General features: G+C 40.7%; 1 protein-coding gene across 7 annotated transcripts; it reads right to left on the minus strand.

Moving 5' to 3' along the window:
• Nucleotides 1-44,131: 44,131 nt before the first annotated feature.
• Nucleotides 44,132-57,639, minus strand: Nabp1 (nucleic acid binding protein 1). 7 transcript variants are annotated; one of them, XR_003956258.1, is made up of 8 exons: nucleotides 57,536-57,639; nucleotides 56,642-56,780; nucleotides 53,698-53,769; nucleotides 52,170-52,245; nucleotides 51,493-51,544; nucleotides 50,135-50,575; nucleotides 48,984-49,090; nucleotides 44,132-48,250 (listed from the first exon to the last, which is right to left on the minus strand). XR_003956258.1 is itself a non-coding variant. In NM_001310549.1 (6 exons), the coding sequence occupies exons 3-6, from the start codon at nucleotides 53,757-53,759 to the stop codon at nucleotides 50,409-50,411; spliced, it is 357 nt and encodes a 118-aa protein (NP_001297478.1). In that variant the 5' UTR covers nucleotides 53,760-53,769; nucleotides 56,642-56,780; nucleotides 57,536-57,563; the 3' UTR covers nucleotides 48,652-50,408. The 7 variants fall into 7 exon arrangements, 3 of the variants coding, with proteins under 3 accessions (NP_001297478.1, NP_001297477.1, NP_082972.2); XR_001785093.2 differs by having other exon boundaries at nucleotides 56,989-57,591; XR_001785084.2 differs by having other exon boundaries at nucleotides 48,984-50,575; nucleotides 56,989-57,591.
• Between the last annotated feature and the right edge of the window lie 13,208 nt (nucleotides 57,640-70,847).

Consider the following 70,847-nt stretch of genomic DNA (forward strand, 5'->3'; position numbering starts at 1 on the left):
CTGGCATTCTCTCTAACCCATACATTAATTTTTCATTCCCGCGTTAGTCTAGTGTATGGATCCACGTGCTCTCTTTTAGTATTATCCTATTATAAGTGCCTTTAAAGATTGAATTTTGACATAGCTAAAGCCTTCCACCAGTGTTCCAACAGTCCTAGAACGTCCTTGAGCAAGACCATGGGCTTGAAATTCAGTAAGAATGTTGCTAATCAGAATAGCCTCTGGTACTACACTATCACTTTGAATAAAAGCTAAGTCACTCCCTTACACAGGAATTTACCATCACTTAGGAAGAAGGAAGTTTCAGACCAAAGGAGAAACTAGAATAGATACTTAGAACTATAGCGAAGTTACACCCATACACACGTATTTACAATGGCCTAAGGGGAAGGTGGACTATACAATAGAATAAAATAGGAACTATGGCGAGGGCGCGGAGCCCTTGACCCTGGCTTCTAAGATTAGTGAATCTTAGGTGGAACCCTTGTTGATCCCAGTTGTTAACAATGAATTCTATCCCAGGTGGTTCCCGTTAGACCTTTTGTGTTTGCATTCCTCTGTTTTATGTAAGATTCCGGTTACCTCGTTTGTACCTTGTAAATATGTCACCCAACTTCCTTATTGTCTTCTGCATAGAAAGTCTGATGCTCGATTTGACAAAATACATTCAGATCCAACACAACCTCTCCTGTGTGCATCTGTCTGTCAATTCATCCGACGCTTTGCCCACCCGCAACGAGAGACCCGTTCCACGCAGACAAAGGGGCCCAGAGGGTCTAATTTCTGCACAAAGATGAATATATCTAGTTAACTCTGCCTTGCTTTGTATGGTTGAATGGCCAAAGTGAGCGGCATTAGCGTTTTTATAAGATGATTACTCTTGTAGTAATCTTAATTATCAATATATGGGCGAGTTAAAAAGCTTAAGCTTTTGATCAAAATGTAGACTGTAGTCAATGGGACACTGGCAATTTTAACCATAATTTTAAGTTTCCGTTGTAATATTAGAATATATCTATAACTTTTGGAAAGTAAGACCCAATTTTAAACAATTTATTCTCTTTAAAATCAATACTAGAAACATCACTATCATGTTACGAAGTTTGGCTGCCAATTCATGAATGCATGACAGAGCAAATTTTAATGTTTCATTAAAGAGACATTGTTTTAAAATCTTCTCTATAAGTTTACTTTCTAGGATAAGAATTACATAATACATTATCTCAATTTAGAAGTATCTTTAGAGGACTAGTTTTCTGGGCTGGTTTATGCCAGGTGCTTTTGTTTGAAAATGACTCTAGCCCTGAGTTACTACTTAAGCTAACTTTGTAACCAGTGTTATACCTTTTTAATCATACCCAAATAACTTATAAGCCAATTCTCTATGACCAAGATATGCAGATCATATTTATACCTTTAAGACCAATCAAAAACCAAATGAAGTGGCTACACGAATCTTATAAATTTAGATCAATTAAAGAATTTTACTTTTTATAGCTATAATTATAAGATAAAACACACTTTCTCATTTGCTAAACACAATAATCACAAAATTGCAGAGAATGTTTTAGGAAAAACAACTATCAGCTTATTTGCCTTAGAATTAAGAGGTTGCAGACTCCTTTTAAAAAAACAAAAAAACAAAAAAAAAAAACAAAAAAAAAAAACAAGTTTTTCAGCAGGACCTCTCCTGCTGTGCTTGATTTTTGGCTAAAGTGAGGGGCCTCTCTCAGCCTCCGTTGTGCAAACTGAGAGTGAATCAGCAGGTAAAGTTTTAACCATTTTTTTTTCAACATGAAACATAAAACAGTCAGTCATTCAGACAACACAACCTCTCCTGTGTGCATCTGTCTGTCAAGGTCATCAGACGCTTTGCCCACCCGCGACTAGAGACCCGTTCCACGCAGACAAAGGGGCCCAGAGGGTCTGCGGCATTGTACCACCACAACCATAAGCCAAATAAACCCTCTGTCTACAAGTCACCTTGGTCATGGGGTTTTATCACAGCAATAGGAAAGTGATTAATAGACCGTATTAGCCAGTGATAAGCCCACATCATGCCTTACATCTGCCTACCCATTCACTCTTCCATCCCGTCAACCCCAGTGCCGTCATCCTGCTACAAAACATGATTACCTCTCACCTGGGATGTGGAAGAGCTTCTGCACTAGTCTCCTAGCTCTTGAATTTTTTATTTTTATTTTTTAATTATATTTTATAGAGAATTTTACACATAAATGCAATGAAATATGATCATATTTATTGCGCATTTTGGTCCTCTAACTCCCCTATATCCCTCTAGAGAGGTCTTCTTCACAACTTCAAATCCTTTCACAATATAACTCACTTAATGCAGTTAGTACTGCTTATGCATGGAAGCGTGTGTGTGTGTGTGTGTGTGTGTGTGTGTGTGTGTGTACGCGCGAGTGTGAAAGGATAACTCATAAGAGTCAGATCTATGTTGAACTTGAAGTGAGATGCATTGGATTGTCTGCAGATGACTTTACTCCTTGAGCCATCTTATAAGCCCTCCTTGATTCTGATCATGAAATTCGCCAACATTCTCACACAGTTGCTGAGGTGATCTTATTAAAACCTAACTTGGACACGTTATTCTCCTTCAAGCCCTTTATTGATTTCCTATAACAAACAGCAAGACTGAAAGTTCTCAGGTCTGACTTTACTGAGGTATATCCCTGACTATACTGAGGTATAGCTGCACTCTGCCTATCTGCTGCACACACATGCACATGCACACGCTCACACACACACAGACACACACACACACAGGCGCGTGCGCGTTTGCTTGCACATACACAGTTCTTCCTTAGGTCAGACTGCGTAACAGTCTTTACCTTGCTCACCCTGCTGTGCTGAGGTCTACAATGTTATACTTTTATGTCTCTTACTTTAGTTTGCATTGGTAACTCAAATTTTCTCATTATTCCTCATAAATAAGTTACTGGGTGCCTTTTCAGTATCAGCAAAGTAATTGTGTAAATTCAAACCAAAAAAAAAAAAAATGTTTTTCTTTTAATGAAGTTGTCTGTGGCATCCCCACGCAAAATTCCACCTCTCCTGCCCATCGCCTCCCCGTCAACTCTGTTTTCCCTATTTCCCTGCTTTAATCTTCCACACAGTACACCATTAAGCATCCTATAGGTTTTGCTTACTAGTTTTTATTGTATGGTTTCCCCTTCAATAAAGTAACTCTTCTCAAAGCTCTCTATCATCTATCTATCTATCTATCTATCTATCTATCTATCTATCTATCTATCTATCTATCTATCTATCCCTAGCCCTACCCCTACCTCTATCTCTGTCTCTGTCTCTTGTTTTCATTACTGTATCCTTACCATTCTACCAAAGTGCCTGCTCTTTCTAGGAACTAAACATGCAAATTGAGTACGAACTTTTGTCTTCTCAAGATCTAAGTTTAGTCTTTAGTCATTTCAAGGCTCCGGGTCTTACTTACTTTTCCCTGGAGCCTGTGTCTTTGTTCTTCTTGGACAATATAGAATCAAGGTAACAGAGAGTAAGAGACCCGACTCATTGTTATCAAAGACAATAGCAATGAGATAGCAGAAGTGAATAATGGTAATGCATTGTGATAAGCGTCACAATTTCAGTTGGTTGCTCCACACACTCTGAGTGTCTCCTTCCCAGTCATAATGCCTTTTCCAATCTTCTCACCCTCAGCTCTCAATCCTGACACTCCTCTAAGACAAGGAACCCCACACCAGTGGGCTTCTGAAGCTATATAGAGGGCATTTGCGTACCTTGCTGGTTCACTAAGCAAGCCAGTTTATCACCTGGAAGCTGGCAGACCCCTGAACACGCCCTTGAAAGGGACTCCTAGGTCTTTCCCACAGGATCCTCTGAATTTTGTGTGGATCCAAGTCTGGCTAAGAGAAGAGGCTCAAAGGACACATCTCTTGAAAATTCTTTCCTCCTCTTGTCCTATCTCTACCTAGGGGAGGCAGAGTGGCAGTTCTTTCCCACACTTTTACTAAATATACATGTTAACATTCCTCCAACACTTGTCTAAGGGTAGACAATGGGATTCTGATGGGAGTGGTGGGGATTTTCTGTCGCAGAAGGCTTCGCAAAACCACAAAATGCAGACTACCGAGGTATGGTTCCACTAGGATTTTCAAATGTATTTACAGACATAAGTGCTTTCTCCAGTCCTGACTCTTCGGTATCTGGCTATATCTGTAGTCCACGGAGGACACTAACTCAGTGAAGCAAGGGGATGCTTTAGGTACAGAGCAAAGCCAGGTAAACAAAAGCTCTCCATTAGTTCCCAGATGTGCTCTACTCCCCCGGAATTTACAATTTTTTTTTGAAAAATTCAAAAATTCAGACTTTTGCCATCTGTTTATCCCTGGTGTTAGTACACATGGAGGAAACCATGGCTCCAACCACATATGTGGGGGAGGATAGCCTTGTTGGATATCAGTGGGAGGACCACTCTTGGGCCTAAGGGGATTTGATGCCCCAGTGTAGGGGAATACCAGGCCAGGAAGGGAAGATGGGAGTGGGTGGGTGGGTGGAGGAGCACCCTCGGTAGAGGCAGGGAGAGAGGGGATGGGATAGGTAGGGAGTTTCTGGAGAAGAGACCTAGGAAAGGGATAGCATTTGAAATGTAAATAAAGAAAATATCCAATAAAAGGGAACAAAAGAGAAAGAAACTAAAATTCAGACTAATTTATTATTTGTGATTCTATCGTTATATATCATTTTATATGTTTGGGAGTTTTGTCTGCATGTATGTCTATATACCACTTTTACACCTGGTGCCCGAGAAGGACAGAAGAGAACACTGGAGCCTTTCAAACTGGAGTTATAAACAGTTATGAGACTCCATGTGGATGGCAGGAATTGAACCCAGGTCCTCTGGAAAAGAGTTCTTACACATTGCCCATCTCTCCAGTCCTGACCACCTAACTAATTCTAAACAAAGGATGAGGCAGGGATTCTCCTGCTTAGCTTTGGATCAGAGATGTCTGGAACCTGGCTGGGGCTGCCTCACCTAAGGCAGTGACAGATGCCACAAGGCTTCTCAGGTTTAATCTCAAGAGAAAAGGTAGCGAGGAAAATGCAATCACTCAGTAACTCATGTTCTGAAATAGAGGTCTCCAACGGAGACGACACAATGTGAGAGTTCAAAAAACATTAGGACTGTTGTTTCCATTTCTATTCTGTTAAAAGATAAATAACAGAGCGGTTAGCTTTATCACTATTTCATCTGCCAACTGGCCCTGGCACCCTGCCTCTTTCTGTGTGTAGAGCAACCCTGTACACATTCAATTCCTAATGTGTCTTGAGGGAAGGCAGGAGGAACACGAGGCTGCACTAGCTCCCGTATCTGTGTGCTTGTCTTCGGCAGATTGTAACACATTGTAGCTAACATGGGCCTGGTAGTGCTGGCCCACTTCATAACTTTCTTGGTGCCTCAATAGTTTTCCAAGACAAAAAGAAAATTAAATACTCAAGAGGTTCATTTACTGAGAAGTTAGGCCCAATGCCTATATCCCAATGACTCAGTTGCCACTTGGAAAACTAACGCACATGAATTTAAAATTTTTTACTTTATTCTTCAACAGTACTACTAATAGGATATGTATACCCATGGAGAACTGTATAGTTGGCTAAAATTAGGAATCTAGTGGGCCGGACCACCCACACTTCCTGCTCCTGGTTTCAGCAGGCACTTGCTCATCCTAAAACAGCAAAAACGGAGATTTGCATGCCGCCGGTGCACTTGTCCTGCAAAGGGTTGTGACATGTAACTTAGCTTGTGCTTGCTCTTCAGTTCTTGTCGGTGGGTGTCGGTTGCCGTTGTACCTCATAGCGAAAGGTACAGCAGCTCATCGACACACTGCGCATGCGCTGCTTTGCTACTGCACGCGCTTAGAAAACCATCCCAGCCCGGACTAAGGAGGAAAACACACAACTGAGACATTTTATCATAATAAATTATGGGAAAAAATCCCCTCAAAGACTACTAAAGTTGTACCACACTACTCTGGGACAATTTAAAGCATCTACATTGGCTAAAAATGAACCATCACAGCAATAAAAGCTCTAATGATTAAAACACCCTCATGCCTCGCCAATGCTTTAGGTAGCTAGTGGGTTGACTTCTCAACACACTAAGTCATTATTATGAAAACTGGCGGCTAAAGGAAAACAACCTAGCTTTTTTTCCCCTACATTTTCTGTAGAAACTGTACTAGATCACTGGGCAGCCAAATGTCAGATTCAGATGTCTCTTTGTTACCATTGTTTCAGATGGCTTATAAAGAAAGAGATAGTAATAGAATTATTAGACTATGAGGATATTGCCACTTTGTAACTTTAAGGAATTATAAAATCCAAATATTGCTTTTAAGTACTTGATATCAAAGTGGAGTGGGATGGGTGTTGTGTTGGCTTAAATGAGAATGACCACCATAGGCTTATATATTTGAAGATTGGTTTTCCAGTTGGATTGTTTAAAAAGGATTAGGAAATGTGGCCTTGTTGAATGAGGTGTGTCACTGGGGGCGTGCTTTTAGATTTGGAAATCTGACATGAGGCCCAGAGTGTCTCTCTCCTCCTTCCTTCCCTTGCTTCCTTTCACCCCACCTCCCCCACCGTCTACCTTCAGAGCAGGATGTACACTCTCAATCTACTACTACAGCACTATTCCTGGCTGCCTGCTGCCTTGCTCCCTGCATGTTGGTCATAGACTAATCCTCCAAAACTGGAAGCCAATTAAATGTTTCCTTTGTAAGTTGCTGTATCATGGTGTTTTGTCACAGCAAGAGTAACCCTAGACTCTGATCCAGACCATGTCTTCCTGTGACAGAGTAATCTACGAAGTCGTCTTAACAAAAACTCAAACTGTGAGTCCAAACGGCTTTGAAAATCCAACCACCATTTTCAAGAATGAGGCAACTGAGGATGTCAAAGAATGCAAACAGCAAACCCAGTTTTGTTTTGTTTTGTTTTTTTTAAAGATTTATTTATTTATTTTACTTTTTTGTATGCGTACACTGTAGCTGTCTTCAGACACACCAGAAGAACGCACCAGATCCCATTACAGATGGTTGAGAGCCACCATGTGGGAACTGAACTCAGGACTTCTGGAAGAGCAGTCAGTGCTCTTAATCACTGAGCCATCTCTACAGCCCGGCAAACCCACTTTTTTGTTTGTTTGTTTGTTTTGATTTTGTTTTTCGAGGCAGGATTTCTCTGTATAGCTCTGGCTGTCCTGGAACTCATTCTGTAGACCAGGCTGGCCTCGAACTCAGAAATCTGCCTGCCTCTGCCTCCCAAGTGCTGAGACTAAGGGCATGTGCCACCAGTGCCCAGCACAAACCTAATTTTTTTAACAACATGTGACAAATCGAAATTAATGAAGAGAATCCTTGGGAATTTAGAGCATGATAAATGGGCGTTTTACATCTTTAAGGAAAAGATAGATTATTGTCAAGCATTTGAAAAAGTATAACTAGATCACTAATTCTGAAATAAAATCAATGAAAGAATAAAAATAATTAACAATGTATTAGAAACATGTGGTTACTTTAACTGACATTGGCATATGGATGGCTCTTCCAATCAAGGCACCAAGTTACAAATGTATAGTAGAAAAATTTAATAAATGTTAATGCGTACAAATTTTTAACTTTGGTATTAAAATATTAGTAGATGAACAACAAATTGAAAAAAATAGGTGTAACAACTATATAAGAAAATTAGGGTTTTAACAATTAAAGAACTTTAAATTTCTTAAAAATCAGTATTACAAATAGCCACCACAAATGGATAAGTTCATGGAGGTCAGCTTTTCCAAAAGATAGAGGACAAGGATCTACAGTGTAGCTATGTTAAAACAAATCCTAGAAATATATGTTTGTGTAAGACAGTGGAAGGGAGAAAGAGAAGGATAAAGAAGATGGAGGCATAGTCATTAAAATAAAGTTTAAAAAAACTGATTGGTCAATGTGTGACATCAAGTGCAATTCAAATAAAAACATTTTTAAAAATGAATGCTTACAATGGGAAATTGAAGATTAATATATTGATGATAAGAAGTATTATTTTGTCTTAATGGTATTTTAACTGTAAAAGGCTTTGTCTTTAGAAAGTCATACTGAAATATTTACAGATAAAATTATATGTCTGAGATTTCCTTCAAAATAAATAAGGGAGACAAAGACAGATGGAATAGGAAAAGGCATGAATTGGCAGTTGAGTGATAAAGATGTGTTTGCTCATAAATGTATTCTATCTACTTGATTCTATACTCAAAAATAATAAAATGAAGGCTAGAGAGAGGACTCGGCAGAGAAGAGCAATTGCTGCTCTTGGAGAAGTCCAGGGTTCAATTTCCAGCATCCACATGGGTAGCTCACAATTGCCTGCAATTGCAGATCAGGGGAACTAATGCCCTTTCCTGACCTTCACTGTCACTATGCACATATGTTGTGTATATAGAAAGTAGACACGCACACACATGTAAAATGAAATAAATAAAATCTTAAAGTAACAAGTAGAAGAAGAAGGCTCAGCAAGATGACTCAGAAGATTAAAGAACTTGCTTGCAAGCATGACAACTTGAGTTTAATTTCCAGGACCTACTGGGAGAACAAGAGGACCGGCTCCTCAAGGCTGTCTTCTGAACCCCATGGGAACACCCTAACATACACTCCCACATACCAAAATAAATAAATGCAACTTAAAATTAATCCCTAAAAGTAGTAATAATAAAAAAAGTCTCATAGCAAATGAGAATTTTTATAAGTAAAACTCAAAATGCATTTAATTTGAATAAATAATAAAATTAGAAGTAGTGTACTTTTAAGCATGGAAACATATGCCTACAGTCCCAGACTTAAATGGAAGGATCGTAAGTTTGAGGCCAGCCGGGACAGTATTGTGAGCTCACTTTCAGCCTGAGTGACACAGCAAGCCTCCCCCACCCCTCAACACAAGAGCAGGAAGTTCATGCTTGAGAGTTAATTGGCTCAGTTCAAACCTTAGCTCCTGGCGGTAATGACCTAAGCAAACTCCTTTTCAGTTTCTGATCTACAAGTTAAATAATAATAATTGCCTAATTGGATTGTCAAGAATGAGGTGAGTGGGTCACCTTGCTGGTGGATGGCCCAGACTGGTAAATCTTCCTTCACAGTGGCTGCTGCTCTGATGGACAAGTGACCCATCTGCAGGGGAAGCTGGAATGCAGACCCCCTGCTAAGCCTCTTTCCTGAGTCCCAAAAAGAACAGCTAACACCAAGAGAGGCAATGTCTGCTAATTGTGCTTCACAGTCAGAGTGGGGAGTAATTCACTTATTAAATAACCTACACATAAAGTTATGTTAACATTAAAATTCACAGGGAAATATAAATTCATCTGAAAGAACCTGTCCTGAGTTACATAAGTCTCCGAAAAGTATCCTAAGATGAACTGCAAAGTAATTCCACTATGTCAGTGGTGGTCATAATTAATACACAAACCAATTAACACAGCTCAATAGACATTAGCTCCCACATCTTTTAAGATCTTTTAAGATATTGGATTCAGTAAGAAGAAAGAGTACTTCTGAAACAATATTTTTTTAATTTAAAATTACCTAATGTAAATTGTAAGATATAATATGGATTGTCATCAAAAACAACTGTTCCTGGCGAGTGTATTTCTGGCTTCTGGTCATCTTTTTCTCAAGTGATCCTGGTATTTCTGTTGGAACCATCTGGCAATACTATTTCCAAACATACATTAGAAGCTGCAGTATGGAACTTTGCATGGAGCTATGCAAATAAGGTCAGGGATAGTTAGAGCTATAAACTATAATTGATGAAGACTCCAGTGGAACAGAAGGGCTTCTATTTGCCAAGCACTGTGCTAAATGCTTAAAACAGAAAACTCAATCAAATGTTCATTTTAAGAAAACTCAGAGTCTGAGAACTGTTCCGAAGTATTAAAGGACAGATACAGAAACTTATCAATTCCAAAAGGATGACCAGGCTGAAAAGCCTGGGTCACAAAGAACTAATGATCTAAGAAGACGGAAGCTGAACAAGACATCACACTTCCCTTGCTGAAAACCTTATCCAGAGCTTGCCCTGCTTGAACCATTGAGTAAACACAACACTCATTCTATAGAGTTAATTCAATCATATCTGCTACTTCTGATAGTTATATAAACTGCACTGCGAAAATTTATACAGAAAAACATGTAATATACCACACTGCGATTAAAATTTTTTAACACTTTAATATTTTTTTAAAAAAAAAAAAAAAAGAAAAGCGAGGCATGGTGACTCAGACCTATAATGATAGTATAGAGGAGACTAAGGCATGACGATTGATGCAGGTGAAAGGTAAGTGTGAACTACCACAAGATGAGGACAACCCCACCCACACATACACACACACACATACAAACAAGCACATAAGAGAGAAAACTGTTTAGAAGATGTACATATCCTATATCTACATACCTGCCTAATAAGATATCCTAGAGAAAAATCTACAGGAATCCATAATACATGTATATTACAATGATACATATACAGATTATTAAAATCATTAACAGAATAAAGCATAATGTCTTCCATTGCTCTTTATTAAGCATGGTGGTTCTTTTTATATTTATTTTTTTATTAGGTATTTTCCTCATTTACATTTCCAATGCTATCCCAAAAGTCCCCCATACCCTTCCCCCCCCCCCACTCCCCTACCCACCCACTCCCACTTTTTGGCCCCAGCGTTCCCCTGTACTGGGGCATATAAAGTTTGCAAGTCCAATGGGCCTCTCTTTCCAGTGATGGCCAACTAGGCCATCTTTTGATACATATGCAGCTAGAGTCAAGAGCTCCGGGGTTCTGGTTAGTTCATAACGTTGTTCCACCTATAGGGTTGTAGATCCCTTTAGCTCCTTGGGTACTTTCTCTAGCTCCTCCATTGGGGACCCTGTGATCCATCCAATAGCTGACTGTGAGCATCCACTTCTGTGTTTGCTAGGCCCCTGCATAGTCTCACAAGAGACAGCTCTATCTGGGTCCTTTCAACAAAATCTTGCTAGTGTGTGCAATGGTGTCAGCGTTTGGAAGCTGATTATGGGATGGATCCCCGGATATGGCAGTCTCTAGATGGTCCATCCTTTCGTCACAGCTCCAAACTGTCTCTGTAGCTCTTTCCATGGGTGTTTTGTTCCCAATTCTAAGAAGGGGCAGAGTGTCCACACTTTGGTCTTCGTTCTTCTTGAGTTTCATGTGTTTTGCAAATTGTATCTTATATCTTGGGTATCCTCAGTTTCTGGGCTAATATCCACTTATCACTGAGTACATATTGTGTGAGTTCCTTTGTGACTGGGTTACCTCACTCAGGATGATACCCTCCAGGTCCATCCATTTGCCTAGGAATTTCATAAATTCATTCTTTTTAATAGCTGAGTAGTATTCCATTGTGTAAATGTACCACATTTTCTGTATCCATTCCTCTGTTGAGGGGCATCTGGGTTCTTTCCAGCTTCTGGCTATTATAAATAAGGCTGCTATGAACATAGTGGAGTATGTGTCCTTCTTACCAGTTGGAACATCTTCTGGATATATGTCCAGGAGAGGTATTCCAGGATCCTCTGGTAGTACTATGTCCAGGTTTCTGAGGAACAGCCAGACTGATTTCCAGAGTGGTTGTACAAGCTTGCAATCCCACCAAAAATGGAGGAGTGTTCCTCTTTCTCCACATCCAAGCCAGCATCTGCTGTCACCTGAATTTTTTATCTTAGCCATTCTAACTGGTGTGAGGTGGAATCTCTGGGTTGTTTTGGTTTGCATTTCCCTGATGATTAAGGATGCTGAACATTTTTTTCAGGTGCTTCTCTGCCATTCAGTATTCCTCAGGTGAGAATTCTTTGTTTAGCTCTGAGTACCATTTTTTAATGGGGTTATTTGATTTTCTGGAGTCCACCTTCTTGAGTTCTTTATATATATTGGATTTTAGTCCCCTATCTGATTTAGGATAGGTAAAGATCCTTTCCCAATCTGTTGGTGGCCTTTTTGTCTTATTGACGGTGTCTTTTGCCTTGCAGAAGCTTTGCAATTTTATGAGGTCCCATTTGTCGATTCTCCATCTTACAGCACAAGCCATTGCTGTTCTATTCAGAAATTTTTCCCCTGTACCCATATCTTCAAGGCTTTTCCCCACTTTCTCCTCTATAAGTTTCAGTGTCTCTGGTTTTATGTGAAGTTCCTTGATCCACTTAGATTTGACCTTAGTACAAGGAGATAGGAATGGATCAATTTGCATTCTTCTACGTGATAACTGCCAGTTGTGCCAGCACCATTTGTTGAAAATGCTGTCTTTTTTCCACTGGATGGTTTTAGCTCCCTTGTCAAAGATCAGGTGACCATACGTGTGTGGGTTCATCTCTGGGTCTTCAATTCTATTCCATTGGTCTACTTGTCTGTCGCTATACCAGTACCATACAGTTTTTATCACAATTGCTCTGTAGGACAGCTTTAGGTCAGGCATGGTAATTCCACCACAGGTTCTTTTATCCTTAAGAAGAGTTTTTGCGACCCTTGGCGGGCCGCAGACAGCCAGCAACCGTCCGGACCAGAGGACAGGTGTCCGCCTGGCTTGGGAGGCGGCCTCAGCCTCAGCAGCAGCGGTCGCCATCTTGGTTCCGGGACTCAGCAGAACTTAGGAAATTAGTCTGGACAGGTGAGAGGGTGCCCCAGAGAACCGGACAGCTTCTGGGATAGGCGGAAGCACAGAGCCGCTGAGGCAGCACCCTTGGCGGACCGCAGACAGCCGGCCACCGTCCGGACCAGAGGACAGGTGTCCGCCTGGCTTGGGAGGCGGCCTCAGCCTCAGCAGCAGCGGTCGCCATCTTGGTTCCGGGACTCAGCAGAACTTAGGAAATTAGTCTGGACAGGTGAGAGGGTGCCCCAGAGAACCGGACAGCTTCTGGAACAGGCTGAAGCACAGAGCCGCTGAGGCAGCACCCTTGGCGGGCCGCAGACAGCCGGCCACCGTCCGGACCAGAGGACAGGTGTCTGCCTGGCTTGGGAGGCCGCCTCAGCCTCAGCACCAGCGGTCGCCATGTTGGTTCCAGGACTCCCTGGAACTTAGGAATTTAGTCTGCACAGGTGAGAGTCTGCACCACAGAAGCTGACAGCTTCTGGGAACTGCCAAAGCAACACAGCTTCTGAGAAAGGCCCTGTTTTGGGCCTTCTTTTTCGGCCAGGAGGAGGTCCAAAAACAAGATATCTGCGCACCTTCCCTGTAAAAGAGCTTGCCAGCAGAGAGTGCTCTGAGCACTGAAACTCAGAGGAGAGAATCTGTCTGCCAGGTCTGCTGATAGACAGTAACAGAATCACCAGAAGAACAATCTCTAAACAGAGTCAACTATAACTACTAACTCCAGAGATTACCAGATGGCGAAAGGTAAACGTAGGAATCTTTCTAACAGGAACCAAGACCACTCACCATCATCAGAACCCAGCACTCCCACTTCGTCCAGTCCAGGACACCCCAACACACCCGAAAACCTAGACCTAGATATAAAAGCATATCTCATGATGATGGTAGAGGACATCAAGAAGGACTTTAATAAATCACTTAAAGAAATACAGGAGAACACTGCTAAAGAGTTACAAGTCCTTAAAGAAAAACAGGAAAACACAATCAAACAGGTAGAAGTCCTTACAGAAAAAGAGGAAAAAACATACAAACAGGTGATGGAAATGAACAAAACCATACTAGACCTAAAAAGGGAAGTAGACACAATAAAGAAAACTCAAAGTGAGGCAACACTGGAGATAGAAACCCTAGGAAAGAAATCTGGAACCATAGATTTGAGCATCAGCAACAGAATACAAGAGATGGAAGAGAGAATCTCAGGTGCAGAAGATTCCATAGAGAACATAGGCACAACAATCAAAGAAAATGGAAAATGCAAAAAGATCCTAACTCAAAATATCCAGGAAATCCAGGACACAATGAGAAGACCAAACCTACAGATAATAGGAGTGGATGAGAATGAAGATTTTCAACTCAAAGGACCAGCAAACATCTTCAACAAAATTATTGAAGAAAACTTCCCAAATCTAAAGAAAGAGATGCCTATGAACATACAAGAAGCCTACAGAACTCCAAATAGATTGGACCAGAAAAGAAATTCCTCCAGACACATAATAATCAGAACAACAAATGCACTAAATAAAGATAGAATACTAAAAGCAGTAAGGGAAAAAGGTCAAGTAACATATAAAGGCAAGCCTATCAGAATTACACCAGATTTTTCACCAGAGACTATGAAAGCCAGAAGAGCCTGGACAGATGTTATACAGACACTAAGAGAACACAAATTCCAGCCCAGGCTACTATACCCAGCCAAACTCTCAATTACCATAGATGGAGAAACCAAAGTATTCCACGACAAAACCAAATTCACACATTATCTCTCCACGAATCCAGCCCTTCAAAGGTTAATAACAGAAAAAAACCAATACAAGAACGGGAACAATGCCCTAGAAAAAACAAGAAGGTAATCCCTCAACAAACCTAAAAGAAGACAGCCACAAGAACATAATGCCAACTTTAACAACAAAAATAACAGGAAGCAATAATTACTTTTCCTTAATATCTCGTAACATCAATGATCTCAACTCCCCAATAAAAAGACATAGACTAACAAACTGGCTACACAAACAAGACCCAACATTTTGCTGCTTACAGGAAACTCATCTCAGAGAAAAAGATAGACACTACCTCAGAATGAAAGGCTGGAAAACAATTTTCCAAGGAAATGGTATGAAGAAACAAGCTGGAGTAGCCATCCTAATATCTGATAAGATTGACTTCCAACCCAAAGTCATCAAAAAAGACAAGGAGGGGCACTTCATACTCATCAAAGGTAAAATCCTCCAAGAGGAACTCTCAATACTGAATATCTATACTCCAAATACAAGGGCAGCCACATTCATTAGAGAAACTTTAGTAAAGCTCAAAGCACACATTGCACCTCACACAATAATAGTGGGAGACTTCAACACACCACTTTCACCAATGGACAGATCATGGAAACAGAAACTAAACAGGGACACACTGAAACTAACAGAAGTGATGAAACAAATGGATCTGACAGATATCTACAGAACATTTTATCCTAAAACAAAAGGATATACCTTCTTCTCAGCACCTCATGGTACCTTCTCCAAAATTGACCACATAATAGGTCACAAAACAGGCCTCAACAGATTCAAAAATATTGAAATTGTCCCATGTATCCTATCAGATCACCATGCACTAAGGCTGATCTTCAATAACAAAATAAATAATAGAAAACCAACATTCACGTGGAAACTGAACAACACTCTTCTCAATGATACCTTGGTCAAGGAAGGAATAAAGAAAGAAATTAAAGACTTTTTAGAGTTTAATGAAAATGAAGCCACAACGTACCCAAACCTTTGGGACACAATGAAAGCATTTCTAAGAGGGAAACTCATAGCTCTGAGTGCCTCCAAGAAGAAATGGGAGAGAGCACATACTATCAGCTTAACAACACATCTAAAAGCTCTAGAAAAAAAGGAAGCAAATTCACCCAAGAGGAGTAGATGGCAGGAAATAATCAAACTCAGGGGTGAAATCAACCAAGTGGAAACAAGAAGAACTATTCAAAGAATTAACCAAACGAGGAGTTGGTTCTTTGAGAAAATCAACAAGATAGATAAACCCTTAGCTAGACTCACTAGAGGGGACAGGGACAAAATCCTAATTAACAAAATCAGAAATGAAAAGGGAGACATAACAACAGATCCTGAAGAAATCCAAAACACCATCAGATCCTTCTACAAAAGGCTATACTCAACAAAACTGGAAAACCTGGACGAAATGGACAAATTTCTGGACAGATACCAGGTACCAAAGTTGAATCAGGATCAAGTTGACCTTCTAAACAGTCCCATATCCCCTAAAGAAATAGAAGCAGTTATAAATAGTCTCCCAGCCAAAGAAAGCCCAGGACCAGACGGGTTTAGTGCAGAGTTCTATCAGACCTTCAAAGAAGATCTAATTGCAGTTCTGCACAAACTTTTTCACAAGATAGAAGTAGAAGGTACTCTACCCAACTCATTTTATGAAGCCACTATTACTCTGATACCTAAACCACAGAAAGATCCAACAAAGATAGAGAACTTCAGACCAAATTCTCTTATGAATATCGATGCAAAAATCCTCAATAAAATTCTCGCTAACCGAATCCAAGAACACATTAAAGCAATCATCCATCCTGACCAAGTAGGTTTTTTTCCAGGGATGCAGGGATGGTTTAATATACGAAAATCTATCAATGTAATCCATTATATAAACAAACTCAAAGACAAAAACCACATGATCATCTCGTTAGATGCAGAAAAAGCATTTGACAAGATCCAACACCCATTCATAATAAAAGTTCTGGAAAGATCAGGAATTCAAGGCCCATACCTAAACATGATAAAAGCAATCTACAGCAAACCAGTAGCCAACATCAAAGTAAATGGAGAGAAGCTGGAAACAATCCCACTAAAATCAGGGACTAGACAAGGCTGCCCACCTTCTCCCTACCTTTTCAACATAGTACTTGATGTATTAGCCAGAGCAATTCGACAACAAAAGGAGATCAAGGGGATACAAATTGGAAAAGAGGAAGTCAAAATATCACTTTTTGCAGATGATATGATAGTATATATAAGTGACCCCAAAAATTCCACCAGAGAACTCCTAAACCTGATAAACAGCTTCAGTGAAGTACCTGGATATAAAATAAACTCAAACAAGTCAATGGCCTTTCTCTATACAAAGAATAAACAGGCTGAGAAAGAAATTAGGGAAACAACACCCTTCTCAATAGTCACAAATAATATAAAATATCTCGGCGTGACTCTAACTAAGGAAGTGAAAGATCTGTATGATAAAAACTTCAAGTCTCTGAAGAAAGAAATTAAAGAAGATCTCAGAAGATGGAAGGATCTCCCATGCTCATGGATTGGCAGGATCAACATTGTAAAGATGGCTATCTTGCAAAAAGCAATCTACAGATTCAATGCAATCCCCATCAAAATTCCAACTCAATTCTTCAACGAATTAGAAGGAGCAATTTGCAAATTCATCTGGAATAACAAAAAACCTAGGATAGCAAAAACTCTTCTCAAGGATAAAAGAACCTCTGGTGGAATCACCATGCCTGACCTAAAGCTTTACTACAGAGCAATTGTGATCAAAACTGCATGGTACTGGTATAGAGACAGACAAGTAGACCAATGGAATAGAATTGAAGACCCAGAAATGAACCCACACACCTATAGTCACTTGATCTTCGACAAGGGAGCTAAAACCATCCAGTGGAAGAAAGACAGCATCTTCAACAATTGGTGCTGGCACAACTGGTTGTTATCATGTAGAAGAATGCGAATCGATCCATACTTATCTCCTTGTACTAAGGTCAAATCTAAGTGGATCAAGGAACTTCACTTAAAACCAGAGACACTGAAACTTATAGAGGAGAAAGTGGGGAAAAGCCTTGAAGATATGGGCACAGGGGAAATTTTTCTGAACAGAACAGCAATGGCTTGTGCTGTAAGATCGAGAATTGACAAATGGGACCTAATGAAACTCCAAAGTTTCTGCAAGGCAAAAGACACCGTCAATAAGACAAAAAGACCACCAACAGATTGGGAAAGGATCTTTACCTATCCTAAATCAGATAGGGGACTAATATCCAACATATATAAAGAACTCAAGAAGGTGGACTTCAAAAAATCAAATAACCCCATTAAAAATGGGGCTCAGAACTGAACAAAGAATTCTCACCTGAGGAATACCGAATGGCAGAGAAGCACCTGAAAAAATGTTCAACATCCTTAATCATCAGGGAAATGCAAATCAAAACAACCCTGAGATTCCACCTTACACCAGTCAGAATGGCTAAGATAAAAAATTCAGGTGACAGCAGATGCTGGCTTGGATGTGGAGAAAGAGGAACACTCCTCCATTGTTGGTGGGATTGCAGGCTTGTACAACCACTCTGGAAATCAGTCTGGCGGTTCCTCAGAAAATTGGACATAGTACTACCGGAGGATCCAGCAATACCTCTCCTGGGCATATATCCAGAAGATGCCCCAACTGGTAAGAAGGACACATGCTCCACTATGTTCATAGCAGCTCTATTTATAATAGCCAGAAGCTGGAAAGAACCCAGATGCCCCTCAACAGAGGAATGGATACAGAAAATGTGGTACATCTACACAATGGAGTACTACTCAGCTATTAAAAAGAATGAATTTATGAAATTCCTAGCCAAATGGATGGACCTGGAGGGCATCATCCTGAGTGAGGTAACACATTCACAAAGGAACTCACACAATATGTACTCACTGATAAGTGGATATTAGCCCAAAACCTAGTATACCCAAGATATAAGATACAATTTCCTAAACAGATGAAACTCAAGAAAAATGAATACTGAAGTGTGGACACTATGCCCCTCTTTAGAAGTGGGAACAAAACACCCTTGGAAGGAGTTACAGAGACAAAGTTTGGAGCTGAGATGAAAGGATGGACCATGTAGAGACTGCCATATCCAGGGATCCACCCCATAATCAGCATCCAAACGCTGACCATTGCATACACTAGCAAGATTTTATCGAAAGGACCCAGATGTAGCTGTCTCTTGTGAGACTATGCCGGGGCCTAGCAAACACAGAAGTGGATGCTCACAGTCAGCTAATGGATGGATCACAGGGCTCCCAATGGAGGAGCTAGAGAAAGTACCCAAGGAGCTAAAGGGATCTGCAACCCTATAGGTGGAACAACATTATGAACTAACCAGTACCCCGGAGCTCTTGACTCTAGCTGCATATGTATCAAAAGATGGCCTAGTCAGCCATCACTGCAAAGAGAGGCCCATTGGACACGCAAATTTTATATGCCCCAGTACAGGGGAACGCCAGGGCCAAAAAGGGGGAGAGGGTGGGTAAGGGAGTGGGGGTGGGCGGGTATGGGGGACTTTTGGTATAGCATTGGAAATGTAAATGAGCTAAATACCTAATAAAAAATTAAAAAAAAAAGAAGAGTTTTTGCTATCCTCAGTTTTTTGTTATTCCAGATGAATCTGCCCATTGCCGTTTCTAATTCGTTGAAGAATTGAGTTGGAATTTTGATGGGGATTGCATTGAATCTGTAGATTGCTTTTGGCAAGATAGCCATTTTTACTATATTGATCCTGCCAATCCATGAGCATGGGAGATCTTTCCATCTTCTGAGATCTTTAATTTTTTTCTTCAGAGACTTGAAGTTCTTATCATACAGATCTTTCACTTCCTTAGTTAGAGTCACACCAAGGTATTTTATATTATTTGTGACTATTGAGAAGGGTGTTGTTTCCCTAATTTCTTTCTCAGCCTGTTTATCCTTTGTGTACAGAAAGGCCATTGACTTGTTTGAGTTAATTTTATATCCAGCTACTTCATTGAAGCTGTTTATCAGGCTTAGGAGTTATCTGGTGGAATTTTTAGGGTCACTTATATATACTATCATATCATCTGCAAAAAGTGATATTTTGACTTCTTCCTTTCCAATTTGTATCCCCTTGATCTCCTTTTGTTGTCTAATTGCTCTGGCTAGGACTTCAAGTACAATGTTGAATAGGTAGGGAGAGAGTGGACAGCCTTGATTTTAGTGAGATTGCTTCCAGCTTCTCACCATTTACTTTGATGTTGGCTACTGGTTTGCTGTAGATTGCTTTTATCATGGTTAGGTATGGGCCTTGAATTCCTGATATTTCCAAGACTTTTATCATGAATGGGTGTTGGATTTTGTCAAATGCTTTCTCAGCATCTAACGAGATGATCATGTGGTTTTTGTCTTTGAGTTTGTTTATATACTGGATTACATTGATGGATTTCCGTATATTGAACCATCCCTGCATCCCTGGGATGAAACCTACTTGGTCAGGATGGATGATTGTTTTGATGTGTTCTTGGATTCGGTTAGCGAGAACTTTATTAAGGATTTTTGCATCGATATTCATAAGGGAAATTGGTCTGAAGTTCTCTATCTTTGTTGGGTCTTTTTGTGGTTTAGGTATCAGAGTAATTGTGGCTTCATAGAATGAGTTGGGTAGAGTAGCTTCTGTTTCTATTTTGTGGAATAGTTTGTGAAGAACTGGGATTAGATCTTCTTTGAAGGTCTGATAGAACTCTGCACTAAACCTATCTGGTCCTGGGCTTTTTTTTTGGTTGTGAGACTATTAATGAGAGCTTCTATTTCTTTAGGGGATATAGGACTGTTTAGATCATTAACCTGATCTTGATTTAACTTTGGTGCCTGGTATCTGTCTAGAAACTTGTCCATTTCATCCAGGTTCTCAAGTTTTGTTGAGTATAGCCTTTTGTAGAAGGATCTGATGGTGTTTTGGATTTCTTCAGGATCTGTTGTTATGTCTCCCTTTTCATTTCTGATTTTGTTAATTAGGATTTTGTCCCAGTGCCCTCTAGTGATTCTGGCTAAGGGTTTATCTATCTTGTTGATTTTCTCAAAGAACCAACTCCTCGTTTGGTTGATTCTTTGAATAGTTCTTCTTGTTTCCACTTGGTTGATTTCACCCCTGAGTTTGATTATTTCCTGCCATCTACTCCTCTTGGGTGAATTTGCTTCCTTTTGTTCTAGAGCTTTTAGGTGTGTTGTCAAGCTGCTAATGTGTGCTCTCTCTAGTTTCTTTTTGGAGGCACTCAGAGCTATGACTTTCCCTCCTCGAAATGCTTTCATAGTGTCACATAAGTTTGGGTATGTTGTGGTTTCATTTTCATTAAACTCCAAAAAGTCCTTAAGTTCTTTCTTTATTCCTTCCTTGACCAAGGTATCATTGAGAAGAGTGTTGTTCAGTTTCCACTTGAATGTTGGCTTTCCATTACTTATGTTGTTATTGAAGATCAGCCTTAGTCCATTGTGATCTGATAGAATGCATGGGACAATTTCAATATTTTTGTATATGTTGAGGCTTGTTTTGTGACCAATTATGTGGTCATTTTTGGAGAAGGTACCATGAGGTGCTGAGAAGAAGGTATATCCTTTTGTTTTAGGATAAAATGTTCTGTAGAGGCTGAGAAAGAAAGTAGGGAAACAATACCCTTCTCAATAGTCACAAATAATATAAAATATCTTGGCGTGACTCTAACTTAGGAGGTGAAAGATCTGTATGATAAAAACTTCAAATCTCTGAAGAAAGAAATTAAAGAAGATCTCAGAAGATGGAAAGATCTCCCATGCTCATGGATTGGCAGGATCAACATTGTAAAAATGGCTATCTTGCCAAAAGCAATCTACAGATTCACTGCAATCCCCATCAAAATTCCAACTCAATTCTTCAACGAATTAGAAGGAGCAATTTGCAAATTCATCTGGAATAACAAAAAACCTAGGATTGCAAAAAGTCTTCTCAAGGATAAAAGAACCTCTCGTGGAATCACCATGCCTGACCTAAAGCTTTACTACAGAGCAATTGTGATCAAAACTGCATGGTACTGGTATAGAGACAGACAAGTAGACCAATGGAAAAGAATTGAAGACCCAGAAATGAACCCACACACCTATGGTCACTTGATCTTCGACAAGGGAGCTAAAACCATCCAGTGGAAGAAAGACAGCATCTTCAACAATTGGTGCTGGCACAACTGGTTGTTATCATGTAGAAGAATGCGAATCGATCCATACTTATCTCCTTGTACTAAGGTCAAATCTAAGTGGATCAAGGAACTTCACTTAAAACCAGAGACACTGAAACTTATAGAGGAGAAAGTGGGGAAAAGCCTTGAAGATATGGGCACAGGGGAAATTTTTCTGAACAGTACAGCAATGGCTTGTGCTGTAAGATCGAGAATTGACAAATGGGACCTAATGAAACTCCAAAGTTTCTGCAAGGCAAAAGACACCGTCAATAAGACAAAAAGACCACCAACAGATTGGGAAAGGATCTTTACCTATCCTAAATCAGATAGGGGACTAATATCCAACATATATAAAGAACTCAAGAAGGTGGACTTCAGAAAATCGAATAACCCCATTAAAAATTGGGCTCAGAACTGAACAAAGAATTCTCACCTGAGGAATACCGAATGGCAGAGAAGCACCTGAAAAAATGTTCAACATCCTTAATCAACAGGGAAATGCAAATCAAAACAACCCTGAGATTCCACCTCACACCAGTTAGAATGGCTAAGATAAAAAATTCAGGTGACAGCAGATGCTGGCGTGGATGTGGAGAAAGAGGAATACTCCTCCATTGTTGGTGGGATTGCAAGCTTGTACAACCACTCTGGAAATCAGTCTGGCGGTTCCTCAGAAAATTGGACATAGTACTACTGGAGGATCCAGCAATACCTCTCCTGGGCATATATCCAGAAGATGCCCCAACTGGTAAGAAGGACACATGCTCCACTATCTTCATAGCAGCCTTATTTATAATAGCCAGAAGCTGGAAAGAATCCAGATGCCCCTCAACCGAGGGATGGATACAGAAAATGTGGTACATCTACACAATGGTGTACTACTCAGCTATTAAAAAGAATGAATTTATGAAATTCCTAGCCAAATGGATGGACCTGGAGGGCATCATCCTGAGTGAGGTAACACATTCACAAAGGAACTCACACAATATGTACTCACTGATAAGTGGATATTAGCCCCAAACCTAGGATTCCCAAGATATAAGATACAATTTGCTAAACACATGAAACTCAAGAAGAATGAAGACTGAAGTGTGGACACTATGCCCCTCCTTAGAATTGGGAACAAAACACCCATGGAAGGAGTTACAGAGACAAAGTTTGGAGCTGAGATGAAAGGATGGACCATGTAGAGACTGCCATATCCAGGGATCCACCCCATAATCAGCATCCAAACGCTGACACCATTGCATACACTAGCAAGATTTTATCGAAAGGACCCAGATGTAGCTGTCTCTTGTGAGACTATGCCGTGGTCTAGCAAACACAGAAGTGGATGCTCACAATCAGCTAATGGATGGATCACAGGGCTCCCAATGGAGGAGCTAGAGAAAGAACCTAAGGAGCTAAAGGGATCTGCAGCCCTATAGGTGGAACAACATTATGAACTAACCAGTACCCCGGAGCTCTTGACTCTAGCTGCATATGTATCAAAAGATGGCCTAGTCGGCCATCACTGGAAAGGGAGGCCCATTGGACATGCAAACTTTATATGCCCCAGTACAGGGGAACGCCAGGGCCAAAAAGTGGGAGTGGGTGGGTAGGGGAGTGGGGGTGGGTGGGTATGGGGGACTTTTGGTATAGCATTGGAAATGTAAATGAGCTAAATACCTAATAAAAAATGGAAAAAAATGTTCTGTAGATATCTGTTAGATCCATTTATTTCATAAGTTCTGTTAGTTTCACTGTGTCCCTGTTTAGTTTCTGTTTCCATGATCTGTCCATTGGTGAAAGTGGTGTGTTGAAGTCTCCCACTACTGTTGTGTGAGGTGCAATGTGTGCTTTAATCTTTACTAAAGTTTCTTTAATGAATGTGGCTGCCCTTGTATTTGGAGCATAGATATTCAGAATTGATAGTTCCTCTTGGAGGATTTTACCTTTGATGAGTATGAAGTGCCCCTCCTTGTCTTTTTTGATGACTTTGGCTTGGAAGTCGATTTTATTAGATATTAGAATGGCTACTCCAGCTTGTTTCTTCACACCATTTGCTTGGAAAATTGTTTTCCAGCCTTTCATTCTAAGGTAGTGTCTATCTTTTTCTCTGAGATGAGTTTCCTGTAAGCAGCAAAATGTTGGGTCCTGTTTGTGTAGCCAGTCTATTAGTCTATGTCTTTTTATTGGGGAGTTGAGTCCATTGATATTAAGAGATATTAAGGAAAAGTAATTGTTGCTTCCTATTATTTTTGTTGTTAAAGTTGGCATTCTGTTCTTCTGGCTGTCTTCTTTTAGGTTTGTTGAGGGATTACCTTCTTGCTTTTTCTAGGATGTGGTTTTCATCCTTGTATTGTTTTTTTTTTTTTTTTTTTTTTTTTTTTTGTTATTATCCTTTGAAGGGCTGGATTCGTGGTCCTGAAGTTTTCTTTTCTTTTCTTTTTTTTTTTTTTTTCTTTTTTTAAATTATCTTCAAACTAAATTTGTCATACTCTGGGAAAAAAGTCACTGATATTTTTAGCTATTTTTAAAATATGTATTAATTTAATAGAACTGACTTACCTGTAAGATTGAGTCACTCTATCCAAGAAAAAAGAATGTCTTCCAACTTACTTCAGTTTTCTGGTCTTGTTTTTATTTTCTTAAAGTTCATAGAGCCACTACTCACTCTCAGACCACTGGTGAGAGCAGGGTTATGTGCACTCTGGCTTGGGGAAGGAGTCACAGCCTATACTCTACGAATCAGAGTCATGGTTTCTGCTGGGGCAGGAAGGGATGTTTGTCCACATGGATCAACAAACATTAACCTAAGACTGATTTTTGGATCCAGAGGAAAGAGATACTCTGTCAGACTGGTAACAGGGGCAGAGGGCAAGCCTGCAGGTGTTTGTGAAGGGCCTTAAAACAAAAGTAATACTTGCTTTTTCCTAAAATAAATCAAATGAGGAAAGGAGGCAAATTTCTGTCAAATATCTTACGTTTTTGCACCCACTGTGCCTGATCATGAGTCAGTGCCTTTATTTTCTCTTTATGCAAGTTCAAGAACTTGTGCTACTACAACTGAAAGAGGCAACGTGGCTAATATTAGTTTTGAACTCTCGGTTGAGCACAGTTCCACTGTCAGAGACCCGTGTCTGTTTCCTGCTCACTCTCCTCTCTCTTCATCTGGATCTGTCTCCTGAAAGGGGAAGCACATAATGGGAGCCATTCAAGCATATCTTCCTAGAGAGAGCTTAGAGGAGCAGTCTGTAAGTATCACTTTCTCTGGAAACTTTTGCCTCTGTAGCTGGACCAGAGGCCTTTGCTTAAGGGCACGCAATTAAACATACTGTAAAAATTTCAGCTGGGAAGAAATAGCCTTTCCAGATCTGTTTCTTTCCACCCACAAGACACCATTCCATATGCATAAGACTCCATATAACATGATTCCAACATGCCCCCACCCCCTTTTTGATTGGAACACAAAGATCAGTCTCTTGAGTTATCGTTTTACAAAGCAGAGGGACACCTTGTAACTGATTAAACACGTAGAAAAGACAGGAAGTATGAACAGTTTATATGCAGTTCAAATATGTGCAACCAAAAGCTACGAGATACCTTTAATATACTTGTCCTCGGTTCATATATTTGGCTGCTTATTGCAGAATAATGCAGAGAGCCCAGCAATAGAAGCAAGCTGGCAAATGTGCAGCTCACCATTTCCCAGCGGGGGCCTCAGCGGCTCTCAGCATGAGCCTCTGCCTCTCAATGATCTGAAAAGCCTGCCACAGTCTGACTTTCTGCTGATACTGCAGCTTCTTACTTACGCTCGGGATAAGCAATTCCTACACTGTTATTTTCTCACACGGATTGTAAAAAAAGTGATTGATGGGAATTATTTGGCTCAACCTAGCTCTCTGAAGTAACTAAAGAAATGGCATTTCTACCCATGGAATTACAAAGTAATATTTAAATATCAGGCTTTAACGTTATTCTTTGAATGTTGCTAAAGACCATGCTATGTATTCCAACTCTATTATATCTACTGGCAATTAATACCCTTGCTTCCCTTCATTACTTCTAAAATAGAGGCTATACTAGTTATGTAACTAGTTATGTATGCTCTTATAAAAATGTGATATTGTGTAATAGCCAGACTATTACTTATTTCCATCCATGCCTCTTTTTAATTATTAAGCTTTTTTATGTACTCCTCAAAGTCTCTAATAAAATGTATCCTTTATTCCAGTCCTCCTCTTCCATTTCTTTCCCCTCTTTGCCCCCTCGCTCTTGTTCTTCCCTCTTACTGTGTGAGGTCCTTTGCTAGGCCCTAGATTGACTTTCTTCATTATGAGTATATGTGTTTTGCTGATAACATTAATTTGATCTGTTGCAAGTCCATTGACTTGACCCCGAAGTTATTCACGAGGGATCCAAGATGTCTCCAGTTATCTGCAAGGAAGATAGAGCAGGCAAAACAATAATAAAAGATTTTCAGAGAAACAATTCATTCTATAGAAATGCACATTTAGTCATTTGGCTTGGAGACCAGGAACCTAACCAGCAGAGTAAGAGATGCTAAAAACAGCCAGAAGCTTGTGATGACAGAGGAACCAACACCAACAGCGTCAGGTCAAAGGCAGCAAAGGCTGCTGCCATTGAAACTCATCGTCCTGAATGTCCTCAGCCTGGACACAGAGGCTCATTCACACCCTCTGCCAAGACGGTATGTGAGTCACGGGAGCCCTGAACACAAAACATGAACCAGCATCGATGTGTTAGCCGGTTTCCATCTCTGTAGCAAAATACCTGAGATGATAAGCTTGTAAAGAGATACATTTTATCCTGGCTTATAGTATTGGGAGGCCCAGTCCTTGGTGGACTGGTTCCATTGCTTTGGCAGGGCAGGACATCATGTTGGGAGGGTGTGGTAGAACAAAAACACCCACCTCATGCACATGTAGCCAAAAGATAAAGGAAGGAGCCAAAGCTATTTTAGCTCTGCAGGGAGTGAAAACTATCACAATACAATTTTCACTTTTGTTAGAGTCCGAGGACTAGGCAGTGCACATCAGTAATGGTTAGTCTTCATGGATAAGTTGGCTAGATATCAAATTGTCTAGGAAATGGATAAGACACAACTCTTGGGTTTGTCTGTGATTTCTAGAGGAAATCAATTGAGGAGAAGACCCACTCTAAACGTAGAAAATACATCCATAGTCTAGAAGCCTGAACTGCATAAATGAGGAGACCAGCGCAGCATTCAAATGTCTCCTCTCCTTCTTTCCCACCACAGTGAGCTATGCCTTTCTCAGTCACACCCTCCCCACCACACTGGATAGATGAAATGATGAGCTAGCTTCTGTCACGTATCTGACCACATAACAGTGAAATAACTAATATACCTCTTGTTAACCATATCCCGGTGCTTAGCATAGTCCCCACCCCTAGTAGGTACATAATAGTTATTTATGAAATGAATGAACTACAAAATATCTACAGGAACTTTTTCAGTGAGGAGAATAGACTCCAAAGGTTGGCTTTAAAAGTGTCTCAAGGGAATGTTTGTGTACACTTAAAACTCTGGTCAGAGGGACTGGGAGCAGTCTCAAGGAGGCAGAAGTAGCATTTGGTTATAAGCAGAACCTTAATCAAGTATAGCAGACTATGTTTGAAAGAAAAAAAAAACCAGATAGATGATTAGTCACGAAAGCAAGAGGCAGACCAGATTGTAGAGAGGGAAAGTTGAGTCCTCATGCAAGTAGTGCCCAAAGGAACAGACATTAGGAACTGAGTTTATTGATGGAGTCATCCCGAGAGCACTCGTCTTTGTTAGGAGGCTCCTCAAGAATCCAACAGCCCCTGGTGTTGTTTGTTTCCTTGTTCATCAGAGTTCTGCTAAATCCAGGTATTTTCAGCAATCAGTTATTGCCTTGCTCCCTGAAGTTTGAATGCTGCACCTATAGGACAAGCTTGAGAGCTAGAGCAACACCAGACTTTCCTCAATATGCTAAGAAAATGGTGCCATTTTTTGTCAGCTTAACACCATCAGAATTGTCTCCATCAGATTAGCCTGTCTGTGTGCTTAAGCGACACTTTCTTAATTGCTAAATGATTTATGAAGGTCTAGTCCACTATAAGCCATACTATTCTTGGGCAGATGGGCCTGGGCTATTTAAGCAAAGTGTCTAAGCAAGCCAGACAAAGTGAGTCAGTAAGAAGCACTCTTCCATGGCCTCTGATTCAGTTCCTGCCTCCAGATTCTTATCTCTAGTTCCTGCCTTAGCTTCCTTTGCTGATAGACCATAAGACGTAAACTCTTTCCTCTCTCACATTGCTTTGGTCAGAACTTTATCATGGCAACAGAGAACTAGAACCACTAGGATATAACACCTCCCTGACTAACCACTAGCTCTGCAGTGATGGAGCCAGCCTTCACAAGCCATAGAAAATAGTCATTTTCTAGACAGGTGACTTCTCTGACTCATCCTGTGCTTTTCTCACTATTACCCGTCTTTCAGGAAATGAAAAGAGTCAGTGTTGCTTGGCAACCAGTCATTCATAATGAACACAGAAAATACTTGGAATCTCCAGAAATGTAGTGTGTGTGTGTGTGTGTGTGTGTGTGTGTGTGTGTGTGTGTGTGTGTCTGTGTGTGTCTATGTGTCTGTGTCTATGTGTCTGTGTGTGTCTGTGAATGTCTGTGTGTGTGTCTGTGTGTCTCTGTGTGTCTGTATGTGTTTGTGTATATCTGTGTGTCTGTATATGTGGTATGTATGCCACAGGGTACTGATCCCAGGGTCTCACATATTTTACCTGAGTTCTCTCCAGTATGCTATATCCCTAACCCAGGAATTTTTTACATTTTGGAATTTTCTACAGAGCAAATAGAAATAGATGAAAAACAAATAAACAAACCTACTACATCTTGTAGATATCACTATGGTTTCCTATTTTGCTCAGCCTGTCTTTGGAAAGTTTTGTTTAGCCACTGTTTGTCACAAATCTTTTAATATCCAGGGCTCCTTACTGCTTGTTTCTGTCTTTTTGCTGAGTCACCAATTGCAACCAAATTACCAACCTCATCATGCCTCTGGATCATGTGATGTCAGAGAATACCAGCTCTTCAAGGACACTTTTTATCACTAGGCGCATTGATACATCAATATTCTGCCTCTCTCCCTGTCCCTCTAGCAGCTCCTTCACTGGCTCTAATGGTTCCTCCTAAGGCTAACCAGAGCTTCACACTTCAGGTCTCTGTTCCATCAGTCTCTCAGACTCATGCCGACTGTTACAAATGCTCAATCTTACCAAGTAGTCTCAGATTGGCACTCTGTACCCTCTGCCTGTGACTCCAGCACAGGCAGGCCTGGTGTCTCATGCTTTAGAACCACACAAAACTCCTGGACCTTCTGTGCTAACAACATATTGGTGTCTCCAGCAGACCACAGAAAAGCATCTGTACTTTCAGTTTCAGGTAAATGGAGACATAAATAAAAACAGCCTAAACAGACATCACAATTACTAACTCAGACCCAGAAAAACTTCAGGAATCCAGCTACTTTATTTTTAGTTTGGGGTGGTTTGATTTTAGTTTGAGACACAAACTCTATGCAGCACATTCTAGCCTGAAATAATGTGTAGCCCAGACTGCCTTCAGTCTTCATTCCTAAGAGCTAGAAAGATGGCTCAGTGGTTAAGGGTACTTGATGCTCTTGCAGAAGACCCAAATTTAATTCCAAATACTCACAGAATGGCTTCCAACCCTCTGTATCTCTAGTTCCAGCAGATCCAGTGCCCTCTTCCAGTCTCCACAGGCACCAGGCTCATACACGGTGAACATGCATATATTCAGGCAAAACACACACATAAAATAAGATTAAAACTTAATTTTTTTTAAATTTGCAAAACTTCTGCATTACCCTCCCAAGGGCTGAGAGTACAGGTGCACACTCACAAGACTTAGCTTTGCTTTCCCTCCCTCATGCCTGCTCTCCTTCCATGGGCTGCATTAAGCACCAGGCCCACTTTGCCACAGTGGCTTCATCTGGTAGTGTTGCAATATCACAATTCTCAGACTAGTTGATAAGTTGTAGACATTTATTTCTCCCAGATCTGGAGTCTGGAGAGTAAGATGGGCCTGTTCTCAGCTAAAGTTTGCAACAGCCTTCCAGGGCAAAATGGCAAAGGAAACGTTCTCTTGGGAGCTTCCTGTAAGAGCACTGATGTCCTTCCTGCTGCTGAGCCTTCATGGCCCAACCACCTTCTAAAACCCCCACCTCTTAGTACTGTAGTGTTGCATACTGAATTTCAATACAAAGTCTGGGGACTACAATCACTCACCTTCATAGCACACAGTAACAAAATGGAAACAGTAGTTCTAAAACACAAATGTAAATCTTAGCTCATAGGTGAAGGGAACCCTTTTACTACACTGCTTCTGACCACTTAGAGAAAGTGCCCATTTCCATATTGCTACTGCCAGCAAAGCAACTTTAGGAGCTTCTGGTTTGGGGAATGGCTACAAGCTCATTCTTGGGTTGGTTACTATGGCAATTCACAAAAAGAACTGACTCAACTACCATAATTAGCTTAGATCAAGCAGAGCCCTTCTCAAGAGCAAGAATTGTGGTCAATCTCACCAGGAGTGTGCTTGCTACACAGTTGGGAGGTAACCATTTTTAACTAGATATTGTCTGTTTAGGCCATCTAGCTAAGTTTCCCAGACAGCTGAATTTCTTCCTATTGTACATTACTGGTTTCAGTTATGCAGATCTAAAGTATATTTGTGTACCTCTGACAGAAGAATAAATACCACACTATATTTAATCATTTAATGATGATTAAAGACATCAAGATGTAAATTTACTGTTGTACCAGTTACAATAAAGCGACTGATCCCAGGAGTCGTGTTCCAAAGATGGGTGCACTTTAACAAAGTAAACCTATGTTTATGGCTTCTTTCTCTATATATATATATAAATTGCTATGTGTAGTCTACGTTGGGACTGGAGGCACATAAGGGAGTGTTTCAACTGCATTCAAAAACAAAACTGAAAGTGCCTGGAGGAGACCATGTCCAAACACAAACACGCTTCTGGACAGGACACTAACTCTCTCGTCTTCTCTTTGTTGTTGTTGTTGCTCTCTGATAAGTTATACTAATTTTATGATCACACATAAAAACCTTTAAACCAAATTGAAGTAGATAGAAATTGAGCAACACCCAAGTTTCTTAAGTGGAAGGGAGCCCCAGGTGTGGATCCTTGCAGCATAGAGCAACTCACTCAGTACTGAGCTCTTGGTTGCCTCTTAAGAACTTCTCTCTTGAGTAAAGTTGTTATGAAAGTAAGGACTTACAAGGGGAAAGGTCAGCCATCTACACACGAGGAGGTTTTTCCAGGGACCCTTGACCTGGCATGTAATCACCATACAAAGGGGACAGTCAGTCAGTAAAAACCCATCTCATCTGTGCCAAAAGACAGAGCAGGTGCTTAGACACCCAGGAGCAATAGGCTGATGACAAATAATATAAGGGGACCCATTAATAAGGAATCTCCTTCTGGAGAAGAAACTACATGGGGATCAAAGTTACACGTAAGAGGTTGATTGGGTGAGCATAAAATTAAAGTGAGCTATACGTTTATCAATTTAAAATAGATCAGGGCATGTGTTCTTTAATATACTCATCCCTAACTTGCTAAAGTCTCTTGCTACTAAAGCGATGGTGAACTGTTAGACATCAAACATTGTCATAATTAGTTGCCATTTTCATTACCAAAATATCCCATTTATAATAACCCATTATTTCTTTGGCTATAGATGAACATTATTGTTCTTTTTAAAAATATGTTTTTAATTGCAATAGAATGACATCACTCTCCCCTCCTTTTTCTTCCTCCAGCCCCTCTCTGGACTCTCCCTCTAATCCCTCCCATGTCCCTCTACACACTGTCAAGTTGAGGGCTTCTTTTCTTGATTTTCTTATTGTGTGTCTGTGTGTGTGTGGGCGCACACACACAAATAGTATTGTTCTTGACATTACTTTCCCGTTTGCTGTTATAAGTAGAACATGGGGCCAGGCAGTTTTCAAGATCCAGGTCCATTTCATGGTTATTTTCCATTCTACCTAAAGAATTCATCTCCTGAAAGGTTAAACAGCAAAATTAAACTCATTATCTTCCTACAGCTTCTCAAGCCAGCAAATCAGTTCCCTAAGTTATTTTATCTTTTGTTGCTATTTAATTTTTTCTCTCCTGTCTTGTGGGACAGTCTAGCCCTTCCTTCCTCCTCCTTCTTAGGTTCTCTCTGTGTCCATTTTCTTCCCATTTCTACCGCTCACACCTCTTTATCTCAAACTGAAATCTTGCAGCCGTTCAGTTGTTTACCTCTCTAGTTGGCAGTGTCAACCTGGGCGAGTGGGGCCTAAAAGTGAGGTGAACTAAAGTCTCATGCAATCGCCAACTTTATTGAGAGCCTCAGAAAATTTATACTTTCGGGGTTAAGAAGACTCAGACAAACAAGGAGTTCAATCACAAAGAGAAGCGGCACATGGAAAAACCATGTTTTCTTCATAGAAGCATGCGAGTGACAACTGCTGAAATGAACTCCTATATGCCACCTCTGGGTGGGACATGAAAGTCCACTACAAGAACAATTTCATGTTTTTGAAGAAACTGAAGTCACAAGACTCTTGTCTTGTTTTCTTGGAGTTTTCTTACAAGCACTCAGAATCCTCACACAGCTCCATTCTTGGACTGTGTTCCAATATCCTATGACAGATTTCCTTTTCTTTTGTCTCCCCTTCTCCTCTTTTCTGTATAGTCACTCTTGCAGTTTTCTAGAAATGTTTTCATTTAAAACATTCAAAGTCTCCTTTTATAACACACATAGTTAAGTACTTTGGAATGGAACACAAAGCTTCCCAGTGCTAATATTTGTGCTAAATTTTATCTGTACTTTTAATAACATTTCAACATGGATCCTATCTTAGTCTTCATGTGAGACTAAAAACTAATTTTAAAATTAAATAAAACATTGTTTATGTTTTATAATGTCTTCCCATGGGAAGAACTCTTAGAAATTGATAGCAATAGGTACAAATGTAGACTCTCACTGTAACAACACTTCTGCTTTTTAACCTGAATGTCTTCACTGACATCCAAGCCTGTATGTATCTTCACTGGCATCTACTCATACAGCAGTAGTTGCTTACAGATGACCATGGCTTTAGATATGGTTTTGAAGGAAATTGAAAAATATGGGTCCTAATCCAATGACAACACCAGATAGGCATAATATAGTTCATATTTATAGGGACTCATATTGGGAATATATGTCTCTGGTTGTATTTCTTGATAGAAATTCTGCTTATTCCTTGTGCAGGGCTCTGACCCTAACAGGTCGTATATGACCAGGTAGATTTGACTACGTTGCATTAAGGACCCAGCATGAGCTTATTTGGGCAATCAAGGGAATCTACTGACTTATGTAACTCAAAACCTAGCTGATTTCTAGTGAATAAACATTGTCAGCAAATGGGCCTTCACAGTTTAGCTCTGCATTTGTCTGTACTTCATTCCTAGCAGATTCTTTCTACACTGAAGCAAGATGATCACCAGCAACCTCAGATGTAGCAAACCCAGGAAAAGGACCTTATGAACCAAGGATGGATTATCATTGGTCCAGTTCAATGACCAATCACTATGGATGAGGCGAAAGTATGATATTTGATTGCCCAGCCTTGTCTCATGTATTCCTTCTCCCTTTTGAAGCCAGACTCTGATGCCTCCATGACACCATATTCTTATGGATCTGTCTAAGAGAACCTACTACAGCTGAGAAAAGAAAGATAGACAGTACAGGATGCTATTTATGAACATTTGTCCACCGAACTCAAGTGTGAAATAAAGTATCAATAAATTATGTCAACCTGCATATGTCTCTTCGTTATTGGTAAATACATACTAAGTTCTTAGCTTAGAAAATGATAAAAGATTAATGACTTTTTTGTAAGGCTGTGAAGCTAAAGTTTGTTCGAAGCAACTGCTCGCTCTACAAAAGCATGCACAGTCAAGGTTAATCTAACACAGGAAGTCCCTGTACACTGCTTCAAATCCATCAGAGTCAGTTTATCGTTTAGGAAAAATTGAATATTTAATCTTTACAACCACTCAAAATAAATCTTTATATGTGTTAGCTGTCTATTGTCAGGCTGAAGGGAGCTTTAGCTTAAATTATTTAACCTCAGTGATGCTCAACACTGGACTACTAGAGAGTGGGAGAGTTGCTGGCCTGGGCCAAGAGAGCTGGAGCATTTCAGTCAATGCTACTTCTAGTAGGAATCAGTCCCTGGCTCACAGCAAATGTGGAGGGAGCACAGAGACCCTAGAGCTAATAAGGAACCTTAGTCACCACAGCTAGGAAAGTTCCCACCATGATATAGACCTTCTGACACAATCCCTGAAGAAGGAGTCTCCAAACATGACCCCTGCCAATCCATCCACTCTTCACTGTATTTGCATGATGTGGATAAATGTCCCAAGGTCAAGCCCTTCCTGAACCTCTGATTTTATTAGGCTTCTCCTGCTTTTCCTTTCTCTATCCTCTTGTACCTAGAGAGTTCAATTAGTTCCTAAGCATGCCCTTTTCTATTATGCCCCCACTCCTCATTATCTTCAGGAGTGTATCCTCAGCAAATACAGCCCTAAAACACCGAGAAGCTGGGAGGAGCAGCCCATTTGCACAGGAGTAGTGATTAAGTCCCCTGCACTTTAATTTGCATAATCCCTTTTCCTTCCTGCTTCATAACGGTCTTTGATATTTTTTTTTCTCCAAATGGCATGGGTTGGGAGAAAGAATTAAGCAAGCATCAAAGTTCTGGTTCCTGTGTTCTCAGCTATTACATTAATCTTTAAGATTTTCTCTCCCATTTATTAAAAATCAGTGACTCATCCAACTTTACACACAAATCCATATCAAAGTTAATTAGAATTTCCGTAGTCTGTTTGTCTTTTCCTTTATTAATTCCTGGAAGCATGAAGCAAGACTGTGAGTATGCTTATGGAAGAAAGAAATAGAGAAGTCAGCAGACACAGCTGTCAGTCAACAACCAGCAGCATTTAGAACTGGACCCAAGTCCCTTAGACTGAAGAAGAAGGAGCCCTCTAAGCAGCCCAGAGGGTCAGGTTTGCCATGTCTGAAATTGAAGTTAGTTAGTCTTGGCCCCAATCTCAAGGACAGGGGCTTGACAAGGAGTAGAGGTTAGAAGAAGCAAACAATGGAGAATATACCCCTGTGTGCTTTTCTCCTTATCCATGATCAAGAAAAACAACCAGTTCTTTCTGTCAATTGACTTCCTCCTTCCTTTTGGGGTTTGGGGGCGTCTGTGTGTGCACTTATGTGCACATGAGTGTCTGGTTTGTGTGTGTGTGTGTGTACGCGCGCACACACATACACACACACACACACACACACATACATACACACGTGCGCTTACAGCACACATGTGCTCAACCAAGTACCTTTGCAAAACTTCTTTTTTTTTAAATTTTTTTTATTAGATATTTTCCTCGTTTACATTTTCAATGCTATCCCAAAGGTCCCCCATACCCACCTCCCCAATCCCCTACCCACCCACTCCCCCTTTTTGGCCCTGGGGTTCCCCTGTACTGGGGCATCTAAAGTTGGCAAGTCCAATGGGCCTCTCTTTGCAGTGATGGCCGACTAGGCCATCTTTTGATGCATATGCAGCTAGAGACAAGAGCTCCGGGGTACTGGTTAGTTCATATTGTTGTTCCACCTATAGGGTTGCAGTTCCCTTTAGCTCCTTGGGTAATATCTCTAGCTCCTGCATTGGGGGCTGTGTGATCCATCCAATAGCTGACTGTGAGCATCCACTTCTGTGTTTGCTAGGCCCCGGCATAGTCTCACAAGAGAGAGCTATATCTGGGTCCTTTCAGCAAAATTTTGCTAGTGTGTGCAATGGTGTCAGCGTTTGGAAGCTGATTATGGGATGGATCCCTGCATATGGCAATCACTAGATGGTCCATCTTTTTGTCACAGCTCCAAATTTTGTCTCTGTAGCTCCTTAAAAAAAGGTGTAGGAAGCAAAGTGGATCTAGAATGGAAGGAAGGAAGTCATCAGGACAGAACAAGCCAGGTTAAGCAAAGCACACTGGATAGTCAGGGCTGGGTCCTGCGCTTGCAGCAAAGAACTGAGAGCCACTGCTCCAGCACCGGGGTTTATTGCATATTGATTTTGCTTTAGGAGGTGTGTGTGGAAATCACATAAAACAAACTGAAAAGTAATTTTCTTCCCAAACTGCTCTTGAAACATGTCGGAGACTCTTTCAGTGTGTTTTCTTATTTAAAAACATCACTTGGACTCACCATGCTGGAGTCTAAAGGAAACACAAAAGAAAGGGTAAGAAACACAAGCTTAAGTCATGCACAGACAAAACAAGTCAGTGTTCATTCATTTTACATTCATACGAAAATAAAGTTGTGTAAACACATACTGTGTGGAAGGCAGCCATTTGGAGCTCAGGGAGTCGGGGAAACTCAAAAGGTAATATATAAGGTTTATCTTGGACTAGAGGATGTGGGCATGCCGGATCTCTGCAAAGCATTCTTCCAACCCAAATTTTGTGAGCACCCTCTAATTCAGGAGTCCCAGATTCTCCTCTATGTGTGTGGCTCCATCCCTCACTCACTGCCCCCACCTCCAGCTCAGCAATGGCTCTGCTGCTAGCATGGAACCAGCAATGAGCATCCTGGTTGGTAGTGTGCAGGTCTTCAGACCAGTCTTGGGGAGCAGGTAGAATAGAACCTTCTTCCTCTGCTTTGGCCCATCAGTTTCCAGCCCCTTGCCAGATGACTCAGAGCAACTCTAATACGTTGCACTGCTCAGTTCATTTCTGCAGCTGGTTCCTTTCTCAGAGTCCAAGCAGCCTGCAATGTGCGGAGGAATGCTGGGCTGTCGGGTGTTTATAAATCCAGGTCACTTCCAGTTTGCCCTCCCTACTTCCTGTAGGTAAACAAAACTGTGATGTCATAGTTTCCTGCCATCATGGTTTTCTGCTGCTGTGTACCCCCCCCATCATTATAAACTCTCCCCATAAAATCATAAGGTATATAAACTGTCTTCCAGAAGTTGTACTTGGTCATGGGATTTTATTACAGCAACATTTACATTTCATGATTTGCATAGCTGAGCCTATGCTTGTAAAGACCCTGTCACATTTCCATCCTTGCCACTTATGCCTTTTGAGATACTCAGCATCCTTCCTCCCGCATCCATTGATCCCTGCTTCCCCAGCCACTACAATTAACTTCACCATCCCTTTTCCAGCCTCTCCTTGGCTGATCTTATGGAACTACTTTAGTTTTGTAGTGCAATAATAATTTGCTGGATTCCAGTGAGCTATTTTTTTAATTCAATATTTGCATTGTATGGGGTTCTCTAAAGGAAACGAACCAATAGAATACATACACGTTATGAACAAAGATTCACTACATTGGCTCACAAGATATATACCAGGTAATCAAAAAATGTCCATCTTTAGAGCGGAGAGGCTGAGAAGCAGATATCACCTCAGTCCACACATCTGTTTTCTTTCGATATCCCAATCTGGTCTGCAGAAGATTCCTGGAGTCTTGTTGGAATCTGAAGAAGCTGGAGTCTGGTGTCAGTGAAGGATGACAACAGCAGCAGTGACGCACACTGGGTTATTCACCCCTCTCTTAGCTTGTAGACTCAGGAGCATCGGGAGTGTAAAGTTGTCAGCTTCCTGGCACCTCAGCTCCCTGCCAGCAGAGCGTAGGCTCGTTGTCAGAAAATACATTAGCATAGCTAGTAACTGCAAACACGTAACTAGTACTTAGAATAGTCTAGGTATACCTAAACCCACTAAGGAAACTATGTTGTCAGTCCCTTTCAATGTAAGGATTAAGCTTGTGTGGCCTCCTGATGTCAGCCTAAGGCTTTCCAAGAAAGACTTTTCTTTCTGTCCCACAATCAGCCAGGATGCTATCTCCACCTTCCCAGCAGTGGATCCATGTGAGGTTGTTCTAGTTCTCCCCACATTCTAAGCAACCCTAGATTGTTAGATAAAGCTTCGGTGTCCTCCAGAAACATGCCAATTCACATTTTAAGGTGTTATACTTAAAATGAAGAGGAAGGGGAGAATATATTTGAGCCCTTTCTACAGTCCCTCTTTAGTATTTATCATTGCTTGTGTGAATGCTTCTTTCTCTACCTTCATGATTGGTTTGAACCACAGACGTCTTGTTGTTGCATATATAAGTATTTCAATAGAGATGCTAGTTGTTGGTATTAGGACCTCCGAAACCCCTGACATCACATAGGCGAGACTCGAACACCTGTTACCAAGGCAACAACCACCATATTCCCAGAATCCACTTGGCTCACCTCCCACCTTTACGTCATCACCCATATATGAAGAAAGCCCCCCCCCCCCATCTACCCTCCCCCTCTTCCCGCAGCCACCTTGCCCTCTCTCGCCCAATAAACCTCCCGTGGAACTATTTGGTCTGGTGTGGTCCTTCTGAAGCCAAGTCGAAGTCAAGACCGCAACACTAGTTACAAGTTTACTTCTTTTATTACTTTTTCCCCAGGTGGTAAGATGTAAAGCTTCACCAGTAGAGGGCAGCAGAGAGACTGTTGGAGGGAGGGACACTAGTTCTTTGACTGGAAAGGAACTCAGGAGACACAAGATAGTGCTCACCTCCTGGGGAGTGTTGCCAACACTCCAAAGGTTGGTCCCTCAGGTCTAGCTCAGCCAGTTTCCCAGTGTGTTTTACACAGACCCAGTTGGTGCCTTCCAGGCTGCCAGAACCCACCTGCTGAGCCCCAAGCCTGAACCACCTCAATGAACTTCTCTGCCCATCAGCAGACCACAGCACACTCCCCCAGGAGATCTGGACTCAACTCCGGGACTAAGAAAGGGCAGCTGTTGGCTGGGGAGGTGGCGCAGAGGTTAGGAGCGCTTGCTGCCCTTCCAGAGCACACACACTCTGTTCCCAGCACCGGCTGCCCGTGATTCCAGCTCCAAGAATCTGCATGCTGCATTCACACACACGTGACTAGAAATACCCATACACATGAGTCAAAATAAAATTTCTGTGTTTGGAAAGAGTGAGGACCTTCAAAAGATAGAGGACTCCTCTGGACTAATTCCTTCCTCAGCTGTTCCACTTCCATCTTAGAGGAAGACCCACCCTTCTACCTCCTACTCTGCTAGTCTCTGCTTGCCCGGTGTTCATTAATGCCTTATTGCTAACTAGTAAAGCTTGACTTTGAATTTCCCTGTTAAAAGCACGGTGATAGCCATCACTACTAGCACCTTACCAATACAGACAGGAGGCCCAAAGGTTCTCTTACTTTCTCATCTTTCTTAGCACATCAGTGAATCTCAGACCTCCATCCCCCACCCCAGTGGCTGCTGCAGAGATTGAAATATACTTACAAACAACCCAAACTTCAAAATGACACTGTGATCTTTCAGTACCTTCATTTTAATACCCCCACCATGCATAGTTATACTGCTTAAAAGGGAACTGCTATTTGGGGTATGTGTTCTCCCCACTTTTCCCAGAGTTTTTCAGTTCTCAATGTTTCTATGGAGATATCCTCAGGCATAGACTTTTTATTCAGTAACAACAAGTCTACTAAAAGGTCTACCTAGTCAAGGGATGGAGGTAAATATTATCAAAACACATTGTAAGAAATTCTCTAAGAATTAATAAAAGGGACTGGGAGATCCCAGTGAATGAGCTCCTTGTTTTTTATCTAAGATTTCTTTAGGCTGAACCTCCAGCTTTCCATCGATTCCTGAGCAGGCTTTCTCCAGCTGGGCATTAATTCCCATTGAGTTGTCTGTTCCTGAGTTTCCACTCTGGTATGATTTTCTGTGCCTCTCACACCAACTTCAGGGACATTGACTTGCCTTCTGACCTTACTGCTCCTACTGTTTTAGGAAGAATTGCCTTTTCAGTTTATTCGACTTTGTATTCATTGTTCTGATGCAGTGGCAACTCGTACACTTCTCAACGCTATGTAAATAGTTATTATATTTTATTGTCTAGGGAATAATACAAGAAAAAGTCTGTCCATGATCAATTCAGACACACACTCCTCATGGTGCGATGACTTCACAGTTGCAGAACCCACAGATTGAAAGCTGTGCCTATGGAAGGCCAGCCCTACTATGTGCTGAATTGCCAATTTGGTCCACTTAGAAAGTTCCACGTCAACCTTTCCAAAGTTTGGAAGACATTGGTAATCATTTCTTAGATTAGTTCATTAAAGACCACAAAAGAGTGAAGTTTTAATATTCTTATTCCTAATCAAGTAGAATTGGTGGTGAAGAAGAAAGTATCTATATTGACAGCTCCGTCTCACAAGAGGAAATATAAATGCACTCTGTTGTTTTCAGAACAATGAGTGTCTTAGCATTCTGCAAAATATGTCTATGATTTTTTAATTCATGGATTTTTTCACATAAATTTCGATGTATTGCAATTATCTTAATTTATATTTTCCATTTTTGTCAAGGAATAAGCTCTCTGAATTGACCCGTAAGTCCTTTTGAAATGAGCTACTAGTCTTTAAAAGATTCCTTTCTTTTAAGTCCAAAAAGATGTTTCCAGCTCCAAGGAATCCTTGTTTCTTAAGAGGAAATGTCATTTAGAAACTATAATCCTGGTTCTAGGTGCTCATTACTACACAGACAAGGACTAGAAAATTGGTCTTTTCAAAAAAAATGCATCATAATACTTCCCAAGAAAATTGTACACCTGATTACAACTTATAGACTACTTAGCATCTTTATGAATGTTTTGATTCCTGATATTAACAAAAACTGTATTTTAACTTATCTGAAATATATAATAGTTTCTGAATACTTACTAATATGAATGTCGCTTCTTTTTACCTTGATGCATCCCTACTAAGAATGATTAGACAAATGGTTATTTTTACAATACTTTAAATGATTTCTATTTTTAAGAGGCTAACATAGATAGCTTCGTTTTACTTTTACTGTGATTCTATAACTAGTTTTTGTCTTCATTTAGAATGTGTGGAAACTGCACGCCTTTAATCTCAGCACTTGGGAGGCAGAGGCAGGCGGATTTCTGAGTTCCAGGCCAGCCTGATCTACAAAGTGAGTTCCAGGACAGCCAGGGCTATACAGAGAAACCCTGTCTCGAAACCCTCCCATCCCAACCCCCCCCCCCCAAAAAAAAGAATGTGTGAAAACAAAACATTAACATAGTTCCAGTTCCAACACTTTGTAGAATGCAGTCTAGCATTACCTTTCCCTCTACTAAATCATTCCTGGGTGCTGGCCAGCTGTTAAGAGAAAGCACTGTCAGCTCTTTCATTTTGTGGTGCTGGAATTGAACCCAGGGCCTCATTAATGCTCAGCAATCACTCAGCCAGTTCTAATTTTTCAAATAAAATTAAAAATGAATACATAGCAGTATTCTTTTTTAAAAAGGGGGGGGGGGCAGCATACTATACACTGTTCTGTACTGGTTTTGTTTTGGGTTTTGTTTTCACATCCTGAAAATTACTCCATGGAAACTACTCACATGCAGTGGCAAGTCTGCTAAATAGATACTCTGTGCTCTATGAACCATTCCTCAAGAATATTTCCAGTCTACAAATAATATAGGTGAACACGTCTTGTCATGTTTTTGCCGTTGTATCTTATTTTCTGTTAGCCTTCACTATGCATAGCATACTACTTCTCCAGATCAGCTCTTCTGGATGAATCAGCCACATCCTTCCCTTGTTTTCACCCTTGGGACTCCAAATGGTTGGCAACTCAACTCCATCTGGATAAACCATACATTCATCATTTCTACTAGTTAGCAGGCTGTCACTGAGGTTTCTCAAATGGTCTCTCATAACCCACATTGGAAAGCATGGTGCTCTAAGAATAAAGGAAGCACAATATGAAAGTACTTTTCAGTCTTTGGTGGTTGTCAAGTTTATCCTTTTGGTCAAAGCAGGTCACTTCAGCAAGCAGAAGTCAATGCAGAAGATGCACTGTCAAGAGGGTGTAGTGGGAATTTTGGTTTCTTTAAAAAGCCAATTATGAGAATATGTTTTTCTTTTAATCCCAGGTATGGAATAAGAGGCTGCTTCACAGCAGGTAATTATTTGTCTCATGCCCTAGCAGGGGCATGATTTTTGCTGTATATACTTCAGTTTGGGGGACTCTGGAAAGGGTATAAATAGAAGAGTCCTGAGAGGGGCTGTAGCAGCTGCTGGCCTCCCTGCTGCTCCTAGTCGCAGGTTGTTGTGGTTTGACAAAAGTTGGAGATATCCTTAGGACAAAGACTGGACTTGCCCCTAGGAACCTGACACCCCTGATCAACCGGAAGTAGTTTAAGAAGATTTATGCCCCTTTTCCTTTTTATTATTTATTTACTCACCTGACAACAAGAGGATTTATTGTACACGAGTTACATTTGGCCACAAGAGAGAACAGAACTAGTGCAGGATGTCAAAAGTCAAGGGCAGAGGGCCAGCAGGACTGTTTTGGTTGTAAGAAAGGCAGTCAATTTCCCAGGTGATCTTGGTGAGGTGACATTCCAGGTCTACTGAGAATTATTACCAAGAGCAGCATGCAGTCCAACAGCTTGTTCCGGTGTCCCAGCCTTCAGCATCCCTTACTTCTGCTCCTGCAGGCTTCGTGGGTGCACAAGCTGGTTTATTTGGACCTCTGCCTCATCTTTCTTCTCTTGCGCTTCAGCCTGTGCATTCTCTTCTTCCGCCACTTCGCTCTCATGATGCAGGAGTTTCAAGGAAGATGGCACTGAGAGCCCTTTTTCCCTTACTACCTCCTTTTTCTCCTACCTACTGCTGAAGGGTTGGAAGGGTAGTAGGGAGGTGGGTATAAAAACCCCAGTAAAAGTCAAAACAAAACACTCCAAGAGGGAAAGATTTAAGAGCCCTGCCCAAAGGCAAATTCAAGCGTAAACTATGAGTGAAAGAACCTGCTCCCTCAATCACCAAGAAAGCATGTCAAACTTTCATAGATGTCTCTAAATGTGAATAGTAGTTCAGTATTTTAAAACTCAATTGCATGTGAAGTTGAAAACACTGTATATGCCTCCTATATGCTTTGTACATGTTAGGAACACGCAGTTTTTCAGTATGAAATAAAATACACTTTCTGGTTTTTCATTTGGTTTTAATTTGTATTATATAAATGTAGTCAAATGTATCAGTCTTTGTATAATGCTTAGAGATTTTTGAGCCATTTCTTCTCCAAACACTGGGGGAGTTTAAGGCTTTATTTTAAAGTTTGTGTAGGGGGTTGTTTGGGAATGGTGCTAGACTAATGCTCAAAGTCCATATTTCCCTCGCTGATGTGCCACTTGGCTGTGGATTTGATTAGTCAGATCTGTATTAGTTGACATTTAAAGTATGATTAATCCCAAGCAAAATGTTAAAGTCTGTGCTTTGCTCTTCATCTTCTCCTCTGCCTATAGATTTTTATAACAGCAATCCTGTCTCTCTTGAATCCCTATCCAGGATGCCAGCAAGAGCGTCGATGCATCAATATCACTCAGCAGTTAAAAGTACAGGGATTTTTATGTTGAGTTTTGTCGCTTCCTTCTTGTGTGATCTTGGGCAAATTATTCTATCCTTATATTGAAGAGAAAGCATCCATCACATCATTTTATAAAATAGCACAACACAGGGACCTGGCTAGCCTCGGACATGGCATGTCAGTGCTCAATAAATCCGTCTACTAAAAGAGAAAATCCTGAATACCCAAGTGGTAAGAGTGTATGCAAATGAAGAATGTGATCAATGTAGAAACAGAATTGGAAATGAAACTGTGTTGTATGTTGTGAGCACACACAGAGGGTCTTTGCTATGCAAGCAATGTGCATATTCTAGGTATGCCAACTGAATCCAACCTATCAGTACTATGAAAACTCAAAACAGCAGAAGGCATTTGGAGTTGGCTTATACATAAAACAATAACACAATAAAAAAGCTCGGGGAAGCCAAGCAGTGGTGGTGTATGCCTTTAGTCCCAGCACTTGGGAGGCAGAGGCAGGCAGATTTCTGAGTTCGAGGCCAGCCTGGTCTACAAAGTGAGTTCTAGGACAGCCAGAACAAAAAAAAAAAAAAAAAAAATCTCAAGAGCTGAGCACTTGTCCCGAAAACACTCTAAGTTCCTAGATAATGCTCTGCTCTCAACTTCCCATACCAGAGTTGGTGCTATCATAGCAGAGTAGAAGACTGTCATCCCTGAGGGTAGAATGGTGTGCCCCCTGAAGCCACCCCTCCATCTGCCCCAAAACTGCAGATCCTCTAGTCTGTAGAACAGCACTGCCTAACCCTCCCCCCAAACAAAACAAAAACAAAACAAAAACGAACTGCCAGGAAGACATCTAAAACTTTGAAATAAACTTCTAACATTTATTGATGGCTAGTAGGAACTTTAGTTTCATATGGTTTTAAGAAGCATAACAGAAATTTCTAGACAAGTGACTATTTTGAATTTTTATGGTATTTCGTGAGTGTGAGGCATTTGCTAAAAGCCACAAAGTGCACCTAAAATAGGGCATTTCGTTGTATATAAATTTACCCTGAAACTTGAAAATTCCAATGAACAGCCATGTTGGAATATTCAAGAAAAATCTACTGTTTGAAATGGTTCCAGATGGATTGACTGATAGATGGAAAGTTGGATGCTAATACAAAATTTAAATGAACACAGGTGTCTGTAAAGTTCAATATTTTTCAAAAACTGTTGAAAACATTATTCAAGGCTGTAGTTATAAGCAAATTGCTCTACACCTGCAAATACACATCATGATATCTAAGTAGGAATGCCTTCTAGTGTACCTGCTGCCTATCCTCTGACCCACTGACCTTGTCCTCTAGCCCAAACGTTTGCCCACAAGAGGTCCCTCTTCGGCTACACTTTCATAGACAGATTGAGGCCCCTCTTGGGCAAAGGAGAAAAAAGCTGTGATCCATTTGACTAGTTGGTCAGAGCTTTGTAATGAAAGCCAACCCTATGTACTGTCACAGCAGATCAGCAACATACATGCTTTTCTGCACCAAGAAAATGTACAAAAACTTGTAATTAGAAGTTTTCAATTGGAGTTGGGCACGGTAGTTCTTGCCTTGTCTGTGTCCGGAAGATCAACAGCTCAAGCCCAGCCCACACTACATGTAACTCACCTCCAATATTTTTTTAAACTCATAAATTTCTTGTTATTCAATTACCTTTTTCTGAATTATCTCCAAGTGGTATGGAGAAATGACAGTATTCATCTTATTTCTGATCGTTATAAAGGGTTTAATATTTGTTGAGCCTTGAACATGGACGTGCTTTGTATACACTGGCTCAGATTCCTCAAATAGTGCTTTATCCTCTGATAGACTCACAGCCATGAAGCTAGTACAATAACAGATACAGGACTCAAATCAAGATCTTTCCAGCTCAAAATTGTTTTCACTTTACATTCTTACATTTGAGTTATGATATGCAAAGTTCATATAACTACAAAAATAGCAACAGTCATTTGGCATTTAAAAAAAAAAAAACCTGATGAAATAGTTCCTAAGAACTTCATGTTCTACTTCATTTTCACCAAAACCCCATTTTTAGCAAGTTTTCACTAACACTGACAGTATTAGTACAGGTTAGGGAGAAGACTCAAGAGCACCTGCTGCTCTTACAGAAAGCCTGCGTTCAATTCCCAGCACCCAAATGGCGGCTCACAAATATCTCAACTCCAGTTGCAAGGTATATGCTGCCCTTTTCTGACCTCCACAGTCACCAGGAACACATATGGTACACATCTAAACATTCAGGTAAAAGTCCATTTTTTTTAAATCTTGAAAAAACAATCTTGGCAGTCTTCATAAGGAGATTTCCCAATTTCCTATGATCATTTCTTAATGTCATCTATTTCCTTCATAAATCAAATCAAATTTATCCTGTTGGGTAATGGACTTTCTCCACCTTAAACTGGCTAAACCAGATTCAGCCACAGAAACTACACAGTAATTACCAGTAGATGGCCCTAGTGCTGACTTTTGTCCAAATAGTCCAGCAACTTGAAGTCTTAGTGCTAAATATTTCAAACTCATGTGGGAACTGTGCCTAAGGTGGGATTGAAATCTGAAGATGTGTGCTGTGTGCATTCAGTAACGTCAATGCTTCCAACCCCACTTTGACATTTCATCTTTTTCATTGAGCTGACAGAAGACACAAACATCCACTTCCTGGGCTAAGCCACAGAACATAATGGTCAGGGTGGAAAAGATACAATCTCGGCTTTACCTTTTTTTAAACTATTTGAAAATTATTCTTTGTATGGGGTACACTGTAGCTGAAGGTATCAAACCCCATTACAGATGGTTGTGAGCCCCCATGTGATTGCTGGGAATTGAACTCGGGACTTCTGGAAGAGTAGTCAGCACTCTTAACAGCTGAGCCATCTCTCCAGCCCCAGCTTTGCTCTTCTAATTTCTGTGATTCTACTTTAACCTAATTCAAAATTTCCAGCACTCCTATGTAGAGGGGCTAATTATTTCTACTCAGAAACACTTGCTTCAGTTACTCTGTGCTTTGGACATTCTTCTAGTACATTTTCCACTGCTCAACACAATTTAGTACATTCTAGATTTACGGGAAAGGAACAGAGAATTCGAAAATAACCTCCTTGTAAAAGAGAGACAGCAAGAACAGTAGACAAAGCTCTCCAGAGTGTTTGATGCAAGTTCTAAGTTCCCTTCCAGATAAGAGTGGCAATCCACCCTTCTGAAAAGCTTCATGTATGGGACTTAAAACCAGATTTTCAAGATTACTCCATCGTTTGTGAACAAGCTGTCCTAGCTTGGATCCAGATGTTTTTAATCTTAGAAGGCATAGAATCTTTAATTTCTAGCTTGAAACAGTCCGCTTTTTAAAATATGCCTATAGCCCTTCAGTATGGGTGTGTCAATAAATCTGCCGAACTAGGCTACTACAGAACAACAAAGAACTGTCACCCACTTCCTAATGTTTGGGGTATATCATAAAGTGTTGGATTCTATACTTTTACTCTTCAAATGGCTAAAAGACCTACTGGTTGAAATGTTATATTGAACACCTCACAAAGGTAAAAACTAGGTCTTAGTAGTACTTTTGGGCCTAATGTTAGTGTGGAAAAATGCTTATTAGTAACTTAATGGACTTGATCTTGAGTCTGATTTGTGTTTTCAGAAATATTAAGTCTTTGTGCATAACAAAACTTGGCATAATTTGGCTAAAGCTTTCTGATCCAAATTCTAGTATATTCCCAATAAAGCAAACCTCAAGGCATCTAGCAAACTTAAATATACCTAGAAAACAATCTTCTAGCTTCTTCCTTGGGATATAATAATACATCAGTGATAGTGCATTTCCAAAGGTCACAATTAGGTGTTAAGAGAAACATGCCTGAAGTGTTAATCATTACAACCATGAGATGTGGGGCTGTTTAATCACTCCCACTTGTAATCAATGTCTAGGGTTTCAGCACACAAGGATCTCATCATGCCCAAGTATCTCTCTGTATCTACCACTTTCATTGGGTAAGAGAAAGAGAACTAAGTATCAGGCTTTAAACAAAGAGAGGCAAGACCTCAGTGAGGTCAGAGCTAGCTTGGCACATGCCTGTTTGGGAAAGTGTTTCCAGTGCTTTTCACAGTCATCAGAACCTCACGAGTCACACACAACCTAAATTGGCTTCAAGCAAACAGCCATTATGCTCACTAGCATACCTAATAGGGGAAGCATTTCAGCAACTCCACTGACTGTAAAGAACACTCGGGATGTAATCTCAAGTTTAAAAAAATAAAAAAGGAGTGAGTTAACCTTCAAACTATCCTTTAAAAATTAATCACTCTTCATGTTTAACACAGTTCCTAAGACTACTAAGAAAAAGCAAAACAGAGTTGGTAAAGTAAGGGAAACTATACTTCTGTGATGGCTCAGGGGTTAAGAGCAGTAGCCGTTCTTCCAGAGGTCCTGAGTTCAATCCCAGCAACCACATAGTGGCTCATAACCATCTATGAGATCTGGTGCCCTCTTCTAACACACAAGCATACATACACACAGACTACTGTATACATAGTAAATACATGAAACTTTTTTTTTCTTTAAAAGTACTTCTGCAAGGCAAACTTCAGCCTTTGGGCATTTAGACTTTACATTTTACTTTCTATCCTGTGGCAACTCCCTGTGAACCTGGCCAGAAAAATAAGGGACAAGGCTAGTCTGATCATGTGTTTGTTCTAATCCAGAACTGTGCCTAGAAACAGTAATGGGGACCCAATCCTAGAAGTGCATTTCTATATTATGTTTTGTGTTTCACTGGGTCTTATTGAAATTTGTCATCGTTGATAACTGAAGACACCAGAGAGGAGGAAGGTTGACACTTTTTTCAGTAACTTCTTGATGAGTGGTATCCAAGCAGACTGGAAAGGCAATTATTCATTACTGTTTGGATTTCACTTGCTTTGGTTTTAGAAGTTTTCCTTAAGAAAAAAGAAACTTGTTAATACAGAACAGGTAAAATTACTGAGACAAGTATCAGTTGTAAGTAAAATCCTAGGCTATTTTTTGATTAAATCCCAGTATCTCAAAGCTCGGCATTTCCTCTATTAACATTTTGATCACACCACAAGATTTGACTGATCATTCACCAGAAGTTATTGTCATTACCTAGTCAAAGTCCTAAATCCACAAAGGTTTACCACTTGTTTCCCTCATCACAACTTGCCTAGCAGCATCATAGGTATGAAAACGAAGTCAGAACTGAGGGCCCACTGAGATATACCTCACCATATTAAAATCTATCAAAGTTCAAATCCTTTCTTTAGAATCACCTTTTAACACCATATTGTACCACAAATAAAAGTTCTGTTACTCCTATATCTTAAATTTTTAAGATTAGTTTGTCATTTATTTTTATTCAAAACATCTATAATCACAAAACACAAGCTATCTTAACCCTTAACTTTTTTGAAACATTCAGAAATGTAAACAAAAAATCATAAGGCCAAATTAGCTATAATTATTAATATATGAACAATGACAAATGTCAAAGCCCTGTACCTATAAACCAAATTCCTTGTGACTTCTCAAAATGCTATGATAATCTCCACACAGAGCCTAATGCAGTGCTTACTGAAAATCTGTTAAAATGAATTAGATCAAAATCTGACACAAATTATATTCAAATGCTATACAAGTTGAACAGAAACTTACTTATTTTACAATATGAGGTAAGGAGAAATGACAGGTACAGAGTTAGGGAGCAGTCAAGCTGAAGATGAATACAACTTCAGTAAAATGGACTGGGCTCTCCATGTTTACTGAAAGTAAAAATAAGTAGGTAGATATGTCATCATTACAGCAAGTTTTACTCAAGAGACAATATTTAAGGAGAGACAAATACTAACAATGAAAAAAATTACCAATCACCCACTGTAAGTGATGTTCCATCACACAAATCCCACCTCAACAGAAGTATAATCACTTCTTGAGCCATTTAACTTTTGCTAGTAAGGCTATGTGACTTGTTCAAAAACTTTAAACACACACATTCCTGGAAGAAAGGAAATGCCTACTTCTACCCGACTACTTGCAACTGGTAGTCACATGGCTATATGAATTTAATTTGATTTGTATTTGCTATAGTAACTACCATGAGTATTTTTTTAAAAATAATCAGATTAGCCTTGTGTGGTGCTACACAACTTTAATCCCAGCTCCAGGAAGAGAGAGGCAGGTCAATCTATAGTTCAGAGACCCACCTGATATATATATATATATAACAAGTTCCAACCAACCAGGGCTGCACAGAGAAAGACCCTGCCTCAAAAATACAACTAGTATCAATGAGACCACTGTCCAATAAAGGTGTTATAGCTCTCTTCAATCCCTCCAATTACACTTCAATATTTAACATGGTAACTTCAAAAATAAAGCATTCAGGGACTCAGTTGTAAATTTTTCTTCAATGTAAACTTCAATGTTTGCAACAAATGTTAAGAGCATCATCTTAAACCGTTTTCTTCTAAAAATTACTTGTTATATTACATATTTTATTCCATAATTCTGATGAAGAATTTGGTTATCTGGTCAATAAACAAGAGTTTAGGATGATTCTGATTCTGTCTGTGAAAAAATCCTTATGGCAGGCAGACACTCTAGGGAGTCAAGCCATTCCTAGATCAGGAATACTCAAAAATGTTGACAATGCTGTCCAAGTTTCTGGCTTGGGGTGGTTATTGCTTCAGGTGGCAATATTCAAGTTTAAGACAAGTTCCATTAAACATTATGACAAACATTACAAAGTTTATGCAGAAGCCAGACTCACAGAGGCTATATATAAGCTGGTGTCTTAAGTAACTCACCCTCGAAACAGGGACAGGTTTTCAAGTGATACCCAGTAAGTTCTTGCTCAAAAAATAAATGTTCCTGCTTTCAGAGTTCCTATTCTTCAATAGGATGTAACTGAGCAGTGTAACAGTTTTTTCAGTAAAAACCAACCACTCTTTTCAACAAACCAAAAATATAAAAGGAAACCCGTAAGAGACAAAGTTTTCACAGTTAAGAATAAATAAAAGTGCACTAAGTGTTCAAGTAGGTCATGTAGTTTAAAAACTACATGTGTCTCTTTGGCTTAGATCATCTTTTAAAGGCTCTCCTCGGATCTCTGGCGTTACTTATTGTGGTCCTGACTGTTTGACTACTAGGTGTTCCTGGTAGCTGTGGACTGATAGGTCCCGGACCATTGCTTCTGCCATATGGAAGATGATATCCCCTAGATTCAGGGCCAGTCTGATCACCATTTCCTAAGAACACAAAAAATCATTTTCAGAATTGGTCCATATTATGCTACAGACACACAATCATTAAAGTTCATCCACACACTATGAATATTTACAAATCCCAGGAAAAACCAGCACTTTTATTCTATAACGCAAACATGTGAGCTCTGGGCTGGACAAGTGTATTAACAAATACACTACTTGGTACTGAATGAATAGAAGAGAGAAAAACAATCTGAGCCTTAAGATTAAGAATAAAGTATAAAAACAAACACACCAAAAAAAAAATTAATTGCAGAGAAATGTTTGAATACTGGTGTTTGACTCAAATACAATTAATGTTTCAATGTAATCAAGCTATTGGCAGGCAGGTTTTCCATAATGTGAGCTGATCAAATAAGCCTTCGGCTACCCAAATCAACTCCGATTACAGCAAGATACATCTCAAAAGACATATCCTAGGTTACTTAAAGACAAAAGACTTTTTGGTGCTCCAAGATCGCTGGTGAGGGGTCTGGGGAAGACAGGCTGCCCTGTTTAAAACGGCAGCTAACTAAGAACATGTAGAAGGTTAAGGTATTCACTGACGCCTACTCTATGGCACCATTTGTCTGGATAGTGGTGTGCCAAAACAACCAATAATTCTGCACACATACATTATACATAACCATTACACCATAGACATTGGTTAACTAAAAAAAAAAGATCTCATCAGACGGTCACTAAAATTAGTCTGGTTACTAATCAGTGTTCAGCATAATAGGTTCCAGTGTTTAAATAAGAAAGTGCTCAATATACCGGCATGTACAAGTATCTTCTATCTCCCCCAAAATCTTTTATTTGTGCATACTTGTTTACTAGGAGTTTCTCTTTAACACTAAATTATACATTAAGAGATTTTTTTTTATTTATGTTTCTCATATAATGTCTCCATGTCTTACCCACTGGTCCAAATGTATTGGTGCTCAGTTTATCCTTCTGTTCATTTTGTACCTAAAAGACAAAAGTAGCACATTTATAAAGTAAAATATATATATTTTTTTTTTTAATTTCAAGAGTTTTAAAAATGATTATCAATAATATTTAAAGGTTTGTCCAAATCCATTCAATGTTAAAGTATTCAGAAATCTTTCTCAAGTCTGGTATAGTGTTTATTATACTCAGTACTGCCTGATATTTGCTTCAGTTTGCAAAGTATCTAAACAGCATGTGTCACAAATTATGTATGTACTCACAGAATGTAATAAAAGCAACTTTAAAGATTTCTTTTTTGATAGGGTCTCATGTACCTCAAGTAGGCCTCAAACTTGTATGTAACCCAGGATGACCTTGAATTTCTTATCCTATTTCCAACCTCCTGAGAAACTACTTCCCACGTGCCCCACTATGTTTGTCTTTGGCAGTACTTGGTAGCTGAGCCTAGAGCTTTATGCATGCTAGACAAGCAGCCATCAGTTCGGCTACATCCCCAGTGCTCAAGAATACCTTATAATTCTTTTCATTTCACTGTGAACATCAGACGCTTACCCTACTGACAGAACTATGGTCCAGAGTCAACTTAACCCTATCATAAAACTACACCAATCACAAAAGTATAACATATTTTTAGATTAATTACCCCTCTATTCTGCTGTCCTCTATAATCTGGGTTTGGCTCACTGAAATTTGGCACTTCTGAATACACCATACAAAATCTGAAAGAAAATAAAGGACAAATTAAATGATCTCTGAACCTTTTTGCATAATCTCCTTACAAGAATAAAAACCTTAAGTGTCAAAAAATCTCCTTAACAGTAGCATGTTAACTAATTAACTTGTAAAATTTCCAAAATAACTAGATCCCAAACAAAATAGCACCAATCTACTTGATTCTTTCATCGAATCCCTCTTTTGCCCAATCACTGTGAATCTGCAAAGATAAGCATCAAAGGTAAAGAATTCTCAATGATTAAGAAAGATATTGGGCTAGGACTTCTTATAGGCTAAGAGCACAACTTGATATCCTGTTCACATATAAGAACATTCATAGCTCTTCTATTCTAAAAAGAACTAGATCCAGTTTGGGAAAGTCTTAAATTGACCCTGACAAAGAACACAGCCATGAGGAAATGAGTAATTTCCTGTGGTTCTTCACTTACCTGACCTCCGTTATTGTAGAATCTCTGTATCCATGACTATCTAGCCAGATCCTACAATTCTGCCCCAAAGACCTTCATAACACATTACTCTAAAGAGCATTACATTTGTACTTACAGCAGGAGTCCCAACAATCACCTTCCTGATGAGGGTGAAGTGGTAACCCAAATTCTGATGTTTAATCAGACTACACTTTTTCCCTTTCATATTAACCAAGACACAATTCATCTCTCTCTCTCCTCTCCTCTCCTCCCCTCCCTTCCTCCTCCTCCTTCTTCTTCCTCTCTCCCTCTCTCTCTCCCTCTCCCTCTCTCTCTCTCTCTCTCTCTCTCTCTCTCTCTCTCTCTCTCTCTCGCTCTCTTCTCAGTTCTATTTGTGACTTCTCTTTTTAAATATCCTCCAATCTAATGGGCACTAAGATATACCTAAGCATCAGCAACCAAAAAGTCTAGACTAACAATCTGAATCATTATGGGTGAAACACAGATAGCTAAGCCAGCATGGAGACCAAAGCACCTTTACACTCCCATATGTTCCTGCAGGTCGGGGAGGAAGTCATTAATTACCAGGTGGCATACACTAGCTGTGGCTGCTTGAACTGTACATAGAATAGGACAAACAGAAGGCTTCAACTGTCACTGTTGAAAGTCCATTTAACTCTAATACAAATTCATCCATAGAGACAATGAATATTTAAGCTATAGATTGAAACCCATCTCTAGATTCTATTTTAGTAAATCAAGAGCGTGTACTTCGAATGACACCTGAAAAACACATTTTTCTAAAGTTAAACAGGACCCCACTGGGGCTGGTCTAAACACAGGTCTGCTAGGAAAAGCTTACCTTCTCAAAGGGAGCAGACCTGATAGTGTTTAAAACAGTTACCTACCTATGGCATAAAGCCAAGTCTCCAAAGGCAAAATTAGTGGCTTATATATAGTTCATACTTACCAATTATTTTGTAGACATTATTTGAAATTTAATTAAACAAAATGCACTTTAATACTTACTCTCCAATTTTTTGAAGTTCACCACCTCTTCCAGTATAAAGTGTCAGGCATCCTTTCCACATTGATGCATACCTAGAGGGAATGTATACTTTTATACATGGGCCTACTCACCATGTCAAGTCAAATACAGTCACTGTAACTGTAACTCTAATAAGAAATTATACAAAGAAAATTCTACTGCCACATTAAGACATCATCATAGCTGTCTCTTGTGAGGCTATGCCAGTGCCTGGCAAACACAGAAGTGGATGCTCACAGTCAGCTATTGAATGGATCACAGGGCCCCCAAGGGAGGAGCCAGAGAAAGTAACCAAGGAGCTGAAGGGCTCTGCAACCCTATAGGAGGAACAACAATATGAACCAACCAGTACCCCCAAAAGCTCGTGTCTCAAGCTGCATATGTAGCAGAAGATGGCCTAGTCGGGCATCATTGGGAAGAGAGGCCCCTTGGTATTTCAAACATTATATGCCCCAGTACAGGGGAACACCAGGGCCAAGAAGTGGAAGTGGGTGGGTAGGAGAGCAGGGCAGGGGGGAGGGTATAGGGGACTTTTGGGATAGCATTTGAAATCTAAATGAAGAAAATATCTAATAAAAAATTGGAAAAAGAAAAAAAAAGACATAATCATCTAAATAACAACCCTAGGAAAAAAATTTTTTTTTTACTGCTAGAGATGGATCTCAGGCCTTGAACATACTAGGCAAGCACTCTGTCACTAAGTTATATTCCTAGAACTTGATTTTAAACCTGATTTTTAGGCATCTCCCTAAACTGCCCAGGTTGGTTGCTCTGTAGCCAAGTAGCCCCCAACCTTGCCATCTTCCTGTCTCAGCCTCAGGAGGAACTGGAATGCATAGTTTGATAAAATCTTGACCAGGCATGGTAACACACATTTTGAATCCCAGAACTGAGAAAACTGAAACATGAAATCAAATTTGAGCTTATGTACAAGGAGAATGAGTGGAAAGAAGTAGTGTTCTGGTAAAGTACATATTTATTGTTATTTCTAGATGATTAATGACTTTATCAGCAGTTAACAAAAGATGGGTTTTTTTTTAGTGAAGAATTGGTTTGATTGGTTAACTAAAGTTCACCTTAAAATTACTTTAAAACAGACTATTTCAACAGAAGAAATATCTGTAAGGGGCTCAACAGTTAAGAATACCGAACTGCTCTTTCAGAGGTCCTGAGTTCAATTCCCAGCACCACATGGTGGCTCACGACCATCTGAATTGGGATTCGATGCCATCATCTGGTATGTCTGAAGACAGCTACAGTGTGCTCACATATATAAAATAAACTTTAAAAACTTTAAAGAAAAAAAAAAACATCTGTAAAATTCTCTCCATTACAGTTAGAAGAACGTACATGTTTTCTACTCTCTGAAGACTGGCATGGGTATTAACACCTGTGTGAAGCTTGGTTAAGGAGGAGAGGAGCCTAGGAAGGGGACAAAAGACACACTCAAAGAAATAGAATTCAAAGTGTATTCTAAGGAGGAGCTTCTAATAGTAAAAATTCAGTATTTGTATTGCCTTTCAGCCACAAGGTACATAAAGCCAACACACCAGCATTGTCTGTGTTACTGACATGGCCAAGGATGATATAACAGTACTATGTCTACTTCTGCAGACAGCAGTTCTCAAGCTCCTCAAAGTTTGGCACTTTCTAAAGCAGCTATAAAAAAGATAGACCACTAATCTTCTTGCCCTGCTGGTTTCCCCAAATTTTGCAACTTTTAATATCAACAGAATGAAACCAATTGTTTAGTGTGAGCAATTTTAAATGTGAATGACATCATTAAATCTAGATTAGCAGAATCAGACCAAAGTCTGGCTTTTTCAATGTTTCTTTGTACAACTACCAAGGTGGGTAACTTCATTAAAACATATATTATGATTAGTATTAGTATTGTAGTTCTCCCCATAACCTCCAAAAGAAGTGATTTTTGGGGGGGAAAAGACATGGACGTTAAAAAGATGTAATTTAGTGTCACAATGACTCAATGTCTGAGAATAAGATGCCTAAATTCTGACTCTCACTTCCTGCTTTGATGATACCTTACCTCACTTCCTGAAAATGTTGTAAGGCCTGTGAGATAGGATCAAAGAACTCCTGCCCAAAGACTCAATACTTCTACCATTCTCTTAGCTCAGCAGCAATTGTCAACTATTTTTCTGATGGCTACCAATAAAATTATTACAATTCTCCCAATCACAGAAGCTTCCATATTCTACTTTTAAGATTCTTTCCTGAACTTTTCTTAAGGCCAACATTTGGTAAGATTTTCAAGTCTATGAAAAAAAGTATTCCAACTCCATAACCAACTAAATACTCTGAATGAATCAAAGATTAACTTCTGCCACTGTGTATTATTTTGGGTTTTGTGAAACTCTGATCTTACAGATGAAATCATTTTCAAGAATGAGTATTCCAGATATTCATTCATGTCCATATCACAACGATGAGTATTGAGTACAAAAAAAGGTACCAAAAAAGGAAAGGGGTGGAAGACATTATACTTCATACACGAACTGATTAAAAAGGAAATGTGTCCAACTGGTGTGGCACACAGAACTGATTTCCAGGTATATCTCTGTGAGTTCGAGGACAGACTAGTCTATAGAATTGTTCCAGGACAACCAGGGCTACACAGAAAAACCCAGTCTCCAAGAAAGGGTGGAAAGGGTAATGTGATCTTTTATCAGCCTCACTGATAAATGCTCACTGACTTCCACACGGTATTCTCAAAAATAAAATTAACCTTTAAAATTGGAGGGGAGTTAAATCCCTACCTAAAACAAATTAGCTGTGAAGGTGAGCTGCTCCCAGTGAGGTCCACTAAAACAGCTCCCTTCTTGAAGTGGCCCATGGAAGAGCCAAACAACTTCAGAACCCCGAAGTCGGCCAAACCCACACCTACCCCAATTTATGCACACCTACCCTCTGGTCAACCGAATAATATCCCCTGTCTGTATGAGCCCTCCGATCTCATCCCACACAGAAATAGTGATGCTTCCCGTTCTATCAGCTACTTTGCAGGATCTCACTTCATGGCCGTCTTTGGTTTTGGTCACTCGTCCTGTGAAGATTTAAAAATCAAAAAGGGGAGAAGGAAAGGTGTGTTAGATAAGGAGTTCATTCGAGGGAGCTCTTTCACCCTCCTCTGGCTCGCTACGTGACTGACTTCTGTCCCCGGGTAGGATTCTGGGCCAGGAGCACGTGGGGTCGCGGGCGGGGAAGAGGTCCGAGCTCTCGAGGGTGTGGGGCGGGCTGCGGACCTCACTTACCTATCTCCAGGACAATAAAGACGACATTTAAGTTTTTCAGTCCGGCCTTAATGTCTTTTATAAAAAGTGGAGGGTCGTTGACCCCGTGCATACTGAGGCAGGTGCGGCTACGCTTCAGAGACCCACTAGGCAAGGCTTCCCACCCTCGGGGAGGGGCAGGGGCAGAGCCGGGGAGCAACCTGGGGCAAGATTGGCGACCGGGGTCAGGAAGCGGTAATTCAGGGGCCGGGTAAACCAGCCCTAGAGGCACGGAGCCAAAAGAAAATAAAAATGGAAAAGGGAGGGGAAAAAGACTCTCACAAGTTCAAAAAAAACAAAAAACCAAAAAACAAAACCGAAGACGCACTCCGCACCCTGAGCCCGCTCCCAAGTGGGCGGCGAGCAAACCAGCGTGCGCACTGCCGCCTCCGCTAAGGGAAAAGGGATCAGGAGACGGCCCTGCCCGAGTCCCGCTGTCCCTCACACAACACACGCACACGCGCGCGCCCCCTCCGTCCCAGGCTCAGGGAAGGTACGTGACAGCAAAACGGCAAGGCTGTTCACCAACCGCGCAGCCCGCGTCCCAAGCAGCAACTGGCGAACGCTCCCTCAGGCCGGCTTTATTAAGCCGCGCCCCGCCCCTTGTGGCGTCACGCGACGTCACCACGCCCACTAGCACGCCTCTGGGGCGGAACACAGCGCCACTGAGCTCGCAGCTTCCCTGGATCCTCCCCTACTGTCAGCACAAGCACCGCCTCCCGGCCGACCAATGGTCTCTCGGCCACACCCTCCTCCCGCTGGTCGCTCCACGTCTTCCGGGTTTCTGTAGGGCTGGGTCTTTTGGTGCTCCGAGGGAGACCTGGCTTCTTCTAATTCCTCAGGATCCTTCAGTAAGGCCACCTTTGCCCTTCAGTCCCGCGATCACGTGGAACTCAGATGTTCCGAACCCCGTGGTTAGAGCAAGTATGCAGTTGAGAAGGAACGGAGAGAGTGATCGAGCAGGATCAAGGAGAGAGAAAAAAGGGCGAACTAAAGGTGTCCGAGGCTTCCAAGAGAGTGGTTCCCAGTCGCAGGCAACTTGGCGATCAACCTTCGTACTTTAGAGGTGTTTAAATTGGGATCCAGAAACACGAGGTGGTCTTTTTAAAAGTAACTTGTAAATAAACCTCTTTTCATGCTGATAATAGCCATACATAGTTAAGTTCCACAGATATTTCATTTTTTCCTTAACCCTTTTCTTTAAATTGCACTTGGCTTTTATATAACTAAGATGAGTTAACCATACACTGGTGAAGGGGAACCTTAAAACAAAACCTGAAAGGGAGGGTTGTGCTTTGCCACCAAACAAGCTGGAGGCTAATTGTGTGACCTTGAAATTAGTTGGTTAAGCTTCCTAGCCAGAATTTAACAATCTGAACAATAAAACTAGGATCCTTGCCTCATAGAGGATAAAATGGGGTCATAAATAAATTGCCCAAGTACAGTCGCAAATAGATCTGTGATCAGTATTTCTTTTCATCAATTTTCTATTGAAAATAATTACCTGTTATTTAATCTCATGGTGAGTGATAATTTTAACCCCCGTTTACAAGTAATAAAACTCACTAGAGAATAACCAAACTGGATTTCAATTTAGGCAATCTTGACCCTAGGAGGCTTCAACCAGAAGTATTTTATGTTTAAGTAGTATGATTGTAACCCTCCAAAACAGATTGAAGAAATGGGAACAGCAGAGTATATTCTAGCATGTTAGAGAATCATATAAGCAAATACTGTGGAAAATAGAAAATGTATATATCAAAAACACACTTCTTTTTCTTTTTAAGGATAATACCGAGAAACAGCATAGAGAAAAGTTTAAGAATAAATAACAAGCCATGTTAAGAACATTGAGCAGCCTAGAGGTGAAGCACACCTTTAATCCCACCATTCAGGAATCTCAGGCAATCTGTGAGTTCAAGGTCAGCCTGAGCTACACAGAAACCTTGCCTTGAAAAACAAACAATATAATAGAGCAAAGTTGTGGCCAGGGATCTGGGTGGGGTGGGGTGGGGTGGGGGACCTAGCCACTCCCTGAATTCTCAACCATTTGCCCTCATAAAAAGGACTAAGAGGGATGCTCAGAATTATTTATATACACATTCCTTAAAGAGGTCCCAAACACTAAGAGACCAGGCCCTGTAGGGGTGTGCCCTAGGTGGGTTCTCGGGGCTGACCAACACTGAGAGGAGAGGTAGACAGACTCATGCACCCTATCCCCAAACCAGAAGACATCTCCAACTGATTAACGGCTCACAAATGAATATTAGTTCTAACAGTTTCACCTGGGCTACAAAAACAACTCAGTGACATTTTGGGAGGTTCTTTGTCTCCTAACGTCTCGTTGGGACTGTTTTGACTGGTCCTTACTGATTGTATATTATGGTTTCTGGTTTTGTACTATTTCTGTGTGTTTGAAAGAGTGTCACAGTGTCCATCTGATTCTTGTGCTTTTTTTTCCTTATGTTTTGTTTGTTTTATTATAATTTTTTAGATTCCTGTTTATTTTCTAACTGAGAAAGTGAATTTAGATGGGAAGGGAGGATCTGGGAGGAGTTGGGATATAATCAGAATATATGGTATGAAAAAAAAAAAACTATGTTCAATAGAACACACTTGCATGCCAAGAGAGGGAGGAGAGAGAGAGAGAGAGAGAGAGAGAGAGAGAGAAGAGAAGAGAAGAGAAGAGAGAAGCAGGCACTCTAAAAAGCAGAAGCTACTGCACAGGGCTGTCCCTCTGTCCCTGCCCTTCCTGGCCCTCCCTCCACCCAAGACAGACTCAGCTGATCCTCTCACTTCCTCCCCTAGCACAGAGCTCCCACAATAAAAATGGCACCACTTTCTCACAAACCCACAGGCAGCCTTGAGAAACTGCAACAAGAACACACAGTTCAATGGAGAGCATAGGTTTCAGCAACTCCTAAGTCACTTCTCAAAGATTATAGTTGATTAAGGATAAAATCAACTATGGGTGTGATGGTCCAAGCTCTTAAGGCAGCACTAGAGGCAAAGGCAGATCAATTGCTAAATGGTCTACACAGTGAGTTCCAGCCCAGCCAAGGCTACAAAAGGGAACCATCTCACAGAAAAAAATAAATAAATATATATATTAGACTTTTGCTGAGGCTGGAGAGATGGTTCATGGTTAAAAACATTGGCTGCTCTCCCCGAGCAGGCCCTGGGTTTGATTCCCAGCATACACAGGCAGGCAATACATATTTGTGGTACATAAACATACATGCTGACAAAATACCAGTACTCATAAAAATTAAAAATAAAAAGATAAAAACTTGCTATACTCATGTAACCATTCCCTAGAGTATATGCTGGCATGCATTAAGCATCTACTACATATCTGGCTCTGAACACTCCTCACAATTAGATTCAGTAGCTCTCTCAATGATACATGTTTCGTGACACCCCCCCCCCCAAAAAATCTGAGCTTTAAACCCTTATGCTTATAAAACTTTTTCTTTAAAAGAATATAAAATGTGTAAATCACTAGTTATCTAAATTTGTAATTGACTTTTTTGAAGGATTTGTAATTCAGAATAATCCCCAATGCCTGCTTGGGGCTGGAGGTCAGTGAAATATTCTAGAGGATAATGAAATTTTAGTTCCTCTTGGAAAGAAACTCATTGTTAAGTAGATTAATTCAAAGCATATTACTCTGTAATAATGAGGTAGGCAGCTTTGGCGTCTATGTTCTGAAACAGTTTTGGCTTTTATGTTCTATGTTCTATGTTTTCAGTATATCTTACCTCTCAATAGTTTCCTGAATTTGCTATTTATGGAAAAAAGCAAAAGTATATTGCCCAACAGAACTATATGGAAACAAATAACATATTATTGGTTCAAGTATATATATCATGATTTTCATACTTAAAGGATGTTGTAGACAATGCTCCAAGTCGTATGTCTAAAGAGCCTGGATAGGTCGGAGCTTCCACAAGGTCACAGTTGGAGCTTCCACAAGGTCACAGTTGGAGCTTCCACAAGGTCACAGTTGGAGCTTCCACAAGGTCACAGTCGGAGCTTCCACAAGGTCACAGTTGGAGCTTCCACAAGGTCACAGTTGGAGCTTCCACAAGGTCACAGTTGGAGCTCCCACAAGGTCACAGTTTTACAGAACTGTGAGAATGCTTAATCTGGATGTTTCCAAGAGTTGCTACTGTTTAACATTTTCCTGGTGTCCTTTGTAAAACTGAATGTACAAGCAAATACATAAAATAATGTAAAAACTCAGTGGGGAGGATCTCAGAGTTCTGCTGCTTAACAAGCCATACCAAAACGATTAAAAAAAAAATTTAAAAGAAGCATCAGTCTCTATCCTCACACCAGACACATGTTGACTAGGTTTCAGGACTGTCCTAAAATTCCATTTACAAGCTGGTTTGTTGGCCAAGACCTGTAATCTCCAGCACTTGGGAAGCTTAGGCACAAATGCAAGGACAGCCTCAGCTATGTATCAAGACTGCACAAAAGGAAAAACAAGGTCAAGATCACCAAATTCTGACTTCACTACAATAAAAAGTGGATACCCAGCTCTTATTTGGGGGCACTGTGAAGTTCACACATGCACATAGACACCCACACATCACCATGAAGAGTCGGTGCTCTGTATTAAGGTTCTCTGGATGAACAGAATTGACATTAAAAAGGGAATTTGTTAAAGTGGCTTATAGGCTGTGGTCCAGCTAGTTCAATAATGGCTGTCTCCTTGGCCAAGAATTCAGTAGTTCTTACTCTGTGAGATTGTATATCCTCTGATGGCCTTCAATCCCAAAGAAGTGGGGACTGAAAACCTTTTATTTTGTAGATGAAAAAAATAAAACTGAGCAGTGGTGGTCCACAACTCAGGAGGCAGAGGCAGGCAGATCTCTGAGTTTGAGGCCAGCCTGATCTACAGAGGGAGTTCAGGACAGCCAGGGCTAAACAGAGAAATGCTATCTCGAAAAAAAAAAAAAAAATACAAGCCACAAGATGTTAACAGGAAAACCATCTAGAGTTACTAAAGAATTCCTATGTTCCAATCGATCACCAACAGTAGATAATACTATGGAAAGGATAAACAACTCACAATTGAACTTTCTCAAGTTGAGACAGATATCAACATTCAACATGTTTAGAAAACACCCCCAGGTAATGGCCATCAATGTACACCAGAGTCTGAAAAACACAGCCAGATAGGAGATAGTGTTAGATCAAAAATGTTTTCCACTTCCCTATACATTCCCTGGACCAGTGTTTCCTTAAACTAGTTTTTAGGAGTGAAGACACTGAGTATGGCTTCATCAGATTCCACTGGGGAATTTTGAAAATGCATTTCCCTGTGTACTTTATAAAGGCACTAAACATAACTGTTAACCTATTGATACTGAACTTATCTGTGTTAGGATTGAGATTGCATCTGAAAAACAAAAAAAAACAAGTACAAAAAAAAAATCCCTGACTTAATGCAACTTACATTCTAAAGGTGTACACAGAACAAATTGATATATAGTAACTAGAGAATCATGAATAGCAAGGTGAAAAAAGTCAAGATTCTATAGGTAGGGCAGCATAGTGCTCAGGGATTCTGCAGGTGGGCCTGAAGGCTACAGGTAGGCTACAGAGGGTCCCGGATAACACTCATAGAAAGAAGGGAGGAAACAAGGGATATTGGGTTTTAGGCAGCAGTCACAGAGCAAGAGCCATTTAAAAACATTCAGGCATCGTTTTCTAGAAATAGTTTTCTGTGGATAAAGCAGTGAATGAAGAGAGTCTAAAAGCTAAGAAGGAAGGAAGGAAGCAAACCATATGTACAAGTTTGTGCAGTCTTCAGATCTTACTGTGAGGCAAGAATCCATCGAAGTATTTACATCGAAGTATTTACTCTTGAAGGACTGGTTGGTTGATCTTGTTTTTCCTGTGGGGTTGCAATCCCCTTCAGTTCCTTCGGTCCTTTCTCTAACTCGGTCCAATGGTTGGCTTCGAGCATCCACCTCTGTATTTGTAAGGCTTTGGCAGGACCTCTCAGGAGACAGCCATATCAGGCTCCTTTCAGCATGTACTTCTTGGCATCCACAACAGTGTCTGAATCCCAGCTCTTTTACATGGCTGTTTCTATTAGCATTCGTTATTGGTTCGGGGCGCATGCGCCACAGTGAGCCTATGAAGGGTCAGAGCACAATGGTGGAGTGTTGGGTCTTTGCTTTCAAAGGAACCCATATTTGTTTATATGGGTTCCAGATGTTGAGCTCACATCACCAGGTTTATGTGGCAATAGTTTTACCAACTGAGTCACGCCACTGAATCTTTATGTAGTTATATTTAGATGAAAAAGATACATATGTTATGATACGCAAATGGGTCCACGTGAACAAATAGAAGTCTCAAGGCTGAGTGTGGTTAAGTGAAGATGTGCTTTCCTGACCTACAGACAGCCCTGGGTTCAATACCCTAGACCAAATAACCGTGAATACACACTGCCATCCCCCACTATCATCACCTAAGGCCACCAAAATTGGGTTGTTGTGATCATGTTTAATAGGAAAGAGCTATTTCAAGGCAAATGACTTATCTTTAAAGCACAAAAGATTAAAACTTCACCAGGAGGGCACATTTCAGCCTCTGAATGCAGCTTTCAGATTATAAGAGCAATCTTTTCAAAAGCAATGACTTTTCAAAAACTAAATTGTACTAAATGAGTGGGGTGTTAAAATGCGTCGTCCCCCCCCCCCACAACAAGGCTACCCAGCTTCGTGAATGATGAGTAAGGAGTAGATCGGGCCTTATACTATCCCTGAAGAAATGGGGCACCAAGAGGCCAGAGAGTGTTTCAAGGTCAGAAAATGAGACAACAGAAGGAGGATCAGATCTTCCATTTCTTATCCATCGTTCTTGGGACAGAACTACTAGCTCTCCTTTCTGAAGCTCTGAATCATTGCTGAACATTGTGTTCTTTTTGTTGTTGTTGTTAGACAAGACTATCACATTGTAAAAAGGCTAGCTAGCTTGGAGCTCACTATGTTGCCTGCACTGGCCTTGAACTCAAAGCAATCCTCCTGTCTTGGTCTCCTAAATTCTGGAGTTACAGGGATGAGCCACCACACTGGCTGTGTTCTTCATTTAACGTAAGCTCCAAGATGTTAGCTGAGATTGTGGCTTCTCTTTCTGAACGACTGAACCTAACTAAGCTGCTTCTTTGTCAACACATTCCAACTTTCTTTTAGGCTCTTGCTATAGCAAGAAATAGTCACTAGGGTTAATCTTTGGGTATGAATTGGCTGCATAAAAAATGCTCATCAAAACCTAGCGACTTAAAGACAGCAACTATATACTTTCAGGATACTAGGAGGGACTCCTGATGGCCTTGCCTGCAAACATTCATGTGCTCAAGTCATCTGACGGCTCATGTGAGGCTCAAGAGCCTAAGGAGACAGCACATATCTGCCCCTGGTGTTGACTCTAAAGAGCCACTCACCTAGCTAGCTGCTGATGCTGGCTCTACACAGGGACACCTGTTATTCCCCACAGTGTGTTGTGTCCTCTGGAATGTGCTACCAGGTTTCACAGCAAGGTGATAGCATGGTTTCAGGATGGTAGTAGACACTTCACAGTCTCTAAAGGCATAGAATCTGGAACTAGAAAAAAATGTACATTTGTTCCATTTTGTTGATCCAAGCCAATCACATGTCCAACCTAGATCTAAGGAAATAGGGATATGGGAAGTAAGACTCCTTGGAGTACAATACTATAATGCTTGTCTTATAAAGTGGTGGGTGGCTGAGACTTCCCACCATTCTCCCTGTAACCTCCTATTTTGTCCCCAGAATGGAATTTGTGTACTATGGTTTGTACTAGTGCTCTACTCTGGGCTTCAAAAGTCAGATGACATATTTGGGCTTGGATTAGTTAAAATTGGCACTAATTGTAGTCATAGAGGGAAGGACTAAATGTAAATGTTTATTTCCACCATTTGTCAAGGAATGGAGGTGGGAACTGACAAGGGGGCTCGGTGGCTAACTAAATTCAGTCTTCCAAAAGACTTGAGGCTTGTTCCCAGCACTGTGCCAGATGGCTCACAACGTCCTGTAACTCCAGTTCCAGGAGAATCTAATACCTCTGCGCTCCACAGACATCCACACACATGCACAAAACCTGAAGACACATGTACGCATAATTTAATACAAAACAAAACAAAAAATAAGCCTTAAAAAAAAAACTACTGAAAAGGTTTCTGAAGGATTGGTCTTGTCGCTTCATTGGCTCATCTATCCCCAAATGGCTTTATGTTAAAAGTCAACTAACAAAGCTTCAAATGTTACATTTTATCTCCCCTGACAAGGAGGGAGATCCAGTCAGGGGTAATTTTTAGAACACACACCCGCCTCTCATGCTGTATTGGTTTGTGCTTCGTCCTAAATCCAAGGGGGTTTAGGGAGAGGCATGAGCCAAGTCAGAAATTGGTAAGTGGATCCCTGAAGAAGAGCAGACATGGATGGAAACACAGTGGGGAGAGGGGAGGGGAGAAAAAAAAAAAAAAAACAAGCATAGGTCTGAGATAAAAGGCACAGGCAGGGGAAAATGTAAGGACAAAAGCCAGAAGCTGTAGAGCAGGGCATTTAGGGAATGTCTGGTGAACAGGAAGGAATCCAGCAAAACTAGAATGGGGGAAGGGAGTGGTACAATACAAGGAGAAAGAGCCAAAAAGAGATCAGTGTGTGATAGCCCAGTGGTGTGCTGTGACGGAAAAGGCCAGAAGTAAAGGTGTGTTAGGGGTCCTCTAGTCCAACTCAATGCTTTGCTGAAGGACTCTCTTTACAGTCTGACCCATAGCTATGACAGTGACACATGCATAGTTGAGTTACCACGTGGAAAAGGCACACAGCAAAAAGTCTGCAGGAAGCTGTGTCCAAACTGCTCCTGCAGGAGTCACAAGTTACAACACAGGGCGTCAAATGCTGCCCGCCAGGGACGCACACTGCAGACTTGGTGCCTGAGGTTCTTACTGAGGGCTGAGCTTCCTAATACTCTCTTCATGGTACAATACCAAGTCCCCGAACAGCAGAAGAAAGGTATTGGATCTGAACTGCATTGTTTGCACAGTTGAACACTTCCAATTCAGAGAATGGTGGGAACGCTCCTGGAACCTAAGCTCCCAGATGCCAGTCTGTGGCCAACCTTGCAAACAGATGTTTCTAGAAATAACAGTCGTGGGCCTAGTGTTAACTGTCCTTTCTACACAAATCCACAGAGAGGGACACAGAGTAGAGTGGAGGGGGAGCCAAGAGCCTAAGCAGATAGGAAACAGTCCCCATGGTTAGTATAGCAAAAAGTAAATAGAAACAACAAGGCAGATAAACTGAGATGTAGAGCAAGGATCATATTAACTGCAGAATTAAGAGGAAGTCAAACTGAGTGCAAGGAAGGCTTAACGTGCACAGGAGAATGAGGGACCTTCTCATGATAACAACCCTCATAGTACCTTTGAGATACTGCAGCTGTTACTTAAATCTGGAAATGAGGGCCGGCAAGAGGTCTCAGTGGGTAAGAGCACTGACTGCTCTTCTGAAGGTCCTGAGTTCAAATCCCAGCAACCACATCGTAGCTCACAACCACCCATAATGAGGTCTGACGCTCTCTTCTGGTGTGTCTGAAGACATCTACAGCGTACTTACATATAATAATAAATAAATCTTTGAGCCGGAGTGAACAGGGACTGAGCGAGCAGAGTTGACCAGAGCAAGCTAGAACAACCGGAGCAAGCAGAGGTTCTAAAAATTCAATCCCCAGCAACCACATGAAGGCTCACAACCATCTGTACAGCTACAGTGTGCTCAGATACATAAAATAAATAAATAAATCCATGGTTCCATTAAAATACCCCCATACCTGCTTCCTCCTTATTCTTGTACTACTGCAGCAAATTCTCGTTTCTCGAGATGAGAGGCACATCTGCATTCCTTGAAACCTGAAATCATCAGCAGCATATCATCAGTGTCATCCACTGAAGCTGTAGACAATCTTGAGAAAAGTTACTATGGTAATCAAGAGATCACTAACCAATTAGATAAAGGACCAAGACCTGTAGTATCACATGGAGCCTTTCCCTAACATCACTCTGAAGCCATGTTCCAGCTACATCACGCTACTCACAAAAATATTTAGATGAAAAACCTTTATTCGTCTTAACTTGGCTTCCATAATCTACGAAGTCTACAGCCTCTGTGGTCTTACCATCTTCTGATCACCAGAAGGACTCCCTACCCGGTATGAGTATCATCTGCATTTCCTACAAAGCAACTCTGTCGGTTTGGTCTAAAGATATTATGTTAATTTGGTGTGATGGTTTGTATACACTTGGCCCAGGGAATGGCACTATTAGAACATGTGGCCCTGTTGGAGTAGGTGTGGCCTTGTTGGAATAGGTTTGTCACTGTGGGTATGGGCTTTAAGTCCCTCATCCTAGCTGCGTGGTAGCAAATATTCTGTTAGCAGCCTTCAGATGAAGATGTAGAAACTCTCAGCTCTGCCTGCACCATGCCTGCCTGGATGCTGCCATGCTCCCTCATTGATGATGATGGACTAAACCTCTGAACCTGTAAGCCATCCCGAACTAAATGTTCTTTACAAGACTTGCCTTGGTCATCGTGTCTGTTCACAGCAGAAAAGCCCTAACTAAGATATTTGGGTCCCTAAAATTATACGAGAATCCTCACATCCACAAGTAAGACACTGAGGGAACCCTGCCCCCAGTTGGTTTTGATTGGTAAATAAAATTGCTGGCGGCCAATAGTTGGGCAGGGAGACAGAAGTGGGACTTTTAGGATTTCAGGGCAAGGGACCAAGGAAGGAGGAAGGAAGAGGAAGAGCTGTCATGCCAGGAGAAGGTGGAGGAGAAAAGATGCTGCACCTGATAAGATGCAGGTGAGAGAGCTTAGCCATCATGTAGGAGTCTGGATGGCCCGGGGCAGCAGAGATGAAATACAGATTTTAGTAAATAATGACTTGGGAATATTGGAGGGAGTTGGATTAGCCACGTGAAGGTTAAAAAGTGGCACAGCCATTGAGCTGATTAAGACATATCAAAATATAAATGCTGTGTGCGTGTGTGTGTGTGTGTGTGTGTGTGTGTGTGTGTGTGTGTGTGTGTGTATTTCATTCAGGAACCCAGAACATTGGGGCCGGTAGTGAGTAACAGTCTGCCACCACTGGGATCAATTTGAGTAGATTAATTGGGTTCAGCTACATCTGACTACTTCCCTTCTCACATTCTTGCTGGTTCCCTTTTGAATGAGTCCTTTCCATTGCACTGCTTTTCCAGGTCTTCCCACATGCTCTGTTGTAATTCTTATTAAATATATTATACTTGGCTGCTTATAAGCTTAGCTCTCAGCACACAGTCTGCCTGGCAGTTAGCAAAATGCTTCAAAAGGGTAATTGTTCACTGAATAAATGGAGAAACACATAAACAAAGAAACAGTATAATACTTTATATGGGGGTGTATTCTGATAGCAACATTAAGAGTCCTTGATCAAGACATCCAATTTTCAAATCTCATGCTTGAAACAATATCTCTTAGTTTTGGGGGTACATGGTATTTCTGAAAATTACATTGCTTTTGTCCCCCACCACCACCTCTTTTATTTTATTTTCCAAAGTAGGGTCTCTTCCTGTAACCCTGGCTGTCCTGAAACTCACTTTATAGAGGAGGCTGCCCTCAAACTCAGTGATCAACCTGCCTCTGCCTCCTGAGTGCTAGAATTAATTTTGTACGCCATCTTCCCATTTCTTCTTTAATGACATTAGTTAGTTTATACAGGTTAGTGTGGCTATACTGGAATTAACTTTAATAATTTCCCCAGTGAGGAAGCAAGTTGTTTTGTTTTTAATTGTAGAAGGGCTTAAATATTCCCCAATAATAAAAGTCTATTTTGGGATTTCCAAAGGGGGCTAATTTCAAGTAGTATCACTTCCATAAGCCAATGCTTATGGCACTACAAGGAATCCCCCAAAGAATTTAAAACATAACTAATTCTCTTTTTTTAAAGATTTATTTATTTATTTTATGTTGAGTATACTTTCACTGTCTTCAGACACACCAGAAAAGGGCATCAGATCCCATTACAGATGGTTGTGAGCCACCATGTGTTTGCTGGGAATTGAACTCAAGACCTCTGAAAGAGCAACCAGTGCTCTTAACTGCTGAGCCATCATCTCTCCAGCCCAAAACATGACCAATTCCAAAGAGAGGAGAGATGGTCATAACACCAAACCAAATGAAATCTAGACTGCCCCTGAGATTTCTTCTGAGTTACAGCTCTTTTAGTCTTTGTTAGCACACATTACAAATCCCTTTACTTCCCATAGATTTGAGATTAAAGGCCTTTGGTTAGTGGCAGGATGTAGTTTATATATAAAGATTCACATATTCAAAATGAAGACAAAATGAATTCCCAGAAACAGGACAGAATTTGCTTCTTCAAATACCATCTCCTGAACTTAAAGTTCATTAGAATTAACTTTAAATGTCCAAGAAAGTGGAAGTGTGTGTGAACCACATGGACTTGTGGCCCCGCTTTCATGTGCAAAGGAGGCATTGTTACAGGGTCAGAGAAAAAAAACTGTTAGTTTCTTTTTTAATATTCCCTTTGTATTAGGCAGTTGGCATCCATTCACATGGGTGGCACTGTCTGTAAAGCAGGACGTTTTACCTACATTCCATAGCTGACAGGGAGATGGGAGCAAGTGTTCCTCAGCTATTGAGGAACTAGTACCGAGCAAATTACAACTTCAGGAATAGTTCATCCCCTGCAGTTTTACCAGTCAGCCTGAAATACAGCAATACCAGGACCCAAGACACCCTCCTAGGTAGGTGGAACTCACACTAGGTACTTACCCACAGTTAGTAGTCTGTTTGGAGACTAAAAATTAAAGATTTGCCAAAATTTATTTAGGCTTCTTTCTTCTGTCCTTATTCTATGGCCACCTGAGTCTGTCACCTCAGTCATCACAGTTGCCATTTTCTTATGTTCCATGTCAGTGATGAACTACACTTTTATAAGGAAACTTTTTGCTCCTCATTTTTAAACATTCCCTGAGCATCCCCAAATATACAATGTGTTTGATCAGATTCACCACCTCTTCAAACTCTTTCCAGATTAACCCCCATCCCTGCTCACCCAATTTTGTGTATGCTTTCCTTTTCTAAATCCATTAAGCCCAATTTATCCTGCCCATATGTTTTTGGATGTGGCCTTCCACTGAAGTGTGGGCAACCCGCAAGAGGCAACCCTCTTAAAACTAACTTCACACACACACACACACACACACACACACACACACACACACACTGTCCCTCCATCCTACTCTGAAGCTATCAGTTGATAGCTTTGATAGAGTGTTGAACATTGTGCCCACCTCCCCTCTCCATGCTGGGATTCAATCTGACTTGAACTTTCACAGGTCTTGTGTTGTTAAATCTGTTGTGAGTTCATATGTGCACCTGCCCTGCTGTGTTCAGAAAACAGTTTCCTAGTCATCCATAGAGTCTTTCTGACTCCTCTTCCACAACGATCCTTGAGTCTTAGGAAGAGGTGATGTGATAAAAATGTTCCATTTGGGGCTTAGCACTCCAACTCTCTTATTTTATGCACCTTGGCCAGCTGTGCAATTCTGTGTTAAGGCATCTACTGCAAGAAGATGAAGGTTGAGAGATGCATTAGTCTGCTAGTACAATAGGTCTTTAGAAAACAGTTTAATACTGTGTTCATCTAGCAGTACAGTAGTAGCAGGTTCTCCACTCAGGCCATTGAACCATTTGCATTTTGCTTCTTTCCCTTGAAATAACTCCCAA

The sequence above is a fragment of the Mus musculus genome, chromosome 1, assembly GCF_000001635.26.
Source record: "Mus musculus strain C57BL/6J chromosome 1, GRCm38.p6 C57BL/6J".
NCBI lineage: Eukaryota > Metazoa > Chordata > Mammalia > Rodentia > Muridae > Mus > Mus musculus.

Excerpts from the sequence above, each read along its gene's own strand:
- Nabp1 (NM_028696.3), bottom strand. The coding sequence starts at position 57,079 with ATGCACGGGGTCAACGACCCTCCACTTTTTATAAAAGACATTAAGGCC. Across the intron at positions 52,246-53,697 it reads GAACTTCAAAAAATTGGAGA|ATTTTGTATGGTGTATTCAG; the intron begins GTAAGTATTAAA and ends ATTTTCTTTCAG. Across the intron at positions 50,576-51,492 it reads CAATACATTTGGACCAGTGG|GAAATGGTGATCAGACTGGC; the intron begins GTAAGACATGGA and ends TTGTGTTCTTAG.